The sequence below is a fragment of the Triticum dicoccoides genome, chromosome 2B, assembly GCF_002162155.2.
Source record: "Triticum dicoccoides isolate Atlit2015 ecotype Zavitan chromosome 2B, WEW_v2.0, whole genome shotgun sequence".
Taxonomy (NCBI): domain Eukaryota; kingdom Viridiplantae; phylum Streptophyta; class Magnoliopsida; order Poales; family Poaceae; genus Triticum; species Triticum dicoccoides.
Window position 1 is genome coordinate 123,420,278 of NC_041383.1, and position 72,089 is coordinate 123,492,366.

Sequence of the window (72,089 nt, forward strand, 5' to 3'; positions counted from 1 at the left end):
CCGAACCAGTATCAACTCCCCGTGTCCTTTGTTCTGGTTTAACCCCTTCAAGCTAATCTCATTGCGATGTCTCCACGACTAAGTCCTTTCACTAGGACATCTGACGTGATAATTCCACGACAGGACTGGTCACTGGAAGCGGAACTGCCCCAAGTATTTGGCGGATAAGAAGGATGGCAAAGTGAAAGGTATATTTGATATACATGTTATTGATGTGTACCTTACTAATGCTCGTAGTAGCGCCTGGTTATTTGATACTGGTACCGTTGCTCATATTTGCAACTAGAAGCAGGGGCTACAGATTAAATGAAGATTGGCTAAGGATGAGGTGACAATGCGCGTCGGAAATGGTTCCAAGGTCGATGTGATCGCCAATTCGCCATCGGCATGCTACCTCTACATCTACCTTCGGGATTAGTTTTAGACCTGAATAATTGTTATTTGGTGCCAGCATTGAGCATGAACATTATATCTAGATCTTGTTTGATGTGAGATGGTTATTCATTTAAATCAGAGAATAATGGTTGTTCTATTTATATGATTAATATCTTTTATGGTCATGCACCCTTGTTGAGTGGTCTATTGTTGTTGAATCTCGATCGTAATGATACACATTTTCATAATATTGAAGCCAAAAGATGCAAAGTTGATAAAGATAGTGCAACTTATTTGTGGCACTGTCGTTTAGGTCATATTGGTGTAAAGTGCATGAAGAAACTCCATGCTGATGGGCTTTTGGAATCACTTGGTGTTTGCGAACCATGCCTCATGGGCAAGATGACTAAGAATCCGTTCTCCGGAACAATGGAGCGATCCACTCACTTACTGGAAATAATACATACCGATGTATGCGGTCCGATGAGTGTTGAGGCTCGCGGTGGGTATCGTTATTTTCTGACCTTCACAGATGATTTGAGCAAATATGGGTATATCTACTTAATGAAACATAACTCTGAAACATTTGAAAAGTTTAAAAAATTTCAGAGTGAAGTGGAAAATCATCGTAACAAGAAAATAAAGTTTCTATGATCTAATCGCGGAGGCAAATATTTAATCACGAGTTTTGATGCGGAGCATCCCACGTTCATCCCCATGTACACTCCGACTACTCTCCAAACCCCAAGTGGACATATGATGAGACCTCGAACATACACCATGGGACACAAGGTGAACTCGCTCCTTTCTGAACCTTCACTTTCTACATGTGACACATGGCTACTACCTCCAACGTGTGTTCTATGCGTGATCAGGTACTTGGAGGAAAGCCACGAAGCCACCACATCCAACGGAAGAGCTAGCGAGGACACAGGCATGGACATCAAGAAGAAGAGCCATTTGGGAAGCTACAGGCACCGAACGACCGACCGGCCCCGGACGTCCGAGCCTTGGGAGATGCAATAGCGAGGGAAGGAAGGCAGGACATAGCTACATGCCACGTACGACCGGCCCGGCCTGGACGTCCGACAACTCCCAGGGCCACGGGCGACCGACGCCACCGGACGACTGAACGACCAGCACCCGAGCCGAAACTACGGAAGTCCGACATCTCCGGACGTCCGGACCGTCCTGAAGCTTCGGACGACCGACGTCCTCCGGATGTCCGACACCTGTGTGGCCGCAGCCACGGGCTTATGCGCTTGTACCCCTTCACTTTGACTCTCATTTGCACTATGACTATAAATAGGTCTATCCCACCTCCTAGCTAGGGTTAGCATTGGTTTAGCTCATATTTTGTGTGAGAGCCTTGCTCATCCACTTGGTTACTTCTCCTCGGAGCTCACAACCTCTTCGGAGAAGATCCCCCAAGCGGATTCAAGACCCCTTCAAGGGAAGACCCCCCAAGACCTTCTCACGGAGAAGAACGGTTCCCTTTGTATCCTCCCCTTGTTGATTTTGGATCATGTGTTACCTTATGCTTTCGGTGATCTAGCACTTGTGTGATTGATTACTTGTCGTTGAGTGGTTTCTCTCGTTCTCCCCGTGATTTCCCTCGAGTTCTTTCGCGTGTTCTTCTTGTTTCCCCATAGGATCATCTCCAAACGTGAAAGATCGTCCACATAGGGTTCCGCCCTACATCATCTTGGTATCATGAGCCAGGTTGATCACGTTTTTGGAGCCCCTACCCCTCTTGTTCTAGCCTGATTTTGTTGTGTTCTTCCCTAAATTCGAAAATCCCCACCAAAAATAGCCCCAATTTTTTTTGTGATTTGTTGGTTTGATGATGTTTTGTTGATTTTGATCCGTGGATTTGCTTGGTTTCAAGTGGATCTAGCATCTCCCCAAGTTTTCCCATCTTTCATCCATGAAATCTCGTCAATTTTGACCCCAAGATCTCCATTTTCCGCTTAAAATCGCGCCCCGGATCTCGGATCTCGCGTTGACCCCGACCTACCGGACGACAGGCGTTTTACAGACGTCCGGAGCCCCAGGAACGACCGGACGTCCAACCTTTCCCGGACGACCGGAACCCCTAACAGGAACTGAATTTAGGGATTTCTGACCTTCCCGGACGTCCGGCGACTGGACATCCGTCCATTTACGGACGTCCGTAACCTGTAGTTTCAGACTTCGGCTGATTTTTGTTTTGTCCATAACTAATTCATCCGAACTCCGATTTTGACGTTCTTTAGCTCGTTTTGAAGCTATTGACATCCCCCATCCCAGAAAAATACCACCAACATCATTTGACTCCATCAAAGTTACTGAAGTTTGGCATCTTTGCCTAGGCCCTCCACCATATCATCAGCATAGCCACCACGACTTTTGCAACCTAACCCATTTTGTTCACCATAGCATTTGTGGTTGCTTAAGTAGTGATTCGAGTCTCCTAAGTTGTTTCGGCTACTTAGGGACGGTTGCTTCTTCATCAACCACCACCACCACTTCCGCATAGGCTTACCCACCATACACTTCCGACAACCCCAACTTAATGAAGTGATCAAAAGAATTTTCACATGATATCCTATGAAGCATAGCATCACAACTAGGCAACTCAACATGCTCATCATCATATTCATCATAAATAGGTAAGTCAAGGCATGAAGATGTCTCACTAGCATGAAGCATGGGAACAGGTGGGTCAACATCATGGGAGCAATCGGTGTCAAGAGAGTCTACTAGTGGGACAAGAGAAGCACCATCACCTATGTTACCTTTGGAGCGTCGCTCAGTGTTGTAGGTGAGGTGTTGAAGATCCACTCGTTGTCATCTTCATCTTGATGGAACCATGTGGGGGTGCATCATTATCCACCATGGCCATCGGTTTTCCCATTGGAGGGAAGGACTCATCGAGGGTAGGCATGTCGTCATGTAGGAGACCTAGCACCAAAGAAGAAAACACACTAGGAGTAGAGGTTAAGTCGTTAGAAATCATAGTGGCCTCACATGCCGTGTCAACTACCTCACTCACTAAGTGTTGTGGCTCACTCACTCCCTCAAGGATGCTCTCACTCATATGGTTGGTGGAGTCACTCAAATGGCGCTCAACCTCACATAGGATGTGTGGCATGCTCTCATGTGTGGGGCTAGTGGTGGTCACACTCATCCTCTCATAGGAAATGCTCTCAGTGTCACGTATGGTGGAGTCACTCATGTCACTCATGTGGTAGTGGCTCTCCTCACATGGCACTTGGGGCATCTCTTCATATGTGAGTGTCGGAGAGATGTCGGTGCAAATGTCTCCATGTGCGGTCGCGTAGCTTGACTCGGAGTATGAGTCCAATGTGGGCACCGTCTTCATGTTGTTGAAGAGGTTCGCGCTCGTCGCCGTGGTCGAAGGGGGTGGCCCTTGCTCGACCTTCTTGTCATCATCTTGGTGTTGGAGTCCCATATGATGTGGCACCTCGTAGCTCGTCTCCATGACCGAAGGGAGTTTCCCATGCTCGACCATCTTGCGGTATAGATTAGACGGTTAGGTTACTTGCGAACCAACCTGTGGTTGGTGGTTAGAGGGACTGTGGTATCCCCAGCCTATCAGGATTCAAGTCCTGATGCTCGCATTTATTCCTGGATCTGAATTTATTTCAGGATTTCCGGCGATGCACATTCAGTGGGAGGAGACGTTCCAAGTCAACGACGAGGTGCCTACGGCGACTTCGTAAATTTCAAGATGATATGTCGGCTCAGTCTTTCGGAGGTGCCCATAGGGGTAGAGTATGCGTGTGTGCGTTCATAGGGTGAGTGTATGCACGTGTATATGAGGGCTTGCGTCTGTACTATGTTCAGAATAAAAAAGACGGTTAGGTTACTTATATGGTGGTGGAACCTGGCCACCCGGTTGGTCGCAGTGTTTCTATAAAAAGGACTAGTAATGTTTTTTCAAAGGAGAGACCGGCAATGATACTCTGAATGCAGCTTTATCTGAAACCCGCGTCACTATATAACCCATCCGGCGACGTAGCCAACCAGACACCATACGACGACCTAAGTTTCTTGCACACGCACAACTCCTGTACATGCAATGGCGTCCAAACCGATCTTCGCCTGCGCCGTCCTCCTGATCGCCATCGCTGCCGCGGCAGTCACGCCGGCGTCCGCGGCCGGAGCGAACCCCATCGCCATCGGCGGTGGCTCCGACGAGACGGCAACGACATGCGTGCCGACGCTTGAGCGCCTGCTGTCGTGCCTGGACTTCATCGAGCACCGCACCGACGCGATCCCGCTGCCCTGCTGCGTCCAGGTGAACACCACGGTGGCCCAGCAGCCGTGCTGCCTCATGCACGTCCTGCGCGGCGACGTCGCGCGGCTCATGGGGCCGGACTTCGACAGCACCCGCGCCATGGTCAACGTCACCTCCCAGTGCCTCGGCGACGGCTCGATCCTCATGTCCATCACTCGTTCGTGCGCAGGTTCGTAATCGTACGTACCAATTGTATGGACTATGGAGTAGTTTTTACTCTTGATCTGTTGTCATCGTCTTTGAATTTATTTTCTGTTCTTCAGGCAAGCCGCTTCCGCCGCTGACGCCTGAATACCCCTTCACTGCCGCGTTGCCGCCGCCGCCGCCGTCATCGTCAGGTGAGCAGATCAGTTCTAAGATCGCCGTGTTTTGTTGTATGAGTATGCGGATTGTTCCGACGTATGATTCCGTTTGTCGATCGTTTGGTAATTGGTTCTCTGTGTGCAGGAGCAGAACGGCTGGAAGGCTTGTCTTTCGCCGTATTGCTAGTTGCACTCGTTGCAAGCTTCTTGTGATCTATCGGGAAACTGGCGATCAGCTGGCTGGACGTACATGGAGAAAATCTGGACATGTTTGATGTTGAACAAAATATAGTTAATTCTTGTGTTTCTCTTTCTTCCTTTACCCTGTTTATTCCGTAATTTACACGTATATGTTTAGAGCATCTCCAACAGCTTCTCAAAAAACATTCCTTATAAATGTTTACTAGCAAATATCACCGCGTTGCAATGGGAGAAAAAGTACCCCCCCCCCTCCCCCAGCGAAGAATTTCCGTATTGGTATGCAATATTAATATACAGCAAGCTAGCGATAATATACCCATGGATCAGCAAACCTTTGGTATTCACCTGATACCAAAGAATACCCATGACGGGGTTGTGCGGATATGGTATAAATTTTTACTTCTGAGAATTCCCAAGCGCAAACATTCGCCAGTCTGTCTTAATTTATTCTATTTGTGGAGAATGGATTTTTCATACCCTCATGTAGCTACACTTTCTATCTAGACCATTCAGTTTGTGTCAAGATTTATGCCATCCTTATATATAAATTTCTCTTTTCCGTTTCTTCCAAACAAGAGAACATTTAACCTGGGAACTTTGTAGGTCAGATATGCATAAGTGCCCTTCTTTGTATAAAATGTTTTCGCTTTTTTAGACAAAATATGAATGTGTCAAATTTCAAATTATGATTGAGTTGTACCATTTTTAAAAGTTTCTATTGCGCCAAAAAATCAGAAAACATTTCTGCACACGATAGTACTTGTGAGGTGTTGATCTGTAAAGTTAGTTCAAACATTCTTTTATTATGGTAGTAAAATCATAACTTTCCATTGTACCTTAATACCTTGAGTACATAAAAGACTTTTTTTTTACTTGTACGATGCTATGCCATTCAGTCAAATACCTAAGCACCCCCTCCCCCGCTACACACATGCACACATTCTGGAGGTGGTCTATGGATCTGGATGTAATTTTTATTATTTTTGATGTTCGTTGTACTACGATGATTAAAGATGAATAGATCGAATATTTTCCTGCAAAAAAAAAGGATACGCAGTCCTTGCAAGCATTTCTTTCATCAAGCTGAGCTAGCCAAATGAAGATATTTGTGTACTTGTACTTTATGAGGATCATGAACCATGTTTTCCACCAATAGGATGGAGAGAAACTAAGGAGAGATGTCGTCTGTTAATACTCTTGTGTGAAGTCATTGTGCAATGCACATTGTTGGAGCTACATCTATTATGTGACTAGCAGAGTGGCCGTGCGTTGCCACGGGACAACAAATTTACATGTCGCTCACCATCGTTGTTGGTGGCTGCCACCGTTCCTACCTCACCAGTGGTCTCAAGATGTTGATTTACACCTTATTCCCCACCATACAATCTCCCACAGAGTAAACTTGTGAAAATTGCTAAACAACATACCTACTACGGACATCTAGATAAAATGATTGTGAAGAATGTGATGCACGTGTAGAAATGATATTCCTTTTCAATGTGCGTTGTTTTTCAACATGCCATATCAATAATGAAGGCACCGTTTTTCAACCTCCTCCTACAAGCTACGTGTACGTACGTGCGTGTTATCCAGGGCCAAAATCCATGAACCTGCTTCGAATTCTTGCTGCGTGGACTTGTGCCCATCTCCATGATGGCCCCCTGTGGCACCTCCTTGACGTCGAAGAACAGTAGGCGGTGCTGCATTGCACACGTCGGTGCCACAGAAGCGGATGGCGAGCACTGTGCCGACCAAGGAAAGGGCTACTAGGGTTTTGGGTCGCATGCGCCAGGCGGTGAGTGGAGGAGGCGGAAGGGTTCGCGAGTTCGAGCGCAAGCCAACAGGTGCTGATCACGTTTGGGTTCTGGACGGAGAGATATTTTGTCGACGTACAACTCCTAAACCTACACGCCTTTACACGTACGTCGTCATCATTCCTAATTGGGAAAAGTCCAAAATAAACCCTGAACTTGTAGATGAAAGCTAAATCAAACCCTGAACTTTTAATCCCTGAAATATTCTTCGATCCCGGTCTATTTTAAACCTTAAGCGCGCTCCCAAACAAAGATTGTCGACTTGGCAGCTCACACCCAGGATAGGCGGCTGCACCGGGCGCTGCTGGGCCGGCCCACCAGGCGCTAACGCGCGACTTAAAAAAAATGAAAAAAAAGGGGACAGGTGCGACTCGAACTAAAGACCTGGCGTAAATAATCGTCTCCTGCTGGCCGCCCTAACTGCCGGATGTTCTTGATAAACAAGACGCGCAAACTTATTTAACCATATAATGCGACGTCCAGATTTTAAAAAATTCTGATTTTTTTGGAAACATTTTTCTTGAAAATTATCAACAATTTTGAACTCCAAACATTTTATGGATATTTTGGATTTATGAACCTTTTTGGAAACGTGAACCATTTCCTAAATCACGAAACATTTTTTAAGTGCAAAAACTTTTGAGTAAAACGATCAATTTTGAAACCTGAACACAAGTTTATAGTGCTGACAAATTTTGAAAATATGTTCACATTTTTATAAAAAGTTAGAAAGTGTTTGCACTTAAAAAAATCAGTTATCGAAATTTTTAGTGTTTTCAACAATTGTTTTGTAATTTTGAAAACTTTTTTGCACTTTAGAAAAAGTCCAGTGATTTTAAAAAACACTTCGTGCTTCAAAATTTATTTGTGTTAAAAAAAGTTCGTAATTCCTTAAAAAAAATCAGTTTTTGCAAATAATTATTGGACTTTTTGTTGCTTTTACGAATATTTGTATTTCAAAATCGTTGACAATTTTCAGGAAAAGGGTATCAAAAATTTTCCAAAAGAAAATTCAAATCTGGACGTTGCGCTATGCTGTTAAATAGTATTGCGCTTATATTTATGCACCAAAAGTCAGGTGTTAGAGTGGCTGACGGCACATATCAAAAGGTTCGGCTGTGAAGTTCGAGTCCTAGTGAGCCTAAGTTTTTTGGGTATTTTTAGTTGCGTGTTACATTAAAGAGAAAACATGCTTCTGGTGGGCCGGCCCAATCGCGTCCCGCCGCAACCTTGACAGCCACATCGACGGCCCCCCTTGAGAACGCGTATAAGGTTTAAAATAGATCGGGATCAAATAATTCGGTGTGCTAATTTCAGGGATTCAAAGATTAGGGTTTGATTTAGCTTTCGTTTACAAGTTAAAGGTTTATTTTAGAGTTTTTCCTTCCTAATTAACACACGTACGTGGTCAACTCTGATGGATGCAATGGATCGGAGTAGAACCGGCCTCTACAAGACTACAATGTCGATCACCAAAATATATATCCCAAGTTAGGGCACGGTCAGGTCGCTACGTACGTGGTTCCAAGCCAAGATGAAGATTACGGCCGGCGGTGGCGCCACCAATGCAATTGCCGCCTACATCCCGCCACACCTTCAAGCCGCCATCCTGCTGCACCTCCCGTCCTTCCACCTCCGCCGCCTGCGCCGCGTCTGCAAGCACTGGCGCGACGTCATCGCAGACGCGCTCAGGCTCCGCCGCCGGCCGGCCGCCCCAATCCACACCATCGCCTTCTTCAGGGGATGCAGCGCGGCGCAAGGCGTGCAGGCGATGCTCGGCCACGGGTTCCTCTTCGACGAGCAGTGGAACCTCGCGGCCAGGTTCACCGTCGACAGATCGGCCAGACTGGTAGGCGCGTGCAACAGCCTGCTCTGCTTCCTCCTCAAGCACGCCAACGCCATCAGGGTGGTGGATCCCTGGGCCGGCGCGTCCATCGACGTGCCGCTGTCGCCGGCCAAGCACGGCAGCACGGTCGACGGCGAGTACTGCTTCGGCTTCGACTCCACGACGAGGCAGTACAAGATCGTGCACGTGCACGGCTATACATCCAACTCTCTTCCCAGCAAAGACAAGGACGGCGCCGCCTCCGCGGAGAAGGAGCTGCACCTGCACGTGTGCACCGTGGGAGCGGACAAGGGGTGGCGGAGCGTGCGCATCCGCACCGAGCTGCACGGGGTGCCGTACAAGCACGACGGCTTCGCGGAGAAGAAGCCGGCGTGCTGCGACGGAGCGGTGTACTGGCTCGGCCGAACGGCGGCCGGGGCCTTCAGGAACGCGCGCTTCGACCTGGCCACGGAGGAGATCACCTCGGCGGCCGATCGGCTGGTCCATGGCCAGATGCCGGCGACGCAGATCTCATGCAGGTACCAGGGGGCGAAGCTAGGCCTGTGCGGCGTCCAGATCACGTGGTACGGCGAGTGGGACGGCGGCTGCTGGCCGCACAACATCACCGCCATGCCGCACACCATCACCGACGTTTACTACAAGAGAAGCTATCTGAACCTGGGTCGCGTCTGGCGGCGTGTCCCGGGCGCGCACGCCATGCAGCGGGGGCACCTGCTGGCGCAGGAGCCGGGTGGAGCTCTGTACGCTCACGAGGTCGGGGGCAGCAGCACGTGCATGAGAGAGCTCCGTCTCATGGGGGATAAGAAGCTGCTGGTTGCGGTTGTCGCAGGCCACGTCGAGGAGGAGCCGGCCGAGTGGTACAAGTTCGTTCCGGTTCACGGTCGCCATCAGCAGAGAAGAAACAAGTCAGCAGAGAGACAAGTAGCTCAAATCGCATACTACACCGAGCTGCAATTCGTAACCACTTTTGCCTACACCCCGACGTTGTACTATAATTATAGTACTTCATCAACGGGGGCAACGGCTGGTTCCTATATATGCGCTCCATTTTGGTAGTGCCAATGTTTCTTTTGCCTCTCTAGCGTGGAGTTTCTTTCTCGCGTGCTGTTTTAAAGCAAGATCCATTGTTTTCAGTCAGGTGGCAGGTTTTTATATCTAGACATGGTAGTACAAAAGGGAGTGACATGGTAGGTGTAAGAGATGACTGTCATTGCCATTTGTGAACTAGTAGTGCAAGTGTGGCACGGTTAAATTTTCTACTCTATATATTATTATTATAATATTTATTATTATGAGAAAAATTCATCTACTGTCCCTGAAGCGTTGCAGATTGCAAAATGTACGAAACCACGATCTAGTTCACACTCCGCCAAACTGTGGGTGTCGCCATGAATTTTTGTGTTGGCTCTTGTGATCACAAATTGGGGTTTACAAAGTTTTAAGTAGCAATTTATTTCTCTTGGTTATGTGTCATGGCAACTTTGGTTTACATGGTAAAAATAATCGGAAGTCACATGGGCAATTTTAGAAAATATTTGTGTCCCAAATCAAAATGCAATCTTTTCAGATAAATTGTTTTGTGTTACCAAATCCTTGGAATTTGTCCTCCAAAATCACGGCATTGTTTGTGATTTTTAATTCATATTTCATTAACATTATGGCAAAGTATGCAGTAGTAATTGACATGGCAAAACAAGTTCGAAAAATGCGATGGGTGACATTTTAATTAACATGGCAACATGCTTTAAGTTTTCATGGCAAAACTGAATCTTTAGTAACGATGGCAATATGTTTTTGTGATCATCATGGCAACATTTTTTAAGTGGCTGCCACGGGGATAATGGATGTGACGTCCATACTGGCGCTGAGATGGTTCGGGCATATGCAGTGCAGGCCTTCACAGCGAGCTTCACGGCGCTCGGCATTTTAAAAAAGAAAAGGAAAAAACCATTTTAAATGTTTTGAAAACAATTATACGAAATCTTGTACGTGTTCACTATGGATCTGCAAAAAAATGTGTTTAAAAGTATACAGTGATTTGGAAGCTGCACAGAAAAAACAAAATCCCTGCCAACCAATAAAAAAAAGGTCTATTTTGAGATACATATTTGTCTTTTTGACTGCACGCCATGTGTGAAAGTGTATTGCTATCAAATTGCACAGTTACCTACTCTCTCCGTCCAAAATAAATGTCTCAAGTTTGTATTAATTTTAATATAAATTTGTACTAAGCTTAAGACATTTATTTTGGGACGGAGGGAGCAGTACACATTACATATAGCGTATGTGTATTCACAAAAGACGTTCCAACCTTTTTTGCAGCGTGTAAATATTGGACACAGGTACTGTACAATGGCGAGAAATTGCCTCAGATGCTGGAAACGAAAGAAAGGAAGCAGAAGCAGCAGAGAAAAGCAAGCAGATTAAACAGCAATGGCCTCATTCCGCTGCAGTTCCGCAGTGCAGTTGAGAGCTTCGCGAAGAACAACAGTTAAGCCCACCCCCACCACCACCACTCCCTCCACTTCTCCGCTCTCCGTCCCACACCAATGCCATGACTCCCCTGCTCCTCCTGTGCCTCCTCCTCGCCACCGCCACCGCCGCCGCGCCCCTCCCCGCCGACTTCACCCGCCTCCTGGCCGCCAAGGCCGCCCTCTCCGACCCCGCCTCCGCGCTCGCGGCATGGGACCCGTCCCTCTCCCCGTGCCGCTGGCCGCACGTCCTCTGCCGGTCCTCCGCTGACCCGGCCGTGGCCTCGCTCCTCCTCTCCAACCTCTCCCTCGCCGGAGCGTTCCCGCCCCAGCTCTGCTCGCTGAGGTCCCTCCTGCGCCTCGACCTCTCCTACAACTCGCTCGCCGGCCCCCTCCCTCCCTGCCTCGCCGCGCTGCCGAATCTGAGGCACCTCGACCTCGCCGGGAACGCCTTCTCCGGAGAGATGCCTAGCAGCTACGGCGCGGGCTTCGCCTCGCTCGCCACGCTCAGCCTCGCCGGCAACGACCTCTCCGGCGGGTTCCCGGCGTTCCTGGCCAATGTCAGCTCCCTCGAGGAGCTCCTGCTCGCGTACAACCCCTTCGCGCCGTCGTCTCTGCCGGACGCTTTCCCCGACGGGCTGCCGCGCCTCCGCGTGCTGTGGCTCGCCGGGTGCTGCCTCGTCGGGCGGATACCGTCTTCCATTGGCAGCTTGAGGAGCCTCGTCAACCTCGACCTCTCCACCAACAACCTCACCGGCGAGATCCCGGAGAGTATCGGGCGCTTGGAGAACCTCGTCCAGATCGAGCTCTACAAGAATAACCTCTCCGGGAGGCTGCCGGGGGGAATGGGCGGGCTCACGAAGCTGAGGTTCTTGGACGCCGCCATGAACAGGCTGTCCGGCGAGATACCGGCGGACCTGTTCCTCGCGCCGAGGCTGGAGAGCTTGCACCTGTACGAGAACGAGCTGTCAGGCCCCGTGCCGTCGACGCTGGATAAGGCGCCTGCGTTGAACGACCTGAGGCTGTTCAGTAACCGCCTCGTCGGGGAGTTGCCGCCGGAGTTCGGGAAGAACTGCCCGCTCAAGTTCCTCGACCTGTCAGACAACCGGATTTCCGGCCGCATTCCGGCGACTCTCTGCAGCGCAGGGGTGCTGGAGCAGCTTCTGATTCTGAACAACGAGCTCTCGGGCTCGATTCCGCAGGAGCTGGGGCAATGCCGGACGTTGACGCGTGTGCGGCTGCCCAACAATCGGCTGTCTGGAGCCGTGCCGCCGGACATGTGGGGCCTGCCACGCCTGTACCTGCTGGAGCTCGCCGGCAACGCTCTGTCCGGCACCCTGGGGCCAGCCATTGCCCTGGCGCACAACCTGTCGCAGCTGCTGATATCAGACAACCACTTCGCTGGCGTGCTGCCGGCGCATATAGGCAGCTTGACAAGGCTGGTCGAGCTGTCGGCCGCCAACAACGGGTTCTCTGGTCCTCTGCCGGCGTCACTCGCTGATGTGTCCACGCTCGCCCGGCTTGATTTACGGAACAATTCGTTCTCCGGCGAGCTGCCACATGGTGTTCGACGGTGGCAGAAACTTACACAGCTCGACCTTGCCCATAACCGTCTCACCGGGAACATCCCGTCGGAGCTGGGGGAGCTCCCTGTGCTGAATTCGCTTGACCTGTCAAACAACGAGTTCACCGGCGGCGTGCCTGTGCAGCTGGAGAGCCTTAAGCTGAGCATGTTCAACCTGTCAAACAACCGGCTCGCCGGCAATTTGCCTCCTCTGTTCTCCGGCGACATCTACGATGACAGCTTCTTGGGCAACCCGGCCCTCTGCCGCGGCGCATGCCCCGGTGCGCGGAGAGCAGCCGCCCGCCGCCACAGCCTCGTCGGGAGCGTCGAGTCCGTGCTCACCTTTGCCGTCGCCATACTCATCCTTGGCGTCGCGTGGTTCTGGTACAAGTACCGGAGCCAGAGCCAGCACAAGAGGCGCGGCGCGGAGCCCGGCGACAACAAGTGGGTAGTCACGTCGTTCCACAAGGTGGAGTTCGAGGAGGAGGACCTCCTGGGCTGTCTCGACGACGAGAACAACGTGGTCGGCACGGGCGCGGCGGGCAAGGTGTACAGGGCCGTCCTCGGGAACGACGATGTCGTGGCCGTGAAAAAGCTGTGGGGTGTCGGCGGCGCCGCGGCGAAGAGGAAAGACATCAAGGACGGCATGAAGGACAGCTTCGAGGCGGAGGTGGCGACGCTGGGCAGGATCCGGCACAAGAACATCGTGAAGTTGTGGTGCTGCCTCCGCAGTGGTGACCGCGGGCTGCTGGTCTACGAGTACATGCCCAACGGCAGCCTGGGCGACCTCCTCCACGGCGGCAAAGGAGGCCTGCTGGACTGGCCGATGCGGCGCAGGATCATGGTCGACGCCGCGGAGGGGCTCTCCTACCTCCACCACGACTGCGCGCCGCCGATCGTGCACCGGGACGTCAAGTCCAACAACATCCTGCTGGACGCCGAGTTCGGCGCCAAGGTCGCCGACTTCGGCGTCGCCCGGGTCATGGACGACAACCGCGGCGGCCCCAACGCCGTGTCCGCCATCGCCGGCTCCTGCGGCTACATCGCTCCCGGTGAGCCGCCAACGGTTCTTTATCCCGGACTTTATTAACTTGCCGATGAACTGATGACAGTGATCTGTCTGAACTCCAGAGTACTCGTACACGCTGCGCATCACGGAGAAGAGCGACGTGTACAGCTTCGGCGTGGTGATGCTGGAGCTGGTGACCGGCAAGAGGGCCGTGGGGCCGGAGCTCGGCGACAAGGACCTTGTGAGGTGGGTGCGCGGCGGCATCGAGCGCGAGGGGCTGGACTCGGTGCTGGACCCGAGGCTCGCCGGCGAGTCGTGCACCTGCAGGGACGAGATGCGCAGGGTGCTCGGCGTCGCGCTGCTCTGCGCCTCCAGCCTCCCGATCAACCGGCCGTCGATGAGGTCCGTCGTGAAGCTGCTCCTCGAGGTCAGCAGCAAGCCCGCCGTGGTGGTGGAGGAGAAGGAACCTCTTGGTGTGTGATCCATGCATGGCCATGTCTAATAATAATTTGATAGTGGCTCACTCGGTTAGCATCGCCACACTTACTTACCATGCAGAATACATACTCCATTAGGTGTGAAATCTTAATGCAGCTTAATTAGCCAGCAGGGGACTCCATTAGCAAGGTTGATCTAGGGCTATAAAAACTCCTTTGTAACTTAGTATTTTTCTCTTGTTGTTGCTGTTGTCATGGCACATATACATAGATCCGTATCTATGGCAGGCTTGGATAAGAATATGTTCCTACGGATAGCATGGCAAGCCGATTTCAGAAGAAAGTGGCTCACTAGAAGTGTACTGAGAGCATCTCCAACAGGCGCCGAACGCGCCGCGCGCTAAAAACTGATTTGACGCGCGCCCATCGCCTGGTTTGGCGCGGCGCGCAGCGTTTACTCCAGCAGCAGCGCTGTAAAGCCCCGCGCGCGCAGCTCCAGCAGGCGCGGTAAAAATGCAGCGCGCGCAAATAAACAAACATTTTTTTGCATAGATAAAAAAACGATACAAGATATTTTACATAGATAGATAGATAGTTCGACATACATAGATAGATAGTTTGACATACATAGATAGATAGATACTACTACGGCATAGATAGATAGATAGAAACTATTACGACATACAGCGATAGAAACTACTCCAAGTCGCTACCATCACCATCATCCTCGTCGGTGTCGTCCGAGGTTGAGATCCATATGTCGTCCCAACGATCGTCGTCCGCGGTGAAGAACGACCTCCCATCTGCTAAAACTATGTCGCACTGCTCGTTCGCCAATGCATTCCGCTGACGCCGGTCAGCCCGCTCCGCGCGGCGCCTTGCCGTCCTCTCCGCCCAGTAGGCATGCTCGTCGGCGACGTCCTCCGGGTGGCGACGGCGTCACTCCGCCATGGCTCGCTCGTCCTCCTCGGCATGGTGGCGCGGTAGTGGCGCGGAAAGCTGCGAAGCGGCGAGGCGGCGAGGTTGCGAGGGGAGGGCGCGTGACTGTGTGCTGTGCGCGCGGCGAGCGCGGCAATTTATAGGCGCGCGGTAAGCGGCGCGCCAAATCTACCGCGCCGCGTGCCGCTTTCTCCCGCGCGCGCGTAAACCCTTTCCGCGCGCGGTAAGTTTCCGCCACCGCTGGAGCACCATGGCTAGCTTGGAGCCGGAGTGCATGATAGTCTGGTAATACAGTTGCAAACAGAAACAGGTGCGATGGGTGTCGGGATAGCGACAGATCCTAGACGCCTAGTAGGCAGGTAGTAGGTGTTTATATGGTGAACGAGTAATCTCGTGGTAGATTGCCATCAGGAGATCAAGTGCTCAAACGGAATGGTCCAGAGATAGTCGATGTCCTCTGTGTGAGGTGGACAAGGACTTGCACCATTTTTTCCCATTTCGTCTCGGCCCAATTTCTATGTAGTTGCTCCCGGGAAGTTTGGGGGCAATGGATGGTGCCTCGCCAACTTCCTGAAATTACACCAGCTCATGGTGACATGCTATGCCTAGGTTCGCAAGATGGTGTGACTCAAATAAAACAGTTGCAGAGGAACAAATGTCCCTTGGTGGAGTGCCACGAGACTAAATGAGATTTTTTTTTTGAGGGGAGACTAAATGAGATTTTGGAACATTACAATGTGGGGCTACGATTAGAGTGCAAATAAGATGAAGAGTTTAATATTATTTTAGTCTAAACAGTGAAGCTTCTGTGGGGAGAGGTGTCAAGACTGCTTTGCAAATACACCAAGAAGCACTCAAGGAGAAATATATTGACCGCCCCAGGGCAGCAGACACGATTAGGCTGGTCACAATGGGCAAGAACATAAGCTAGTAACTTACACATTTCCCTAGACTATGTTACTATCTTCATAGTGGGTAGGAACATCTATGTAGTGTTATGCAACGATGTATTTATTAGGTTATAGACTCATTGTTTCTTGGAGTGTGTGATGTTCCGGTGACTTAGCTAGTTACCACAAACATCTCTCTCGTCATTAAATATGTGCCACATAAGCAAAGTTGTATTGAAGTGTGTGATGTTACTCCTAAGTTCCTCCCCATTGTGACCAGCCTTATAGAACAACAATTTGAAGACGTCAATGAGAGATCGCGGGCGAAGGTGCAAGGACGGTGCAAAGGAAAATGTCGTGTGCGGCAAAGGAAGTCCTCGTTGATCTTGTTTTTACAAGATGCCCCGAAATACTCTCTGTTGTCCCGAGAATTCTTTAAACTTACTGCCTTGTAGTTCATTACCGCATGAATACACCTACGGATAATTTCTCACACTTACCGGGTATTCGTTCATCCTCAGTTGTTTATGTGTTTCACAAAATTCTTTGAAATGTTATTCGATCTTCTGAAAATCCTCAGCGGCCTATTGCTCCTGAAGTTCTTGCCGGCCTGCATTATGGTTACTTCCATATGTCTAGCAATATTCATTAGTATCCTTTGTTATCGTCATTTCGAGCATTTGATTCGATGTGTTTGCGAATGCTCGCAATCATCAGCCGAAATTAGAATTCTTCCCTTCGGCTTAGACGTCACTCCGGACATGAGTTGGTGCTCAACAAATCAACCTTTGACTGGTTGTCGATCTAATTCTATTCAACTTAAATATCTTTTGATCAGAGCATCTGCATCTGATTCCCCTAGGGTTCGCCCGCACCCTCTGTCTCTCCCACTTCTCTCCCTCTCCCCTGGATCCTCCCCTACGAGCTCGTTCGAGTGGGTCATCGCCGATGCCTCGACTCCAGTGTGGCCAGCGGCCTCTCCTGGTGTCCCCTCATGTCCTGGAGGACCGCCGGGATCCTCTTCGTCGTCTACCGTGCCAGATCGGCGCCGAGAACCACTACCAACGCCGCCCGTGCCCGATCCCCTTCGCTGGTCGCCGCCACTGTCGTCGCCCGATTCCCTCGACTCCGACCGCCCTAGGCTCCCCTGAGTCCCCCACTTCCCTCACTGTGAGCCCCCACTTCTCCTCGACCTCCCCTGCTCCTTCTCGTGCCTTGTAGCCCCTAGTTGGACGAGCTCCGCCTGAAGCCGCCGTCGACCGTCGCCGCATCCGTATTCTCCGACCATCCCCGCACCTACTGGCACCACCATCTAATGCGCAGCGAGGCCAACTTGCCAGTGCACCCACCTATAACCCATGTCACGCTCCTCATCGTCAAAACCAAGCTCGCCCGACCCCTGGCGCCGCTCCGCTTGACGTCGATGACGCGTCCAGCCACCCCGCCGCCAACCAACACCGTCGTTCAACGTGCGGCTCTGCCCGCGTTCGAACACTCCTGACCGCGCCCCAATCTGGTTCCCGTAGCACCATCCCGGCCAACTCCGGCAAGGCACCGCCTCTGTTGAGGTCGCTGGTGGCTCGCTCCGGTGGTGCCGATGTGGCACCGCTAATTTCCCACCTAATTACGCACCTGAGCCACTCACACGTGGGTCCCGCACCTAAATTAACCCCGACCTAATTAGCTGCCTAACTAACTAACCTATAGTGCCACTCACATGTGGGCCCTGCCCCCTTAATTAATCAAAGTTCAGATGTAAACAGAGGGATTAGCCCTAGACACTGACATGTGGGCCTTGTCCACTGTTCCAGTGGATAAGGTTGTCCAGTCAGCCTGCTGACTAGGCAGCTGGCCCACCAGTCAGCCTCTGCTGACTGGGAAGTTGACCCAGTCAACTGGGACCACTGGTCAGCCTCTCTGCTGGTCAGTTGGGTATAGTTCTGGGTACCTTAGCATTTACTGTTTTGGATAATTTGAATTTATTAATTAAAATAATTTAGAATATTATTTAAAACTTTGAAAATTCATATAAACTAATCTATTACTCAGATGAAAATAATTTATATATGAAAATTTATTAGAAAAATCTAACGAATCCGAATATGCTATCCACTCATCTGTCACATGCGTCTGACATGATGAACACGTATCCTTTCCCTCTGGTTCATTTGTCTGAAAACTGCCAAATGCCGGGAAAACATTCCCAGATGTTTTCCCGCTTCGTCTAAAAGGATCGATATTGTTGACTAGAGGAGGGGGGGGGGGTGAATAGGCAACTAACAATTTTTAAATTTTCTTTACAATTTAGGTTTAGCAAAAAATAGGATGTCTAGATGTGCAACTAGGTGAGCAACCTATATGATGCTAACAACGATAACAACAAGTGCAACTAAAGGATACAACACAACAATAGCTTGCACAAAGTAAAAGAAAGAGATAACCACAAGTGGATCCGGTGGAGATGAGGATATGTTATCGAAGTTCATTCCCTTTGAGGGGAAGTACGTCTCCATTGGAGCAGTGTGGAGGCACAATGCTCCCCAAGAAGCCACTAGGGCCACTGTATTCTCCTCATGCCCTCACACAATGCGAGATGCCGTGATTCCACTAGTGGTGCCCTTGAAGGCGGTGATCGAACATTTACAAACAAGGTTGGTGCAATCTCCACAACTTGATTGGAGGCTCCCAACGATTCCACGGAGATTCGCCACAACGGAATGTGGCTCTGAGGTGACCTCAACCATCTAGGGTGCTCAAACACCCAAGAGTAACAAGATCCGCAAGGGATTAGTGGGGGGAATCGAATTTCTCTTGGTGGAAGTGTAGATATGGGACTTCTCAACCAATCCCTAGAAAATCAACAAGTTTGATTGGCTAGGGAGAAGATCGGGCGAAAATAAGCTTTGGAACAACAATGGAGCTTGGGGGAAAAGAGGTAGGACTTCTTGGGGAAGAAGACCCCCTTTTATAGTGGGGAGAACAATCCAACCGTTATCTCCTTTCTCAGCCCGCAGCGCGCGGTACTACAGCTCAAACGTGCGGTACTACCGCGCTGGCCACAGCGGTACTACCGTTCAGACCGTGCACAACAGCCTAAACGAGAACATGGGAGAAGGAACAGAGGAGAACACCTTTGAGCGACACTAGAAGCGGTGGTAGGTGCAGTACTATCGCTCGTAAGCGGTACTACCGCTCCTACTGCCACTGCTACTGCCGCTGCTACTGCTGCTGAACCCGACACGAGAAATGCATATCTTGAGTCAAGGCGGTACTAGCGTGGAACCGGAGCGGTACTACCGCCTGTGGCCCTAGGCGGTACTATCGTTGATACAGTGGTACTACCGCTTGTGGCTTTGGGCGGTACTGCCTCTCTGGGCCACTGAACTACCGCTGGCACCTCTCCTATGCCACTTCCATGATAACAAGGATACTCCAAGGATGAGGAAAGGAGCTGGGGGTGCAAAAGATATGTGTACGTGTTGATTCCACCCTAGCCTTTCTGATACGGACCCCCTCTTGATAGTATGGTAGCTCCTACGACTCAAGTCCACCAAAACCGAAACGAAGGAGAACTACACTGTCTTTTCTTTGAGTGAGGGAGTCCTGGACTAGGGGGTGTCCGGATAGCCGAACTATCATCATCGGCCGGACTCCAAGACTATGAAGATACAAGATTGAAGACTTCGTCCCGTGTCAGGATGGGACTTTCCTTGGCGTGGAAGGCAAGCTTGGTGATACGGATATGTAGATCTCCTACCATTGTAACCGACTCTGTGTAACCCTAGCCCTCTCCGGTGTCTATATAAACCGGATGGTTTAGTCCGTAGGACACAACAACAATAACAACAATCATACCATAGGCTAGCTTCTAGGGTTTAGCCTCCTTGATCTCGTGGTAGATCTACTCTTGTAATACCCACATCATCATTATCAATCAAGCAGGACGTAGGGTTTTACCTCCATCAAGAGGGCCCGAACCTGGGTAAAACATCGTGTCCCTTGTCTCCTGTTACCATCCGCCTAACCGCACAGTTCGGGACCCCCTACCCGAGATCCGCCGGTTTTGACACCGACATTGGTGCTTTCATTGAGAGTTCCTCTGTGTCGTCACCGATAGGCTCGATGGCTCCTTCGATCATCGACAACGACGCGGTCCAGGGTGAGACTTTCCTCCCCGGACAGATCTTCGTATTCGGCGGCTTTGCACTGCGGGCCAATTCGTGTGGCCATCTGGAGCAGATCGAAAGCTACGCCCCTGGCCGTCAGGTCAGATTTGGAAGTCTTAACTTCACGGCTGACATCCGCGGAGACTTGATCTTCAATGGATTCGAGCCACAGCCGAGCGCGCCGCACTGTCACGATGGGCATGATTTAGCTCTGCTGCCGGACAGTGCCCTGGAGGCCGCACACGAGTCCGCTCCAACACTCGATTCGGAGCCGGCTGTGCAGGTCGAGGACGGGTGGTTAGACACCGCCTCGGGGGCTGCAACCTCTACGGCGATAGATCCGAATACTGACTTTGTCCCTTCTGAAGCTCGTGACTCCAAGGTGCCGGACTCCTTGCCGGACTCCGAACCTCTTGCGCCCCCTCCAATCGAATCCGATTGGGCGCCGATTATGGAGTTCACCGCCGCGGACATCTTTCAACACTCACCTTTCGGCGACATCCTAAGTTCGCTAAAGTATCTCTCGTTATCAGGAGAGCCCTGGCCGAACTGCGGTCAGGACGGTTGGGATGCGGACGACGAAGAAATTCAAGACCCACCCACCACCCACTTTGTAGCCGCTGTCGACGATCTAACCGACATGCTAGACTTCGACTCGGAAGACATCGACGGTATGGACGACGATGCCGGAGACGATCAAGAACCAGTGCCTACTGGGCACTGGAAAGCCACCTCGTCATACGACATATACATGGTGGATATCCCAAAGGATGGGAATGGCGAAGGAACAACGGAGGAAGACCCCTCCAAGAAACAGCCCAAGCGCCGGCGTCAGCGGCGCCACTCTAAATCCCGCCACAGCAAGAATGGCGATTCCGGCACCGGAGATAATAATACCCCAAACAGTGCCAAAGACAACCCCCTCCAGCAAGATTCAGCGCAGGAGGACGGAGATGCCATCCCTCATGAGAGAGCGGCAGACAAAGAGGTAGAGGATGATAATTACATGCCTCCCTCCGGAGACGAGGCAAGCCTCGACGACGACGAATTTGTCGTGCCTCAGGATCCCGTCGAACAAGAGCGTTTTAAACGCAGGCTTATGGCCACGGCAAACAGCCTCAAGAGAAAGCAGCAATAGCTTAGAGCTGATCAGGATCTGCTAGCCGACAGATGGACTGAAGTCCTTGCGGCCGAAGAGCATGAGCTCGAACGCCCCTCCAAAAGCGGCCCCAAATGCAAGTTGCTCCCCCGACTAGAGGAGGAGGCATATAAACCAGCATCACCAGAGCACAATGCGGCTGACCGGCCACCTCGTGGCCGCGACAGAGAGGCCTCTAGGCCCTCCACTAGAACCATACCCCAGCATCGCTCGAAAAGCGCAAGGCCACAGGGGAACGCTCCGGACTTGCGAGATATACTGGAGGATAAGGCAAGACAATCAAGATCGATCTACAGATCGCGTGGGCGCCCCATGATACGTGACGACAACCGTCGCGCCGGACACAGTAAGTCCGGCCGGGCCAAACGCAGTAGACAAAGCTCGTTGGAGCTCCGTCGCGATATAGCCCAATACACAGGCGCCGCACACCCACTATGCTTCACAGATGAAGTAATGGATCATCGAATCCCCGAAGGGTTTAAACCCATGAATATTGAATCCTATGATGGCACAACAGACCCCGCGGTTTGGATCGAAGACTATCTCCTTCATATCCACATGGCCCGTGGTGACGATCTTCACGCCATCAAATACCTCCCACTCAAGCTTAAAGGACCAGCTCGACATTGGCTTAACAGCTTGCCAGCAGAATCAATTGGGTGTTGGGAGGACCTGGAAGCCGCATTCCTGGATAACTTCCAGGGCACGTATGTGCGACCACCAGATGCTGACGACCTAAGCCACATAATTCAGCAGCCAAACGAATCGGCCAGACAATTCTGGACACGGTTCTTAACTAAGAAAAATCAAATCGTCGACTGTCCGAATGCGGAGGCCCTCGCGGCCTTCAAACATAACATCCGCGACGAGTGGCTTGCCCGGCACCTGGGACAGGAAAATCCGAAATCCATGGCAGCCCTCACATCACTCATGACACGCTTCTGCGCGGGAGAGGACAGCTGGCTAGCCCGCAGCAACAACCTCAGCAAAAATTATGGCAGTCCGGATACAAAGGACCGCAATGGCAGGTCGCGTCGCAACAAGAACAAACGCCGCATTAACGGCGACAATAATAAGGATACGACAGTCAATGCCGGATTCAGAGGCTCCAAACCCGGTCAGCGAAAAAAGCCATTCAAAAGAACTACTACGGGTCCGTCCAATTTGGACCGAATACTCGATCGCTCATGCCAGATACACGGCACCCCCGAAAAGCCAGCCAACCACACCAACAGGGATTGTTGGGTATTCAAGCAGGCAGGCAAGCTAATTGCCGAAAACAATGGCAAGGGGCTGCATAGAGATGACGAAGAAGAGACCCGACCGCCGAACAATCGAGGACAGAAGGGTTTCCCCCCACAAGTCCGGACAGTGAATATGATATACGCAACCCACATATCCAAGAGGGAGCGGAAGCATGCACTCAGGGACGTATACGCGATGGAGCCAGTCGCCCCGAAGTTCAACCCATGGTCCTCCTGCCCGATCACTTTAGATCGAAGGTACCACCCCACCAGCATCCGCCACGGCGGATTCGCCGCATTGGTTTTAGACCCAATCGTCAATGGATTTCACCTCACTAGAGTCGTGATGGACGGCGGCAGCAGCCTGAACCTGCTTTATCAAGACACAGTGCGCAAGATGGGCATAGACCCTTCAAGGATTAAACCCACAAAGACGACCTTCAAAGGCGTCATACCAGGTGTAGAGGCCAATTGTACGGGCTCAGTCACACTGGAAGTGGTCTTCGGATCCCCGGATAACTTCCGAAGCGAGGAGTTAATCTTCGACATAGTTCCGTTCCGCAGCGGCTATCATGCTCTGCTCGGACGGACCGCGTTTGCAAAGCTCAACGCGGTGCCGCACTACGCATACCTCAAGCTCAAGATGCCAGGCCCTCGAGGAGTCATCACGGTCAACGGAAACACCGAACGCTCCCTCCGAACGGAGGAACATACAGCGGCTCTCGCGGCAGAAGTACAATGCAGCCTCTTAAGGCAATTCTTGAGTCCGCCGTTAAGCGACCGGACACGGCTAAACGCGCCCGGAGTAACCTACAACAAGACCACCTGGCACGTTCCGAGCACGCGTAGCAATGCGGCCCCAACCTCAGCCCTTGCAAGATCGCAAGACTGGTCCTTCGCGTACATCATTACGCTCTGGAGATACCATGGGCATAGGGGAAGGGGAACGACCACGACAGGCCCAGAATGCGGCTCAACCACATCAGGGGCCCCCAAGTGTGTCATTCCTTTTTTTTCCTTTTTTTTTCTTACCCACAGGACTCCATTCACCAGAGGCCCTGTCCGACAGTAGACCGGCCGAACTCACAATGCAACAACTAGGGAAGGTGAAAGGCTACGACGAATATCCAGGTGGTCTCAATTACGAGCACTAAATCTATTTTACACACCATTCCGCAGCCTACCCCTGGAGGGGGACATGTTTAATAGTCCCATCCCTTGCTTATCGCACTATTTGTATCGTTCTGCATTCATGGCAGTATTTCTTGAATAAACAATGCAACACCTTTTTGCTTCTAATCGCATTCCTTTCTTATACATATGTTCATTTATGACATGTCGCATCCGTACACTTTGATACGGCTAAATACACCAGGGGCTTAAGTTCCCCACATTATGGTGTGATAAGTCCGAACACTTTCACAAGTGCGGCACCCCGAACTTATAGCATTATATGCATCGGCTCCGAATCATGTCTTGGGTCAATAGTTGGGTTTGCCCGGCTCCCATGTTTTGGTACCTTAAGTTCTGTTCTATCGGCTAAGGTAGCACTGGGAGAACCACTGCGATTGCGCCCCGGTTGAGCTGGGCGAGCGCCTCAGGAGAAAGCTAAAACTGACCGTCATGATGAGGCGAGAGCCGGTCGCTGTTCGAGAGGTTTTTTCGAGTCCCTAAAGACTTATGCCGCTTAGAGCGAGGAACCGGCTTTGTCCGGCCCAGGCGTGGATAGCGCCCCGCACTCGGCCTTCCGAACACTAGGGGCTTCGCCGAAATTTAAAATTATAGAATTCTATGGCTAAGTGAGAGTGTTCAAGCATTATAAGTCCGGTTGCCTAGTTCGTTGTGTTGAGCGCCTCCCTAGATGGACCCAAATATGGGAACAAGAGTGCTCAAATTTATCCCGAACACCCCAGCACTCGCGGCATGGGGGCTGAAGCCGACGACTTGTCATCTCTCAGATTTGATAAACAGCCGCACAGAAGGTAATATTTTAAATCAACAAGCATTGCTTAGCACATATGAACAAAGTTTTCAGCGCACAGGATAACAAAATGCGAGTCTACTCAAATATTACATTATTGGAGCACTCACCCGCAATAGTGCGGGCACCCTTCAGGACACTCTTGTAATACATCTCGGGCGTGCGATACTCCTTGCCCGGCGGTGGCGCGTCCGTCACAAGCTTCTCAGCATCCATCTTGCCCCAGTGCACCTTAGCACGGGCAAGGGCCCGACGGGCACCTTCAATACAGGCGGATCGCTTGATGACCTCAACCCATGGACAAGCATCCACCAGCCGCCGCACCAGGCCGAAGTAGCTCCCAGGCATGGCCTCATTGGGCCACAGCCGAACTATGAGGCCCTTCATGGCCTGTTCGGCCACCTTGTGGAGCTCGACCAACTGCTTCAGCTGGTCGCTAAGGGGCACCGGATGTCCGGCCTCAGCATACTGAGACCAGAAGACCTTCTCCGTCGAGCTCCCCTCCTCGGCCCTGTAGAAAGCGGCAGCATCGGACACGCTGCGGGGCAGATCTGCGAACGCTCCTAAAGAGCTCCGAATTCGGGTAAGTAATAGGTAATTCACATTCACATGCTTGCTTTGCATGAAAAATGCCTTACCCGCCGCTATTTTCTTCAACGCCTCGATCTCCTGAAGGGCCTTGTGGGCTTCGGCCTTAGCGGTTTTGGCGCTCTCAAGAGCCGATGCAAGCTCAGACTCTCGAGTCTTCGAGTCGCGCTCCAAACTCTCATGCTTTTCCATGAGAGCCTAGAGCTCTTGCTGTACCTCCGCCACCCGCGCCTCCTGCTTCTCTCGCCCAGCACGCTCCATGGCCGCATTACGTTCAGCCGCGGACACCGCCTCCTTCAAGGTCGCCACCTCGTTCGTGGCCCCTGAAGTACCCACGTTATCCTTGTCATTTATCTTGCAACCAAATCCTTTTCTGTAAGGTACAACTTTAATAAGGTGTTACTCAACTTCCTTGTCCTCGAGCTGCTTCTTGGCATGGCCGAGCTCGTTCTCGGACCGCTCGAGGCTTTGCTTCAAAGCATTGACCTCCGCAGTCAGTGCGGCAGAGGTCAGCAACGCAGCCTGCAATCCCATATTGACATATTTATTAAGACTCCTGCGTATATATTTTTAGATCCTCAGTCCGGCTTTTCTTTCTGAACACCGAATCGAGCATCAGGGGCTACTGTCTATGCGGTACTATTTTACATATATTAATATTCTTACCTCAAAGCCTGATAGAAGGCTGCTGCAGGCTTCGGTCAGCCCGCTTTTGGCGAGCTGAACCTTCTGAATCACCGCACTCATGACAGTGCGGTGTTCCTCCTCGATGGAAGCGCCGTTGAGCGCCTCCAGCAAGTTATCCGGCGCCTCCGGTTGGACGAAGGCCACTGGCGCCACGGTCTTGCCCTTCTTACGAAGGGGCCGCCCGCCGGACTCCGGAACCACTGCAGGTTCTGGTGCGGAGTCCGGTACGAAGTCCGGGAGGTTGCCCTGTGGCACCTCCGGGTCCTCCTCCTCCGGGTGGGTCCCTCTCTGGGATCCCACCTCGGCATCATCAGCTTCACGGGGGGACGAGGCGGTTGGAAGTGAAGTACTGTTCACATCCGACGTGCCCAAGGACCCGCTCGACGAAGCGGGAAGATCGTCCTTGGGCGGACTGCAGGGTTGTATGCGGCGTTAGAAAGACACCATGTGGCAAAAAGAAAAATCATGAAGTCATTCGGGAGTCCGGATACTTACGATCTCGCCAGAGGCTTGGCCCTTGGAGGCCAATCCTCGTCATCGTCACCGGCATTGGCGGAATAGTCCGGGGGAAGAGTCCTTCCCTTCTTGGACCATTCGGCCTCCCTCGCTAGGGAGGCCTTCCTTTTCTTCCCTCCCCCCACTGGGGGAGAGGCCTTTTTCTTTTCCTCCTCATCCTCAGGGGAGGAGTCCTCCTCGGAGTTATGGGACACCGGAAAACAGGAACTCTTTGGAGTGCCCGTGGCCTCCTTCTTGGCCTTCTTCTCCGGCACCACGTGGGGTGCGGGAACCAGCAGCCCCGCTAAACAAGCGTCCGCTGGGTCTTCTGGCAAAGGGGCCGGACAGTTAGTCTGCTTGGCCTTCTTCAGCCAGTCCTGTCAAAGGAGAGGGAGTTTAGATCCCGCATAGAGTCAAACTATGAAAGACAAGTGTCCCGTAAAGGGTAGAATCGGTTACCTCGCTAGCCTGGCGCTGCGAGCTGAATCCGCAATCTTCGGTAGCGGATGCGGGAGCCTCGGCGCCCTTAAACAGCACCTTCCAGGCATCTTCGTACCTAGTGTCGAAGAGCCCGCTCAAGGTTCAGTGCTGAGCCGGATCGAACTCCCACAATTTAAAGGCCCGTTGTTGGCATGGGAGAATCCGGCGGATGAGCATGACCTGGACTACGTTGACAAGTTTGAGCTGCTTGTTCAGCAGCTTCTGGATGCAGGCTTGGAGTCCGGTCAGCTCCTCCGAATCGTCCCAAGTCAGGCCACTCTCTTTCCAAGAGGTGAGCCGTGTGGGGATGCCAGATCTGAATTCGGGGGCCGCTGCCCATTTAGGGTCACGCGGCTCGGTGATGTAGAACCACCCCGATTGCCACCCCTTGATGGTTTCCACGAAGGCGCCCTCGAGCCAAGTAACGTTGGGTATCTTGCCCACCATGGTGCCTCCGCACTCCGCTTGGCTGCCCTTCACAACCTTTGGCTTGACATTGAAGGTCTTGAGCCACAAGCCGAAGTGGGGCTGGATGCAGAGGAAAGCCTCGCACACGACGATAAACGCCGAGATGTTGAGGATGAAATTCGGAGCCAGATCATGGAAATCCAGGACGTAGTAGAACATGAGCCCCCGGACAAAGGGGTGAAGTGGGAAGCCCAGTCCGCGGAGGAAATGGGGAAGGAATACCACCCTCTCATGGGGCCTGGGGGTGGGGATGGGCTGCCCCTCATCGGGGAGCCGGTGCGCGATGTCGCTGGACAGATATCCGGCGCTGCGCAGTTTCTTGATGTGCCCCTCCGTAACGGAGGAGGCCATCCACTTGCCTCCCACTCCGGATATAGTTGGAGGAGGTTAAGGTGAGATGTGCGAACTTGGGCGCTGGAGCTCAAGTGCGCAGAGATGGATAAGCAAAGGAGGAAGAAGGCGTAGGTAAAAAGGTGGATCCTTATCCCCTTATATATGGGTGGACGAAGCTATGCGTCCCCACCGGCCTGATAAAACTCGCTTTTCTCCGAAGCGCCACAATGAATGGCGCGGTTGGGTTACCCACGTCCGTATTGATGGGAATCCCGGAATAAGGGGAACGCGATCTCTGCTTCGACAAGACGTGCCAAGGAAACCGCTTCGCTAAATGCGCTGAGGTGGTATAATAAACGATTCAAGTAAAGGCTTGGTTGTGGTGTGACATCACGCCACAAAATACGTCAGCAGATTGAACTTGTGTTAATATTATTCTCTCTACGGTGGAATGTGGAATTTATTTTGCAGTGCCGGACACTATCCTGGTGTTCACAATCTTCTATAAATTATTCGGAGGAGGAACCCGCCTTGCAATGCCGAAGACAATATGTGCGCCGGACTCGTCATCATTGAAGCCTGGTTCAGGGGCTACTGAGGGAGTCCTGGACTAGGGGGTGTCCGAATAGCCGAACTATCATCATCGGCCGGACTCCAAGACTATGAAGATACAAGATTGAAGACTTCGTCCCGTGTCTGGATGGGACTTTCCTTGGCGTGGAAGGCAAGCTTGGCGATATGGATATGTAGATCTCCTACCATTGTAACCGACTCTGTGTAACCCTAGCCCTCTCCGGTGTCTATATAAACCGGATGGTTTAGTCCGTAGGACACAACAACAATAACAACAATCCTACCATAGGCTAGCTTCTAGGGTTTAGCCTCCTTGATCTCGTGGTAGATCTACTCTTGTAATACCCACATCATCAATATCAATCAAGCAGGACGTAGGGTTTTACCTCCATCAAGAGGGCCCAGACCTGGGTAAAACATCGTGTCCCTTGTCTCCTGTTACCATCCGCCTAGACGCACAGTTCGGGACCCCCTACCCGAGATCCGCCGGTTTTGACACCGACATTGAGCTTCGAGGGGAATGATCATCTCGTTCCAACGAATGAATATCTGAAATGCTCAATGCATACGATTAGTCCGCAAACATGTTGTCATCAAACACCAAAACCACTTTAGAGAGAGATATGCTCTAACATCATCTATAACATGTAGCACTGCGTTAGGTCACCCCAAGCACTGCATACTGCCATGTCATGCATCGTGATGCATTTGTTTTCTTTATATTTATTGTTTCTAACCCCTCTTCTCTCCGGTAGACACCGAGACTAACGCTGCTCCCACATACGACTACTCCCCTGACGTCCAGCCATTTGCAGGAGAGCTTCCAGGCAAGCAAAACCCCCTTGATCATTCCTGTATCGCCCATTCTTGCTCTCTCATGCTTGCATTAGATTTTGCTACTGTTATTCATCTGTTCCTATTCTGATGCATAGCCTACTTTTGTAACCTGCTATTATTACCTTACCTGTTATCCCATATGCTTAGTATAGGTTGGTTAGTGATCCATCAGTGACCCCTCACCTTGTCCCTGTTGCCCCAGCTTTGTTACCAGTGACATTATCAATGTGATAGAAGTACAGAGACTGACACATCACCACACCCCCCTTAGTTGTACAACTCTGCACAGCTACTATCGAGTGCCGAGGGTGATACCTCATAATGCACTCCTGATGATATCTTTGTAGTCTAGCTAATCAGTCGTGGATTACGGATGGTGATTCCTCCTTCACCACTCCCGATAACGACTCAGTCGTGCAACTCTTCAAGTGTGAACCTACTGAGGGTGATTCTTCCAAGTTCACCTTGATGGTTACATTGAGTGGGAATCCATCGAGGGTGATTCCTAGGATTCCCCCTTGATGTTTCACACACACGGTTACATTTACCTATTCACCATCTACTGTTTCTGTGGGACTGAAGGGACTGGAGGTACCACCCTGGTAGAGGTGGACCTAAGTTACCAACAGTCTCTTGTCAGCCGGGTTGACCTGGAGGGTACCCGCGAGATGATTATGCGGCATGACCAGGCATTCTTGGCCCGTGCCATTAGTCCGCTAGATGGGGCGACGGCACCACAGATCATGGATCATCGATCGTCTCTGCGCGCTCCCAAGACACTGATAACCCACAAGTATAGGGGATCGCAACAGTTTTCGAGGGTTGAGTATTCAACCCAAATTTATAAATTCGACACAAGGGGAGCCAAAGAATATTTGAAGGTATTAGCAGCTGATTTGTCAATTCAACCACACCTGGAGATTAATTATCTGCAGAAAAGTGATTAGTAGCATAGTAGTATGATAGTTTTGATGATAGCATCAGTAGTAACGGTAATAGTGATAGCAGTGATATTGTAGCAGTAACGATAGCAGTAGCAACAGTAGTAACTTAGCAAGAACAATATAAGATAAATTTGTAGGCATTGGATCGGTGACTCGTTGGATGATATTCATCATGAAACAATTATAACCTAGGGCGATATGGCACTAGCTCCAGTTCATAAATATAATGTAGGCATGTATTCCGTAAATAGTCATACGTGCTTATGGAAAGAACTTGCATGACATCTTTTGTCCTACCCTGCTGTGGCAGCGGAGTCCTATTGGAAACTAAGGGATATTAAGGCCTCCTTTTAATAGAGAACCAGAACAAAGCATTAACACACAGTGAATACATGAACTCCTCAAACTATGGTCATCATCGGGACTGGTCTCGACTATTGTCACTCCAGGGTTGCCGGATCATAACACGTAGTAGGTGACTATAACTTGCAAGATCGGATCTAGAACATGGATATAATGGTGATAACATAAACGGTTCAGATCTAAAATCATGGCACCCAGGCCCAAAGTGATAATCATTAAGCATGGCAAAGTCATAGCAACATCAATCTCAGAACATAGTGGATACTAGGGATCATGCCCTAACAAAACGAACTCGATTACATGATGAATCTCATCCAACTCCTCACCGACCAGCGAGCCTACAAAGGAATTACTCACTCCCGGTGGGGAGCATCATGGAATTGGTGATGGAAATGTGTTGGTGGTGACGAAGATCCCCCTCTCCGGAGCCCCAAATAGACTCCATATCTGGCCTCCCGATGAAGAACAAGAGACGACGATAGCCTCATCTCGTGAAACGCGATAATTCTTTCTCCCTTATTTTTTTGGAAATATGTGATTTTATAGCGTCGGTTTTAGGGTCAGTGGGGCCACCAGGTGGGCAGCACACACCAGGGCGCGCCTGGGGGGGGCTGGCGCGCCCTGGTGGGTTGTGCCCACCCAGGTGCCCGCCTCAGGTCCGTCCTGGCTCCAGAAATTCTCTTATTTGATATAAAAATCCTCGAAAAGTTCCGTTCCATTTCAAGAACTTTTATTTTTGCACAAAAATAACACCATGGTAGTTCTGCTGAAAACAACGTTAGTCCGGGGTTAGTTTCATTCAAATCATGCAAATTAGAGTCCAAAACAAGAGGAAAAGCGTTAGGAAAAGTAGATACGTTGGAGACGTATCAACTCCCCCAAGCTTAAACCTTTGCTTGTCCTCAAGCAATTCAGTTAATAAACTGAAAGTGAAAGAGAAAAACTTTTACGAACTCTTTTGCTCTTGTTTCATAAATATGCTTAAACAACACCTAGGTTTTCAGCAAGGATTATAACTAACCATGTCAACAATAACTCTTAAAAATTATATTAACTCATATAAATGACATAATCAACTAGAGAGCAATAATAAGATATCTCAAATAGCAACACGTTGTCAAAACAACCATGATATAATATGACAATAGTGGTATCTCGCTAGCCCTTTCTGAGACTGATACGTCTCCAACGTATCTACTTTTCCAAACACTTTTGCCCTTGTTTTGGACTCTAACTTGCATGATTTGACTGGAACTAACCCGAACTGACGTTGTTTTCAGCAGAACTGCCATGGTGTTATTTTTGTAGAAACAAAAGTTCTCGGAATGACCTGAAAATCCATGGAGATTACTTTTGGAAAATATAAAAAATACTGGCAAAAGAATCAAGGCCAGGGTGCCCACACCCTGTCCACGAGGGTGGGGGGCGCGCCCCCTCCCCCTGGGCACTCCCCCTGCCTCGTGGGCCCCCTGATGCTCCACCGACCTCAACTCCAACTCTATATATTTGCTTTCATGGAGAAAAAAAATCAGGGAGAAAGTTTCATCGCATTTTACAATACGGAGCCGCCGCCAAGCCCAAATCTCTCTCGAGAGGGCTGATCTGGAGTCCGTTCGGGGCTCCGGAGAGGGGGTTTCGTCGCTGTCGTCATCATCAACCATCGTCCATCACCAATTTCATGATGCTCACCGCCGTGCGTGAGTAATTCCATCGTAGGCTTGCTGGACGGTGATGGGTTGGATGAGATTTACCATGTAATCAAGTTAGTTTTGTTAGGGTTTGATCCCTAGTATCCACTATGTTCTGAGATTGATGTTGCTATGACTTTGTTATGCTTAATGCTTGTCACTAGGGCCCGAGTGCCATGATTTCAGATCTGAACCTATTATGTTTTCATGAATATATGTGAGTTCTTGATCCTATCTTGCAAGTCTATAGTCACCTATTATGTGTTATGATCCGACAACCCCGAAGTGACAATAATCGAGATACTTCTCGGTGATGACCGTAGTTTGAGGAGTTCATGTATCCACAAAGTGTTAATGCTTTGGTCCGGTACTCTATTAAAAGGAGGCCTTAATATCCCTTAGTTTCCATTAGGACCCCGCTGCCATGGGAGGGTAGGATAAAAGATGTCATGCAAGTTATTTTCCAAGCACATATGACTATATTCGGAATACATTCCTACATTACATTGATGAACTAGAGCTAGTTCCGTGTCACCCTATGTTATAACTATTACATGAGGAATCGCATCCAACATAATTATCCATCACTGATCCAATGCGTACAAGCTTTTCACATATTGTGCTTTGCTTATTTACTTTACTGTTGCTACTATTACAATTACTACAAAACTGCTATCATTACTTTTACCACTGTTACCATTACTATCATACTACTTTCTACTAAATACTTTGCTGCAGATACTAAGTTATCTAGGTGTGGTTGAATTGACAACTTAACTGCTAATACTTGAGAATATTCTTTGGCTCCCCTTGTGACGAATAAATAAATTTGGGTTGAGTACTCTACCCTCGAAAACTGTTGCGATCCCCTATACTTGTGGGTTATCAAGACTATTTTCTGGCGCCGTTGCCGGGGAGCATAGCTCTATTCTTTGAGTTACTTGGGATTTATATCTGCTGATCACTATGAGGAACTTGAAAGACGAAAGAATTAAGATTTATCCCTCAACTACGAGGGGAGGTAAGGAACTGCCATCTAGCTCTGCACTAGATTCTCCTTCTGTTTTGAGTAAGCTTGTGACACCTAAACCTGCTACTGCTATGAATTCTGATATGTCGCATGTTATTGATGATGCCACTTCTGCTATGCATCATACTTATGATGAAATTACTTCTATGCTTGATACTACTTTGCCATTAGGTGAATTTCTAGATGAACAACTTGCTAGGGTTAGAGAGAATGAAATTATTGAAGATGATAGTGATGATGAAGGTTCTTCCCCTAAGTATGAATTGCCTGTTTTTCCTGAGGGTTATGTTATGGATGAAGAAGCTGCTAAAGCTATTCTTTCTTGCAATGATAGATATGATCTTAAGAAGTTATTAGCTAAATGGAAGCAGCAATCTCTGGATGCTAGAATGAAATATGACCCTGCTTTTGCTACTTCACCTATCTTTGTTACTGATAAGGATTATGAATTCTCTGTTGATCTTGAAACAATTACTTTGGTTGAATCTGATCCTTTTTATGGCAATGAATCTGAAACTGTTGTGGCACATCTTATTAAGTTAAATGATATAGCCACCCTGTTCAGTAATGATGAGAAATCTCACTTTATTATATCCTTAAGACATTTCCATTCTCATTAAAGGGTGATGCTAAAACTTGGTTTAATTCTCTTGATCCTGGTTGTGTGCGTAGTCCCTAGGATATGATTTATTACTTCTCTGCTAAATATTTCCCTGCTCATAAGAAACAAGCTGCCTTGAGGGAAATATATAGTTTTGTGCAAATTGAAGAAGAGAGTCTCCCACAAGCTTGGGGGAGGTTTCTCCGATTACTTAATGCTTTGCGTGATCACCCTCTTAAGAAAAATGAAATACTTGATATATTTTATAATGGACTAATTGATGCTTCCAAGGACCACTTGGATAGTTGTGCTGGTTGTGTTTTCAGGGAAAGAACAGTCGACCAAGCTGAATTGTTATTGAATAATATGTTAACTAATGAAAATAATTGGACTCTTCGGAGCCAATTCCCGAGCCAATTGAGCCAACTCCTGAGCCTGTTCCTAAACCAACTCCGAAGAAGAGAGGTGTTCTATTTCTCAGCCCTGAAGATATGCAAGAGGCAAAGAAATCTATGAAAGAAAAAGGTATTAAAGCTGAAGATGTTAAGAATTTACCTCCTGTTGAAGAAATACATGGTCTTAATATACCGTCTGTCAAAGAAACACATTGTCTTGATAACCCGACACAGGTAGTAAAGGTAAATTCTCTCTATAGATATGATAAAGTTGAAATCCCGTCTATTAAGTTTCCTAGCCAATGTTTAGATGAATTTGATGACTTTATGGCTAGACAAGAAAGTTTCAATGCTTATGTTGGTAGAGAATTAAAGAGTGATGCTTACATAATTGGATGCTTGAGTGATTATATGGCTAGAGTTAAAGGTGAACTTAAAGCTCAAAGTGATTTACTCGATGAATTAAATAATAAACATGATTTTGCTATTAGAGTGGCTACTAGAACTGGTAGAATGACTCAGGAACCTTTGTATCCTGAAGGCCACCCTAAGAGAATTGAGCAAGATTCTCAGAGAAATTATTTAGAGGCACCTAGTTCTTCTAAAAAGAAGAAAAATAAAAATGATAGGACTTTGCATGCTTCTAGTGAACCTGTTGTAGACACACCTGAGAATCCCAATGATATTTCTATTTCCGATGCTGAAACACAATCTGGTGATGAACATGAACCTAGTGATAATGTTAATGATAATGTTCATGTTGATGCTCAACCTAGCAATAATAATGATGTAGAGATTGAACCTGTTGTTGATCTTGATAACCCACAATCAAAGAATCAACGTTATGATAAGAGAGACTTTGTTGCTAGGAAGCATGGTAAAGAAAGAGAACCATGGGTTCAGAAATCCATGCCTTTTCCTCCTAAACCATCCAAGAAAAAGGATGATGAGGATTTTGAGCGCTTTGCTGAAATGATTAGACCTATCTTCTTACGTATGCGCTTAGCTGATATGCTCAAAGTAAATCCTTATGCTAAATATATGAAGGATATTATTACAAATAAAAGAAAGATAACGGAAGTTGAAATTTCCACCATGCTTGCTAATTATACTTTTAAGGGTGGTGTACCTAAGAAACTTGGAGATCCAGGGGTACCAACTATACCATGCTCCATTAAAAGAAACTATGTTAAAACTGCTTTATGTGATCTTGGAGCCGGTGTTAGTGTTATGCCTCTCTCTTTGTATCGTAGACTTGAATTGAATAAGTTGACACCTACTGAAATATCTTTGCAAATGGCTGATAAATCAACTACTATACTTGTCGGTATTTGTGAGGATGTGCCTGTTGTGGTTGCAAATGTCACTATCTTAACAGACTTTGTTATTCTTGATATTCCCGAGGATGATAGTATGTCGATTATCCTTGGTAGACCCTTTTTGAATACTATAGGGGCTGTTATTGATTGCAACAAAGGCAATGTCACTTTTCATGTTAATGGTAATGAGCATATGGTACACTTTCCGAGGAAACAACCTCAAGTTCATAGCATCAATTCTATTGGAAAAATTCCAACTTTTATTATTGGAGGTTTTGAATTTCCTCTTCCTACTGTCAAGAAAAAATATGATATTCTTATTATAGGGGATGTTCATATCCCGGTTGAGGTAACCTAGTGTTATTCGAAATTTCTCCGGTTCCATGTTAGTCGGAATGAGTTTGTTAACAAGACTTGATCAACCTTGTTAGTGGATTCTTTTTGATGATCATGCGATGGATGAAACTAGAAGGCACAATCTTCTGTACCCTCTTTTTACTTTATGTTATTTAGAATAAATAAAGCAAAAATGGTATTATCTGTCTGTTTTCAGAATTATCCATGCAATAAAAAAATATCCCGAAAATAAAAGTTCTCCAAATGCCCTGCAAATATAGTATGATTTTTATGGAATATTTGAGGATTTTAGGCACTGAGAACACAGCAGGGGGGGCAAGCACCTGGCCACGAGGGTCCTGGGCGCGCCCCCCTGCCTCGTGGGCCCACGGTGGCCCCCCTCCACTTATTCCTGCACCCACACACTCCATCTTCCTCCCATCCAGCTCAAGCACGAGTTCTAGCTCATTTTGCTGCGATTTTTGATCTCCTTGCTCAAAGCTCCATTCACAAAACTGCTTTGGGAGATTGTGCCTTGGTATGTGACTCCTCCAATGGTCCAATTAGTTTTTGTTCTAGTGCTTTATTCATTGCAAATTTTTGCTGCCTAGGTGACCCTGTTCTTGAGCTTGCATGTCAAATTTATGAGGTCCCAAGTAATTCTAATGCATGATATAGGCTCTAGGCACTTATGGGAGTAGTTGCTATCAGTTTTATTGAGTTTGATTCATTTTTATTTTGAGTTACTAAAAATTTCAGAAATTTTTAGAAAATGATGAGGAGATTATTGAGAGGCTCTTCTAGCCAAGGCTCCAAGGACAAACAAGCTAAGGAGAAAGAAAAGGCCAAGTATAGTCTTCCTCGCATAGCGGTAGTAAGGCCGTGTGAGTGGCCTTGTGATATATAATTTCTTGAGAGCAGTCGTGATTTGTGAAGACTTCTATTCTTTCGCTGATAATGCCGGCCTCACCGACTTTCTCCACGACCAGATCAAACAATATCTCTTACTCACCAATACTTTCGTGCAAAACTTTTACTATTACCCTAAGAATTCACCTCCTTCAGTAGCTTTTCATTTATATGATGAGACTAAGGAAATGTCATTACGTAATTTTTGCGCGGTTTGTAGAATTACCTTTGAGGGCAGCCTAGATGAACCACATCGTAAAGATGTGGATAGTTTTATTGACACTATTACTATAGGGGAATCGAGGAAGGTTTCCGATGCGAGAATAACTAGCATACATTTTCCTGTTTTGCGCTACTTTGCCATATTTGCTAGTCGATGCTTAATTGGTCGTGGAAACTGTGGAAACCTCAGTGTTCCTGACATTATTATTCTATTCCATGCCTTATTTTGTGATAATACTTTTAGTATGGGTGCCGTTATTGCTAAACAATTAAGCCTGAACCGTACAAAGGGCCCCATCTTTGGAGGTATCTATGCTGCACACCTTGCTAAACATTTCTAGATACCTATTAGGCATTATGAGAAAGAGGAGACACTACTGCCTCTTATCTTTTTAGATTACAGGAGCATGGTAGCGCATGAGTTTATTGTTGACAATGATGATAAGATGCTTCTGTATAACCTGAGATTTAATAAGAAGCACAATGAGATTATTACGCTGCCTGCACCTTCTTTGTTTGATTTAACTGCAGGCCATTACCTCGTCCCGCCGACAGCTGTGTATGCGCAGAGGCCAGACATCAGCTCTAGAGCCTGAGCCGGAACCACCACTGGACCCTTATCGTCCATCATGTTATCAGTGGGATCCGGAGGAGATCGCCAGCCAGTGGTATCCAGATGACACTCCTCAGTACACCGGGGAGAGTAGCCGCGGCCCATGGCCATAGACCAACTTAGGCCAAAAGCTTAAGCTTGGGGGAGTACGTATTTCTCACCGACATTACATTCATGTTCACACACTATTCTAGTTGTCGGCGCTCATACTTTTTCATTGTACTATCCATGCTAGTCAATTTCTTTTTCTAGCTTTCTTCTTGTGTGTTGATAAACCTTAAGAAAAAACAAAAAAATTAGTTAGTTTAATTTCCATGCTTGTAGCAGTAATTAAAATGAAAATCCAAAAATATTTCTCGTTCTTCTTTTGCTTGTTGGGAGCTTTCCAGTGCAAATAGTTTTATTTCTTTTCTTTCCTTTGGGGTCGAGAGGAGAAGACCATAATGAAAATGCTTAGTGGCTCTCATATGCATGATTGTTTATTTAACCATGAGCCCATATTACCTTGTCTTCTCCCTTGAATTGAATGCTTGCAGATTCCAGCTTAGTCCAATGCACGTGCACTATTATTATTATACACATCGTTCGGTTGTGCGAGTGAAAGGCAATAATGACGATATATGATGGACTGATTGAGATGAGAGAAGCTGGTATGAACTCGACCTCTCTTGTTTTTGTAAATGTGATGAGTTCATCGTTCCTGATTCAGCATATTATGAATAAACATGTTTGCAATGACAATTAGAGATTATAGTTGCTTATGCCATGCTTAATTAGCTAGGAGCTTATAATGGTTTACCTTGCGTGCCAACATGCTATTAAAATGGTTGTTATGTGGTATGATAGGGTGGTATCCTCCTTTGAATGATACGAGTGACTTGACTTGGCACTTGTTCACGCATGTAGTTGAAAACAAATCAACATAGCCTTCATGATATTTATGTTCATGGTGGATTATATCCTACTCATGCTTGCACTCGGTGTTGATTAATTTTAATGCATGTTCGTGACTGTTGTCTCTCTCTCAGTTGGTCGCTTCCCAGTCTTTTGTTAGCCTTCACCTGTACTAAGCGGGAATACTGCTTGTGCATACAAACTCCATAAACCCCAAAATTATTCCATATGAGTCCACCATACCTTCATATATGCGGTATTTACCTGCCGTTCCAAGTAAATTTGTATGTGCCAAACTCGAAACCTTCAAATGAAATTCTGTTTTGTATACTCGAGCAGATCATGTATCAACTAGGGCTGTATGTATCTTCCATGCTAGGTGGGTTATTCTCAAGAGGAGTGGACTCCGCTCCTCATTCACGAGAAAACGGCTGGTAACCGGGATGCCCACTCGCATGATCAAAAAGATCAAAGCAAATCAAAATAATTTAAACAAAACTCCCCCAGGGCCGTTGCTAGTTGGAGGCACTTGTTGTTTCGAGCAAGCCATGGATTAATGCTTGTTGGTGGTGGGGGGTATAAACTTTACCATTCTGTTTGGGAATCACCTATAATGTATGTAGCATGGAAGATATCGAGATCTCATAGTTGTTGCGTTGACAGTGAAAGTATACCGCTCAAAATGTTATTAATCTCTATTTTAAAATCGAGCTCTGGCACCTCTACAAATCCCTGCTTCCCTCTGCGAAGGGCCTATCTATTTACTTTTATGTAGAGTCATCACCCTCTTATTAAAAAGCACCCGCTGGAGAGCACACTGTCATTTGCATTTATTACTATTACTTTATATTGGGTATGACTTGACTGGATCTCTTTTACCATGAATTACAATATTTAGTCAGTCCTTGATCTTTAAAGGTGCTCTGCATTTATGTTTTGCGGTCTCAGAAAGGGCTAGCGAGATACCATCTTGTTATATCATATTATGATTGTTTTGAGAAAGTGTTGTCATCCGAGATTCATTATTATTGCTCGCTAGTTGATTATGCCATTGATATGAGTAAACATGAGACCTAAGTGTTATTGTGAATATGGGTAGTTCATAATCTTTGCTGAAAACTTGAATGCTGGCTTTACATATTTACAACAACAAGAGCAAATAGAGTTTGTAAAAGTTTTTCTTTATCACTTTCAGTTTATCAACTAAATTGCTTGAGGACAAGAAAAGGTTTAAGCTTGGGGGAGTTGATACATCTCCAATGTATCTACTTTTCCAAACACTTTTGCCATTGTTTTGGACTCTAACTTGCATGATTTGAATGAAACTAACCCGGACTGACGCTGTTTTCAGCAGAACTGCCATGGTGTTTTTTTTGCAGAAACAAAAGTTCTTGGAATGACCTGAAAATCCATGGGGATTACTTTTGGAAAATATAAAAAATACTGGCGAAAGAATCAAGGCCAGGGGCCCACACCCTATCTACGAGGGTGGGGGGCGCGCCCCCTGTCGGTGTCAAAATCGGCGGATCTCGGGTAGGGGGTCCCGATCTGTGCGTCTAAGGCTAATGGTGACAGGAGGCAAGGGACACGATGTTTTACCCAGGTTCAGGCCCTCTCGATGGAGGTAAAACCCTACTTCCTGCTTGATTGATATTGATGATATGAGTATTACAAGAGTTGATCTACCACGAGATCATGGAGGCTAAACCCTAGAAGCTAGCCTATGATGATTATGATTGTGTCCCTAAGGACTAAACCCTCCAGTTTATATAGACACCGGAGGGGGCTAGGGTTTACACAGAGTCGGTTACAGAGAAGGAAATCTATTATCCGGATCACCAAGCTTGTCTTCCACGCAAAGGAGAGTCCCATCCGGACACGGGACGAAGTCTTGAGTCTTGTATCTTCACGGTCCAACAGTTCGACCAAAGTATATAGTCCGGCTGTCCGGATACCCCCTAATCCAGGACTCCCTCAGTAGCCCCTGAACCAGACTTCAATGACGATGAGTCCGACGCGTAGTTTGACTTCAGCATTACAAGGCGGGTTCCATCTCCAAATACTCCAAAGTAATTACCGAACACTTGAATCGTCCCCGGACCTGCAATATGATCTTCACATACCACCTGTAGAGAGAATGATATTCCACAAATCTGATCTACTGACAATTTTTATACGACGTGCTCCTGCGTCGTGGCTCGGCCCAACATGAACCAGTTTTTCTTGGCCTGCCTCGATACGCACTACGAGGCGGCTTTATTGGCACGCCTTGCCAAAGCAGAGATTGTGTTCCTTTTATTGCAGGATTCATCATCAATATAGGTGCGTGCGTCCCCACGACGTCTGTTGGTATGACTCTTTGTTTTTAGGCAAGTCCCGAGCGGTTACGCTGAGGACGCTTGATATTCACCCCCTTTATAAAGGGGCCGAGGCCTATCCCCCTTTTCCACCACTCTTGCACCTTTTCGCATCTCAAGTTCTAACACCCGAAGCCCAAGCTCAAGCACCTCGGATACTAAACCATGTCCGGATCCAACCTTCAAGGCCGATGGATGGCCTCCTCGGTCACAAAGGGGGACATTGCAAAGCTTAGGGAGATCGGATATCTGACCGCCGACATCAAGCACAGGCTTCCTGCTCCAGGGCAGGTCATCCCTACTCCCGAGCCCAACGAGAGTGTCGTATTTGTTTCTCACTTCCTCCGTGCCCTAGGCTTCACACTTGATCCCTTCGTGAGAGGGCTCATGTTCTATTACGGGCTAGATTTTCACGATCTAGCTCCGGACGCCATCCTCCATATCTTGTCATTCATCGTGGTGTGCGAAGCTTTTCTCCACGTCACTCCGCACTTCGGCTTATGGCTCAAGACCTTCAATGTGAAGCCAAAGATGATTGAGGGACGACACACAGAGTGTGGAGGTGCTGTAATAAGCAAGAACGCTAATGCCCCATGGCCAAAGGGCTCCTTCCCAAAGGTGTCCAATCTATGGCAGAGGAGGTGGTTCTACGTCACGGCTCCCAGAGGCACAAAGTGGGTGGCTGCCCCCGACTTCCGTTCGGGCCCTCCTTCTCAACTGGCGTCATGGACCAATGTAGGATGGGATTGGGGGTCTGCTAGTGATGTACCAACACTACAGAGCCGTATCAGGGAGCTTCTTGAGAGGGACATTAGCCTTGTCAGCATAATTCAGGTAATGCTAGTTCGACGGATGTTGCCGTGCAAACGCCGGCCTCTCCGGATGTGGGAGTTCAATCCGGAAGGTCCGCGGACTATTCTGCACTTCTTGGCCTGACGCTTGAAGGGATGTGTAAATTATTCTTCGGACTACAAGTAAAGTGTCCGGACACCACCGAGGATGCGAGCCTGAGCTGCAATCACCCAGATACCCAAGTAAGTAACCCAGAAACCGAACACTTTGTTTATATTTATCATAATCATTATTCTAAAAATCCTCCATGGCCAGGAATGGCTCAGCAAGGCGGAGAGAATCAGGTGTCCGGCGCCACTTCACGAAGGCTCGCCAAGTCCCGCCATAGCCAAGATGCTTGGTCGTGTGCTAAGTAAAGTGCCTTCGGGGAAAGCAAAGGGAAGAATAGGGAAGCAGAACTTCACACATTGCGCAGCCAAACCGGGGGAATTGCTACCTCCCCAGAGGAGGATAGTCGGGGAGGGGAATCTAAGGTCTCCTCCCCTTGCGGGAAGAAGAGGCCGCCTCCGAAGACTTGGAGACGGAGGCGCCCAAATAAGGGAAGAAGACTTCACCAGGGGGCCCTACCCCGAAGGGCGTACGTCTTCACCGCACCATGCCCCCAAACGGGCCAGCCCTCAGCCGAGCCGTAAGCTAATCGTAAATACAAAGCTAGTGTTTCCTCCTCCAAGAACAGTAACCAGGATCCATTTTTTGCAGTCAGGCTAGCAACTCCTCTCGACAGAGTTCGTCTTCGGGGGATCTTCTTCCGGAGATGATGGAGAGTGAAACCCCACCAACCTCTCCGCCTCATGGGACGGGTGACCCCGAGGTGTTGTCACGGAGAAGTCCGAAATTGGAGAGGCCAGAAGCTAGTACTTCGGATGCCCTGAGCTCGGAGCGTTCAGCTCCCACGAGGGGCGATGAGAAAGGTCCGCCACAGTTCGGCGACCGGCCGGATATGCTGACGAGCCTTCTGGAGCGAGCTGCTCTCTCGGAGGATCACCGTTCATTAATGAGCATGGTGCTTGGGAAGATTTCATCCGCCACGAGCGGGTTGAATGAAGCTTTTACGAGCCTGCTCATAGGCTTTGAGGTATGTAACGAAATACATGATTCTTTGATTGTGGCGCACGCGCTAGGTGTGCTCCATATGGATAGTAGCCCCCGAGACTCTGGTTGCCGGCCCAAGGCGGCAATCGGAGGATCACATCGTTGATTAATGATCATACCGTGTTTATGCACAGGTGGCTAAGGATCCGACAGCTAGCCGGTATGTTGAAGTCGCCGAACTGAGGCGACAGATTGGAGTTATTGATGCCAATATCACGCTTGTGAACGAGCGGCTTAACGAGTCACAAGGTATGTTCTCTGCTTTCCTTATTTGTTGTAGGAAGGACCAAGAGGAGCATAATGTTAATGTTATATGCTTGGACTGTAGACGGAGCTGCTGCCATGGAGGCCCTGAGGGTGGAACTTGCCCTGGCCAAGGAACAAGCCCAGGCTAGCAATGCGGCTGCCCTAAAGGCGGCCGAAGAGTTGAGAGCCGAACAAGCTGCTCGTCGACGAAGCGAAGACAAAGTAGCCGAGATGGCTGTGGAGCTGAAAAATGCCGCCGACCGGTATGAGCTCCTTGAAAAAGATAATAAGGCTAATTCAGTTGACCTGAAAAAGGCACTTGATGCGGCCAAGGAGACGCGGTCCGAAATTAGGGATGCGCGGGAGGAGCTTCGACAGGCCGGAGAAATCACGGCTGGAAACCCTTATTTGTTGTGGATGAATTTTTTAGATCCGAAGTATGCTCCTCTGGATCGACGCTGGAGTCCTGTAGACGCCTATGCAAATTTTGCGAAGAGTACGGCTGATGCGGCCAAGTTTTTCGAGGAACAAAAAGTTAATGAAGTGGAAAAGCTGTTCTGGTCGCAGTTCAGTGCTCCAACGCGCACATTGTTGTTGAGTGAAAGGATGGCTGCTGTGGCCGAGCTCCATAGGCTAACCAGTCTTGCAATGCAGTCTGTAATAGACCATCTATGGCCGAAGGGGCCTAAGCCAGATAGTTATTTTGGTTTAGTGCAACCGTTCCTTGGTGCTGTATCGCTGATCGATGCCATGAAGAGGTCGGCGTGCATAGAGGGTGCGCGGATGGCTCTTGCCCACATTAAAGCATATTGGACAGATATGGAGGCCACCATCATTGCGACTCAGAATCCGGCGGGAGACCAGGATCCGGCCGAGTACATCTTGGAGCAAGTAGCAGAAGGTGCTCGCTTAATAGAGGCTCAGTGCTCGAAGAGTGTCATGTTCGAGTGAAAAATCATGTCATTGTAAAAACAATGTTATTTTAGTTATGGAGGCTTATGTTTATACTTTTCGCCCAAAAGTATTATTGTGACTCATGTGCGGCAGTTATATATATATATGCAATTCTGAAAGATAGCAGTCGTTGGCTTCAGCCCCAACACATATAATGTGGGGGTGTTCGTGAAAATATGCGTAATCACACTTGATCCAACATCTTGGTCCATGAAGGAGGTGATTGCACGTCGAACTAGGCAACCGGACTATATAGCTTTAACACTTCCACTTAGCCATAGGAGTTTGACGGTGGGGCTACTATGTAGCCCCTTGTACCTTTGTGTGCATCCGAATCCGGGCGCGTGTGTACATGACCGGTAAATGGTCCTTCGTTAATGCGGAGGAACCCTAAAGGTTCTGATAAGTCTTCGAGTGGTTGAACAGTCTCTCGCTATATCATGACAGTCAGTTTTCGGCTTTCTCTACCGAGGTGCTCATCCGGAATAACCAGGGCACAATCGTAGTAGTTCTCCTTTGGTTGCCTTAGCTGATAAGAATGGAACGTAAGGCGGCAAACCCAGGAGCTGGGCAAACCCAACATTTGACCAAAGACATGATTCGGAGCTGATGCATATAAGGACAAACTTGCGACGCCGAACACTCCCGAAGGTATTCGGACTTTACAACATATACGGGGCTGAGCAACGCGCTTTATTATGAACCCTGTATTTCTAGGTACGTGCATTAGTCTGTCGTGGGGAAATGCCAATAATGGCAGTATCCTCTGTGGGTGTAGTACCCATGGGATATGTAAGCAACAAGAGACAATAAAGAAGGTTTACACATGGGCTTAATCTAAAGAGAAACCTTTGAGCGGGGCCCTACTGCATGTCTGCGCCTTTGTCCCCGTTGTGCCGTGTCCTGGAAGGGTGTCGCATGAATGGTGTATGTAAAAAGAAAAACTCATGTAGAGGAGTATGACGTAAGCGTGCGAAAAGTTGGCTGTCTCTAATGGATAGTAAAAGTGTAAGACATTGGCCTGTTAATAAGGTCAAGCCAAAAGGTGGGCTTTATTGACTATTTGAAGCCCCTGGTTTCCTCTATGGGATTACATGTATAGCGCCCAGCTCAGGTTTATCTGGGCTGCCAGACTCGTCTAACCGTGTCCGTGGTCTTAACGACCAATCATGCTTTCTGGTGTTAGAGGCCGCTTAGAGTCCGGCTGCTGGAGCCATCGCGTATTCTTCCACGCACAGGGAATGCTCTGTGTTTCCGTTAACGGTGATGACGCCATGTGGACCGGGCATCTTGATTTTAAGGTAGGCGTAGTGTGGTACTGCGTTGAAGCGGGCGAAGGCCATTCTCCCAAGCAATGCATGATAACCGCTTTGTAGGGAGGCGATGGTGAAGAGTAGTTCTTCACTTCTGGAGTTGCCTGGGGAACCAAATGTTACCTCTAGTATGAGGGAGCCCCTGTAGTGGGCATCAACGCCTGGTATCACCCCTTCAAAGGTGGTGTCACTTTTGCTGATTCTGGATGGGTCTATCCCCATCCCATAGACAGTGTCCTGGTATATTTGATTAAGACTACTGCTGCTGTCCATGAGGACCCTAGTGAGATGGTATCCGTCGATTATTGGGTCTAGCACCGAGGCAGCTGATCCTCCGTGCCGAATACTAGTCGGGTAATCCCTGTGATCGAAGGTGATCGGGCAAGCCGACCAGTGGTTAAGTTTGGGTGCGATGGGCTCTATAGCATATGCGTCTCTGAGCGTGCGTTCGCACCTTCTCGTGGGTATGTGATTCGCATGGATCATGTTTACTGTTTTTACCTGTGGTGGGAATTTTTCTGTCCCCCAGTGTTCGGCTGGCAAGGCTCATCCTCGTCTTCACTTGGTGTTTCCCTTCCCTTGTGTTCGGCATTTAATTTGCCGGCGTGCTTAAAGACCCAGCATTCTCTGTGAGTGTGGTTCGCAGGTTTCTCGGGGGTACCATGGATTTGGCACAATCTGTCCAGGACCTTGTTCAGGCCGGACGATCCTTCTTTACTGCCTTTAAGTGGCTTCTTTGTTGACCAGGTCGAGAACCCCTGAATCCGGTGTTGACCGTTGTGTTATCCAGGATTTCTTCCTTGTTTCGACGTTTGTTTTTATTCCGTCGTGGCTTCTCGTTGCCATCCCTGATTTCGGATGTACTTGGGTCGCTGGTGCCTCTACGGGCCAACCAACTGTCCCCTCCCACGCAAAAGCGGGTCATAAGGCTTCTTAAGGCTGCCATTGTTCTCGGCTTTTCTTGGCCGAGGTGTCCGGCGAGCCACCCGTCTCGGATACTGTGCTTGAAGGCCGCTAGTGCCTCGACATCCGAACAATCGACAATTTGATTCTTCTTAGTGAGGAATCTATTCCAAAGCTTGCGGGCGGACTCTCCGGGTTGTTGAATTATGTGACTTAAATTGTCCGCGTCCGGAGGTCGGACATAGGTCCCTTGAAAATTGGCCCTGAAAGCATCCTCAAGTTCCTCCCAACTTCCGATTGAATTTTCAAGGAGGCTTTTCAACCAGTATCGAGCTGGTCCCTTCAATTTGAGGGGAAGGTATTTGATGGCGTGGAGGTCATCCCCACGAGCCATGTGGATATGCAGGATAAAATCCTCAATCTAGACCCCGGGGTCCGTCGTTCCGTCATATGCCTGTATGTTCACAGGTTTAAAACCTTGTGGAAATTCATGGTCCAGTACCTCTTCGGTGAAGCACAGAGGGTGACCAGCCCCTCTGTATCTGGACGTGTTGTGGCATGCCGTCGGCTATTGTTGTGTCCGGTGCTGATTCCGAACTGGTATCCGATCAATCTGATCGTTTTGGTGACCATAGTCCTGCGCTGGGGCGTGTCCTCTAGATCCATAAATGGATCTGGTCGCGCCGGCCTTTTTATCCAGGAGCTCATGTAAATCGTGTGCGGCGTTGGTAGCTGCTCTATTGCGGTTACGAAATGGTTGGTTCGGCCTACTGGTCGTACTGCTCTTCGGTGGAACGGCCTCATCGTCGAATTCTGGTAGCAGCCTGCGCTTTGGATAGCTCTTTGTTTGGCGATCGTCGCCATACTTTTCTTTAGTGTCTAGTACTTTATTGCATCTGCAATTGAGCGTTTCCTGTGCGGCCTTAAGCTTTTGCTTCTGCTTCTTCAGACTTCTCGTAGTGGCCATAAGCCTTCTGTGGAGGTTATCTCGTTCCAAGCGTGTTTCCGAGATGATGAATGCGTCATCGTCCGGACTGTGCTCCTGTCTCGGGGCAATTTGATGAGTTCGTCCCTTGGGATCACTTTGATCGGGCGTCTGCTCCAGGTTGTGTTCGGCGTGACCTGGCTCATCCTGCTCCATCGCCGGGTCCGTATGGTCGTTGTTGCCTTCAGAGTTGACTGGGGTGTCGATCTTTCTAGCGCTATTATCGCTATTTTACTATGACTGGATTTCGAGCAGCGACTGCGCCGTTGTTTTGGCTTTTGTCCGGGGGTTTTGTCCTCCGTTCTGTCGCCATCGTCCTCTTTAGGCGTATCCACCATGTATATGTCATATGATGAGGTGGCCGTCCAGCGCCCCGTGGGTGGTGGTTCTGAATCGTCTCCTGCACCAACATCCATACCGTTGGTGTCATCAGAGTCGAAGTCAAGCATGTCTGTTACGTCGTAAACAGTGGCTATGAAGTGGGTGGTGGGTGGGTAACGAATTTCTTCGTCGCCTTCCTCCTCCCTGAGCCGGACATAGTTCGGCCAAGAGTCTCCTGATAAGGAGAGAGACTTTAATGAGTTCAGCATGTCGCCAAAGGGCGAGTGCTAGAAGATATCAGTGGCGGTAAATTCCATTACTGGAGCCCAGCCAGAATCGGCGGGCTCGGGGGCGCGCGGCCTGGGACCTACAACCGGACACAAGTCCAGGGGTCCGGAGACACAGGCTTTTTTGGGGATGAAGTATGTGTTCGGCTTCACCGCCGATGAGTGTGCGGCCTCCGGGGCGGGGTCCATCCACCCGTCCTCGGATGACACAGTCTGCCCTGGATTTAGGTCCGGGGCTCCTGCAGGTGTGATATCCCGAGTGTTGTCCGACAACAGGTCTAAGCCATGCTCGTCGTGACTGTTTGGCGCTCCTGGCGCAGGCCCGGATCCGTTGAAGATCAAGTCTCCACGGATATCGGCCGTGTAGTTCAAGTTCCCAAACCTGACCTGATGGCCAGGGGTGTAGCTGTTGATCTGCTCCAGATGGCCAAGCGAATTGGCCCGCAGTGCGAAGCCGCCGAACACGAAGATCTGTCCGGGGAGAAAAGTCTCACCCTGGACCACGTTGTTGATGATTGAAGGAGCCATCGAGCCTCGCAGTGACGACACAGAGGAACTCTCAATGAAAGCACCAATGTCGGTGTCAAAACCGGCGGATCTCGGGTAGGGGGTCCCGATCTATGCATCTAAGGCTAATGGTAACAGGAGGCAAGGGACACGATGTTTTACCCAGGTTCGGGCCCTCTCGATGGAGGTAAAATCCTACTTCCTGCTTGATTGATATTGATGATATGAGTATTACAAGAGTTGATCTACCACGAGATCATAGAGGCTAAACCCTAGAAGCTAGCCTATGATGATGATGATTGTGTCCCTAAGGACTAAACCCTCCGGTTTATATAGACACCGGAGGGGGCTAGGGTTTACACAGAGTCGGTTACAGAGAAGGAAATCTATTATCTGGATCGCCAAGCTTGTCTTCCACGGAAAGGAGAGTCCCATCCGGACACGGGACGAAGTCTTGAGTCTTGTATCTTCACGGTCCAACAGTCCGGCCAAAGTATATAGTCCGGCTGTCCGGATACCCCCTAATCCAGGACTCCCTCACCCCCTCCCCCTGGGCGCGCCCCCCTGCCTCGTGGGCCCCCTGATGCTCCATCGACCTCAACTCCAACTCTATATATTTGCTTTCTCGGAGAGAAAAATCAGGGAGAAAGTTTCATCATGTTTTACGATACGGAGCCGCCGCCAAGCCCTAATCTCTCTCGGGAGGGCTGATCTGGAGTCCGTTCGGGGCTCCGGAGAGGGGGATTCGTCGCCGTCGTCATCATCAACCATCCTACATAACCAATTTCATGATGCTCACCGTCGTGCGTGAGTAATTCCATCGTAGGCTTGCTGGACGGTGATGGGTTGGATGAGATTTACCATGTAATCAAGTTAGTTTTGTTAGGTTTTGATCCCTAGTATCCACTATGTTCTGAGATTGATGTTGCTATGACTTTGTTATGCTTAATGCTTGTCACTAGGGCCTGAGTGCCATGATTTCAGATCTGAACCTATTATGTTTTCATGAATATATGTGAGTTCTTGATCCTATCTTGCAAGTCTATAGTCACCTATTATGTGTTATGATCTGACAACCCCGAAGTGACAATAATCGGGATACTTCTTGGTGATGACCGTAGTTTGAGGAGTTCATGTATTCACTAAGTGCTAATTCTTTGGTCCGGTACTCTATTAAAAGGAGGCCTCAATATCCCTTAGTTTCCATTAGGACCCCACTGCCATGGGAGGGTAGGACAAAAGATGTCATGCAAGTTCTTTTCCATAAGCATGTATGACTATATTCGGAATACATGCCTACATTACATTGATGAACTGGAGCTAGTTCTGTGTCACCCTATGTTATAACTATTACATGAGGAATCGCATCAGACATAATTATCCATCACTGATCCAATGCCTACGAGCTTTTCACATATTGTGCTTATTTACTTTACCATTGCTACTGTTACAATTACTACAAAACTGCTATCATTACTTCTACCACTGTTACCATTACTATCATACTACTTTGCTACTAAATACTTTGCTGCAGATACTAAGTTATCCAGGTGTGGTTGAATTGACAACTCAACTACTAATACTTGAGTATATTCTTTGGATCCCCCTGTGTCGAATCAATAAATTTGGGTTGAATACTCTACCCTCGAAAACTGTTGCGATCCCCTATACTTGTGGGTTATCAGAGACCACAAAACATAAATATAGAGCACCCCAAAGTTCAAGCAGCGACTAAACATTCTAATTCATCGTAGAAAAGATCCAGTCATGATGCACCCAACATTATCTATACACAATGCATCAGCATGACAACAATGCTCTCAGGTTCTGGCGCTTATTTGAGAAGGTGATGACACAACATAAAAGGAAATAGATAGTCCCTTCACAGAGGGAAGCAGTGATTTCCAGAGGTTCCAGAGGTCAAGTTTTTTAAAATAGGGGTAAATGATATTTTGAGACATGCACCCTTCTCATTCACTTCACGACTATCAGTTATCAATATCTTCCATGCTAAACATGCTAGTGGCGGTTCCCAAGCGGAAAGGTAAAGGTTATGACTCCATTGGGAGTTTTTGTTTGATTATTTGTAAGCTCTTTTCTTTTTGCAGTTTGGGACTGGGCATACCCTATTACTGCCCTTTTCTCATGCGATGGCGAGTGAATAAACACTCGACCTGAGAATAACCCGCTTAGCATGGAAGATACCGACTACCTCCTGTCGTTCCATGAACGATCCAGGCACACAAAAAAGGATATTTATTTGAAGTTTTTAGAGGTGGCACATGCAAATTTACTTAGGACGGAAGGGTAATACCGCATATAGGTAGGTATGGTGGAATCATCTGGAATAAATTGGGTTTCAAGTTTTGGGATGTACAAGCAGAGTTCCCACTTAGTATAGGCGAAGGCTAGCAATTAGGTTCAGAAGCGGACAGGAGCAAGAACGGTCATGAACAGGCATTATGCATAAGTAACATTGGATACTAGCATGAGTAGGATATGAACACCACATAAATATCATAGAGGCTATGTTGGTTTTGATTCAACTACATGCATGAACATGTGCCAAGTCAAGTCACTCGAACATTCAGAGGAGGATACCATATCATCATACTACATCACAATCATTTTAATGCAATGTTGATATCCAAGATAAGTCATTATTCACTCCTAGCTACTTATGCATGGCATGGGAAACTATAATCTCTAATTGTCATTGCAAACATGTTTGATCATAATAGGCTGCATCATGGATACTAGGTTAAACATATTTACAAAAATAGAACAAGTCGAGTTCATACCCGTTTCTCTCTGCCACAACCAGTTCATCTAATATCGTCATTATTGCCTTTCACTTGCATGACCAAACGATTTGAAATAATAATAGTGCAAGAGTGCCGTGGATTAAGCTGGAATCTGCAAACATTTTATTCTTGAGGAGAAGACAAGGTAATATGGGCTCTTTGTTAGATCAACAATAATGCAAATGAGAGCCACTCAACATTTTCATCGTGGTCTTCTCCTCGGTATGACTCAATAAAAGAAAAAGAAATTCAGAGAAACACACTGAAATATTTTTGGAGTTTTTGGTTTTTCGAAAGCAAGCAAATGAAAAAGGGAAAAGCAAAAACGAGAAAAACTATTTACACGGGAAAGCTCCCAACAAGTAAAAGAAGAACAAGGAAACCTTTTTTGGGTTTTTTTTAGTACTACAGGAAATTAAACTAGGAAGAAAAATAAAAAAGAAGCAAGAAACATATTTTTGGATTTTCTCAAAGTTTTTCAAACACACAAGAATAAAGCGAGAAAAATAAATTAAACATGGATGATACAATGAAACAGTGTGGCCACCGACAACTGGAATGAAATGTGTGGAACATGAATGTAATGTCGGTGGGAATACGTACTCCCCCAAGCTTAGGCTTTTGGCCTAACTCGGTAATCAATCAGTAGCATGGCTGGTAGTCGGCGTGGTAGCTCACGGAGGCCCTCGGTGCTGATGCCTCAGCCCGCCGTGCTACCTCCACTGCTGCGTTGTGAGCTCGAGCTTCGCTCTCAAGAACAAAATATCTTCCTCTGTTGTGATAGTCAAAAAGAGCAGGCGCAGGCAAATATGTGTGCACAACAGAAGTTTGGTTAAACAACAAATTATAAGTGAAGTCATGAATTTTCCCCTTGAGGATCTTATGGCTTTTTAAAGCATCAAAGTCTAAATACTGCGTGGGCAGGATAGGGTCAAAGGGCAAAGGTGAAACACCCAGCTCTTGTGCTAAACGCGTGGCATAAATTCCGTCATAGAAATAGCCACTGTGAGCGTTATGCTGCAGTCTGCGTGCCACAATCGCTGCAAGGTTATAACTCCTTCCACTAGTGAGAGCGGCATGTATGAGGCTCAAGTCTGGAGCACAAAGCGTACTACAGTCTTGCTTGCCTACTATGCATTTTCCATTAAATAATGCGAAGTACTGAATTGCAGGAAAATGTATGCTCTTAATTCTACCTTGTGCCACTCCCCTAGATTCACCAAAGCAAAGACTAGATAAGAATGACTCAAACTCAGACCTAGGTGGCTCATTGAGTGAACTCCAGAATGGGATTTTGCAGAGGTGAGTAAACCTTTCTAGAGAAATGGTAAATGGATTATCATAAAGTTTAAAAGACACCCTAGACTCACGAGGAAACAATTTAAATTCTTCGACACGAGGAAACAATTTAAATTCTTCGACAAATGATTCAGTAAGGATGAGGCGTTGGTCGCACTTATCTTAAATGTAGGGACCGAGCTCGGCATTGTGAACTAACTGCTCAAATTCCTTCTTAATACCAACTCTCACCATGTAATTGTTGCATGACCATAAGCATGTTTTGGTGGTGGCACTTCAAATGGACTTTTCGCTTGGTTCACCATAGGACCAGCGAACGGAGCTGCTGCTAGAGGATGCCTCCGAGATCTTCTCCTTGAAGAACTCCTTCCAAAGAAGCTCATAATGTTCGCGTACAATTTTCTAAAAAAATTTGGTCACAAAAAATTTATTAACAAAACTTCACGAAATTGATAGCAACTACTCATAGGGATGTATAGAGGCCATAGCAAGCACTCAAACTACTTAGAACTCTAAGAATTCAACATGCAAGCTCATCTACAGTAGCACCAAGAGTAGCTAATTATTCTAAATACAAACCACTAAAACAAAAACTAATTGGTGTTGGGGAACGTTGCGTAAAATAAAAAATTTCCCACGTTCACCAAGATCAATCTATGAGTTCATCTAGCAACGAGAGAGGGGAGTGCATCTACATACCCTTGTAGATCGCGAGCGGAAGCATTCAAGAGAACGAGGTTGAGGGAGTCGTACTCGTCGTGATCCAAATCACCGGAGATCCTAGCGCCGAACGGACGGCACCTCCGCGTTCAACACATGTACGGTCAGCATGACGTCTCCTCCTTCTTGATCCAGCAATGGGAAGGAGAGGTTGATGAAGATCCAGCAGCATGACGGTGTGGTGGTGGATGTAGCAGGATTCCCGGCAGGGCTTCGCCAAGCGTCTGCGGGAGAGAGAGGTGTAGCAAGGGGGAAGGGAGGCGCCAAGTGCAAGGGGTGCGGCTGCCCTCCCCCCTCTTTATATAGGGTCCCCAGGGGGGGCGCCGGCCCAAGGAGATTGAATCTCCAAGGGGGGGCGGCATCCAAGGGGGTGCCTTGCCCCCCAAGGCAAGTGGAGGCACCCCCTCCCCTAGTGTTCCCAACCCTAGGCGTAGGGGGGGCCAAGGGGGGGGCGCACCAGCCCACCAGGGGCTGGTTCCCCTCCCACTTCAGCCCATGGGGCCCTCCGGGATAGGTGGCCCCACCCGATGGACACCCGGGACCCTTCCGGTGGTCCCGGTACAATACCGGTGACCCCCGAAACTTTCCCGATGGCCGAATCTCGACTTCCCATATATAATTCTTTACCTCCGGACCATTTCGGAACTCCTCGTGACGTCCGGGATCTCATCTGGGACTCCGAACAACTTTCGGTTTGCTGCATACTAATATCTCTACAACCCTAGTGTCACCGAACCTTAAGTGTATAGACCCTACGGGTTCGGGAGACACGTAGACATGACCGAGATGGCTCTCCGGTCAATAACCAACAGCGGGATCTGGATACCCATGTTGGCTCCCACATGCTCCTCGATGATCTCATCGGCTGAACCACGATGTCGAGGATTCAAGCAACCCCGTATACAATTCCCTTTGTCAATCGGTATGTTACTTGCCCGAAATTCGATCGTCGGTATCCCAATACCTCGTTCAATCTCGTTACCTGCAAGTCACTTTACTCATACCGTAATGCATGATCCCGTGAGCAGACACTTGGTCACTTTGAGCTCATTATGATGATGCATTACCGAGTGGGCCCAGAGATACCTCTCCGTCATACAGAGTGACAAATCCCAGTCTCGATCCGGGTCAACCCAACAAACACTTTCGGAGATACCCGTAGTATACCTTTATAGTCACCCAGTTACATTGTGACGTTTGGTACACCCAAAGCACTCCTACAGTATCCGGGAGTTACACGATCTCATGGTCTAAGGAAAAGATACTTGACATTGGAAAAGCTCTAGCAAACGAACTACACGATCTTGTGCTATGCTTAGGATTGGGTCTTGTCCACCACATCATTCTCCTAATGATGTGATCTCGTTATCAATGACATCCAATGTCTATAGTCAGGAAACCATGACTATCTGTTGATTAATGAGCTAGTCAACTAGAGGCTCACTAGGGACATGTTGTGGTCTATGTATTCACACATGTATTACGATTTCTGTATAATACAATTATAGCATGAATAAAAGACAATTATTATGAACAAGGAAATATAATAATAATCCTTTTATTATTGCCTCTAGGGCATATTTCCAACAGTCTCCCACTTGCACTAGAGTCAATAATCTAGTTACATTGTGATGAATCGAACACCCATAGAGTTCTGGTGTTGATCATGTTTTGCTTGCAGAAGAGGTTTAGTCAACGGATCTGTGACATTCAGATCCATATGTACTTTGCAAATATCTATGTCTCCATCTGGAACATTTTCACGGATGGAGTTGAAATGACGCTTGATGTGCCTGGTCTTCTTGTGAAACCTAGGCTCCTTGGCAAGGGCAATAGCTCCAGTGTTGTCACAAAAGAGAGTGATCGGCCCCGATGCATTGGGTATGACTCCTAGGTCGGTGATGAACTCCTTCATCCATATTGCTTCATGCGTTGCCTCCGAGGCTTCCATGTACTCCACTTCACATGTAGATCCTGCCACAACGCTCTGCTTGCAACTGCACCAGCTTACTGCTCCAGATTCAACATATACACGTATCCGGTTTGTGACTTAGAGTCATCCAAATCTGTGTCGAAGCTAGCGTTGACGTAACCCTTTACGATGAGCTCTTCGTCACCTCCATAGACGAGAAACATGTCCTTTGTCCTTTTCAGGTACTTCAGGATATTCTTGACCGCTGTCTAGTGTTCCTTGCCGGGATTACTTTGGTACCTTCCTACCAAACTTACGGCAAGGTTTACATCAGGTCTGGTACACAGCATGGTATACATAATAGATCCTATGGCTGAGGCATAGGGGATGACACTCATCTCTTCTTTATCTTCTGCCATGGTCGGGCATTGAGCCGAGCTCAATCTCACACCTTGCAATACAGGCAAGAACCCTTTCTTGGACAGATCCATATTGGACTTCTTTAGTATCTTATCAAGGTATATGCTTTGTGAAAGACCTATGAGGCGTCTCAATCTATCCCTATAGATCTTGATGCATAATATGTAAGCAGCTTCTCCGAGGTCCTTCATTGAAAAACACTTATTCAAGTAGGCCTTAATGTTTTCCAAAAGTTCTATATCATTTCCCATCAAAAGTATGTCATCTACATATAATATGAGAAATGCTACAGAGCTCCCACTCACTTTCTTGTAAACGCATGCTTCTCCATAAGTCTGCATAAACCCAAATGCTTTGATCATCTCATCAAAGCGAATATTCCAACTCTGAGATGCTTGCACCAGCCCATAAATGGATCGCTGGAGCTTGCACACCTTGTTAGCATTCTTAGGATCGACAAAACCTTCCAGCTGCATCATATACAGTTCTTCCTTAAGATGTCCGTTAAGGAATGCCGTTTTGACATCCATCTGCCATATCTCATAATCATAGTATGCGGCAATTGCTAACATGATTCGGATGGACTTTAGCTTCGCTACGGGAGAGAATGTCTCATCATAGTCAACCCCTTGAACTTGTCGATAACCCTTAGCAACAAGTCGAGCTTTATAGATGGTAACATTACCATCCGCGTCCGTCTTCTTCTTAAAGATCCATTTATTTTCTATCGCTCGCCGATCATCGAGCAAGTCTATCAAAGTCCATACTTTGTTTTCATACATGGATTCTATCTCGGATTGCATGGCTTCAAGCCATTTGTTGGAATCTGGGCCCGCCATTGTTTCTTCATAGTTCGAAGTTTCACCGTTGTCTAACAACATGATTTCCAGGACAGGGTTGCTGTACCACTCTGGTGTGGAACGTGTCCTTGTGGACCTACGAAGTTCAGAAGCAACTTGATCCGAAGTACCTTGATCATCATCATTAATTTCCTCTCCAGTCGGTGTAGGCACCACAGGAACATTTTCCTGAGCTGCACTACTTTCTGGTTCAAGAGGTAGTACTTCACCGAGTTCTACTTTCCTCCCACTTACTCCTTTCGAGAGAAACTCTTTTTCCAGAAAGGATCCGTTCTTGGCAACAAAGATCTTGCCCTCGGATCTTAAGTAGAAGGTATACCCAATGGTTTCCTTAGGGTATCCTATGAAGATGCATTTTTCCGACTTGGGTTCGAGCTTTTCAGGTTGAAGTTTCTTGACATAAACATCGCATCCCCAAACTTTTAGAAACGACAGCTCAGGTTTCTTCCCAAACCATAATTCATACGGTGCCGTCTCAACGGATTTAGACGGAGCCCTATTTAAAGTGAACATAGCTGTCTCTAGAGCATATCCCCAAAATGATAGCGGTAAATCAGTAAGAGACATCATAGATCGCACCATATCCAATAGAGTGCGATTACGACGTTCGGACACACCGTTACGCTGAGGTGTTCCAGGCGGCATGAGTTGTGAAACAATTCCACATTTCCTTAAGTGCGTACCAAATTCGTGACTTAAATATTCTCCTCCATGATCTGATCGTAAGAACTTTATCTTTCGGTCACATTGATTCTCTACCTCATTCGAAAATTCCTTGAACTTTTCAAAGGTCTCAGACTTGTGTTTCATCAAGTAGACATACCCATATCTACTCAAGTCATCAGTGAGAGTGAGAACATAACGATATCCTCCGCGAGCCTCAACGCTCATTGGACCGCACACATCGGTATGTATGATTTCCAATAAGTTGGTTGCTCGCTCCATTGTTCTGGAGAATGGAGTCTTGGTCATTTTGCCCATGAGGCATGGTTCGCATGTGTCAAATGATTCATAATCGAGAGACTCTAAAAGTCCATCAGCACGGAGCTTCTTCATGCGCTTGACACCAATGTGACCAAGGCGGCTGAGGGAGTCCTGGATTAGGGGGTGTCCGGATAGCCAAACTATCACCATTGGCCGGACTCCTAGACTATGAAGATACAAGATTGAAGACTTCGTCCCGTGTCCGGATGGGACCTTCCTTGGCATGGAAGGCAAGCTTGGCGATACAGATATGTAGATATCCTACCATTGTAACCGACTCTGTGTAACCCTAACCCTCTCCGGTGTCTATATAAACCGGAGGGTTTTAGTCCGTAGGACGAACAATCATACCATAGGCTAGCTTCTAGGGTTTAGCCTCTTCGACCTCGTGGTAGATCTACTCTTGTACTACCCATATCATCAATATTAATCAAGCAGGAGTAGGGTTTTACCTCCATCGAGAGGGCCCAAACCTGGGTAAAAACATCGTGTCCCTTGTCTCCTGTTACCATCCGCCTAGACGCACAGTTCGGGAACCCCTACCCGAGATCCGCCGGTTTTGACACCGACATTGGTGCTTTCATTGAGAGTTCCTCTCTGTCGTCACCTTTAGGCTCGATGGCTCCTTCGATCATCAACAATGACGCAGTCCAGGGTGAGACTTTTCTCCCCGGACAGATCTTCGTATTCGGCAGCTTCGCACTGCGGGCCAATTCACTTGGCCATCTGGAGCAGATCGAAAGCTACGCCCCTAGCCATTAGGTCAGATTTGGGAGTTTGAACTACACGGCTGACATCCACGGAGACTTGATCTTTGACAGATTCGAGCCACAACCAAGCGCGCCACACTGTCTCGATGGGTATGATCTAGCTCTGCCACCGAACAGTACCCTGGACGCCGCACCAGCGTCCGCTCCGACCCTTAGCTCGGAGCCGACTTCACCGATCGAGGACGAGTGGCTAGACACCGCCTCGGGAGCTATGATATCTACGGCGATTGAGCCGAACACCATCCCTGTCCTTTGCAAAGCCCGTGACTCCGAGGTGCCGGACTCCTCTCCGGACTCCGAACCTCCCGCACCCCTGCCAGTCAAATCCGATTGGGCGCCGGTTATGGAGTTCACTGCCGCAGACATCTTTCAGCACTCGCCCTTTGGTGACATCCTGAATTTACTAAAGTCTCTCACCTTATCAAGAGAGCCCTGGCCGGACTGTGGCCATGAAGGTTGGGATGCGGACGACGAAGAAATTCAACGCCCACCCACCACCCACTTTGTAGCGACTGTCGATGATTTAACCGACATGCTCGACTTTGACTCCGAAGACATCGACGGTATGGACAACGATGCAGGAGACATCCAAGAACCAGCACCTACAGGGCACTGGAAGGCCACCTCGTCATACGACATATACATGGTGGACACCCCAAAAGATGGGAATGGCAATGGAACAGCGGAGGATGACCCCTCCAAGAAACAACCCAAGCGCCGGCGTCAGCGGCGCTGCTCTAAAACCCGCCATAGCAAAAACGGTGATTCCGGCACGGGAGATAATAACACCTCGGACAGTGCCGAAGACAACCCCCTCCAGCAGGATTCAGCACAGGAGCAGGGAGAAGCCAGCCCGCATGATAGAGCGGCAGACGGAGAGGTGGAGGACGATAATTATATGCCTCCCTCCGAAGACGAAGCAAGCCTCGACGACGATGAATTTGTCGTGCCCGAGGATCCCGTCGAACAAGAGCATTTCAAACGCAGGCTTATGGCCATGGCAAGCAGCCTCAAGAAAAAGCAGCAGCAGCTTAGAGCTGACCAAGACTTGCTAGCGGACAGATGGACCGAAGTCCTCGCAGCCGAAGAGTATAAACTCGATCGCCCCTCCAAGAGCTACCCAAAACGCAGGCTGCTACCCCAATTAGAGGAGGAAGCACCCAAACCTACTTCACTGGCGCATGACGCGGCCGACCGGCCACCTCATGGCCGCGACAGAGAGGCCTCTAGGCCCTCCACTAAAGCTACACCCCGGCGTCGCTCGAAAAGTACAAAGCCGTGGGGAAATGCGTCGGACTTGCGAGACATATTGGAGGACAAGACAAGGCAAATAAGATCGATCTACGGATCGCGTGGGCGCCCCACGACACATGATGACAATTGTCACGCCGGATACAACAATTCCGGCCGGGCCGAACACAGTAGACAAAGCTCATTTGAGCTGCGTCGTGATATAGCCCAATATAGAGGCGCCGCACACCCACTATGCTTCACAGATGAAGTAATGGATCATCAAATCCCCGAGGGTTTCAAACCCGTAAACATTGAATCATACAATGGCACAACAGATCCTGCGGTTTGGATCGAGGACTATCTCCTTCACATCCACATGGCCCATAGTGATGATCTACACGCCATTAAATACCTCCCACTCAAGCTTAAAGGACCAGCTCGGCATTGGCTCAACAGCTTGCCAGCAGAATCAATTGGTTGTTGGGAAGACCTGGAAGCCGCATTCCTTGATAACTTCCAGGGCGCATATGTGCGACCACCAGATGCTGATGACCTAAGGCACATAATTCAGCAGCCAGATGAATCGGCTAGACAATTCTGGACACGGTTCTTAACCAAGAAAAATCAAATCATTGACTGTCCGGATGCAGAGGCCCTTGCAGCCTTCAAACATAACATCCGCGACGAGTGGCTTGCCCGGCACCTAGGACAGGAAAAGCCGAAATCCATGGCAGCCCTCACGTCACTCATGACCCGCTTCTGTGCAGGAGAGGACATCTGGCTAGCTCGCAGTAACAACCTGACCAAAAACCCTGGTAGTTCGGATACTAAGGACAGCAATGGCAGGTCGCGTCGCAACAAGCACAAACACCGCATTAACGATGATAATACTGAAGATACGGCAGTCAATGCCGGATTTAGGGGCTCTAAATCGGTCAGCGGAAAAAGCCGTTCAAAAGAAATACTCAGGGCCCGTCCAATTTGGACCGCATACTCGATCGCTTGTGCCAGATACATGGCACCCCCGAAAAACCAGCCAACCACACCTACAGGGATTGTTGGGTATTCAAGAAGGCAGTCAAGTTAAGTGCCGAACACAACGACAAGGGGCTGCATAGCAATGACGAGGAGGAGCCCCGGCCACCAAACAATAGAGGACAGAAGGGCTTTCCCCCACAAGTGCGGACAGTGAACATGATATACGCAACCCACATACCCAAAAGGGAGCGGAAACGTGCACTAAGGGACGTATACACGATGGAGCCAGTCGCCCCAAAGTTCAACCCGTGGTCCTCCTGCCCGATCACTTTTGATCGAAGGGACCACCCCACTAGCATCCGCCACGGCGGATTCGCCGCATTGGTTCTTGACCCAATCATTGATGGATTTCACCTCACTAGAGTCTTGATGGACGGCGGCAGCAGCCTGAACCTGCTTTACCAGGATATAGTGCGCAAAATGGGCATAGACTCCTCAAGGATTAAACCCACAAAAACGACCTTTAAAGGCGTCATACCAGGTGTAGAGGCCAATTGTACAGGTTCAATTACACTTGAAGTGGTCTTCGAATCCCCGGATAACTTCCGAAGCGAGGAATTAATCTTCGACATAGTCCCGTTCCGCAGCGGCTATCACGCACTGCTCGGACGAACTGCATTTGCAAAGTTCAATGCGGTGCTGCACTATGCATACCTCAAGCTCAAGATGCCAGGCCCTCGAGGAGTAATCATGGTCAATGGAAACACCGAACGCTCTCTCCGGACGGAGGAGCACACGCCAGCCCTTGCGGCGGAAGTACAAAGCAGCCTATTAAGGCAATTCTTGAGTCCGACTACTAAGCGTCCGGACACCGTCAAGCACGCCCAGAGTAACCTACAACAAGACCGCCTGGCACGTTTCAAGCACGCGTAGCAATGCGGCCCCAACCCCATCCCTCGCGAAATCGCGAGACCAGTACCACGCGTACATAACTATGCTCTGGAGATACCATGGGCATAGGGGAAGGGGCACGACCATGGCATGCCCAGAATGCGTCTCAACCGCACAAGGGGCTCCCTATTGTGTCATTCTTTTTTTCTTTTTCTTATTCTCAGGACTCCGTTTTCCAGAAGCCCTGTCCGGCAGTAGAACCGCCGAACTCACGATGCAACAGCCAGGGAAGCAACAAAGCTACGTTGAGTGTCCAGGTGGTCTCTATTATGAGGAGTATACCTGTTTTACATACTATCCCGTAGCCTATCCCTAGAGGGGGACACGTTAAATAGTCCCATCCCTTGCTTATCGCACTATTTGTATCGTTCTGCTTTCATTGCAGTATCTTTTGAATAAACAATACATACCTTCTGCTTATTATTGCTTTTCCTTTTTCTTTATAAATGTTCATCTATGACATGTTGCACCCGTACAATTTGGTACGGTCAATACACCAAGGGCTTAGGTACCCCAAAACATGGTGTGATAAGTCCGAACACTTTCACAAGTGCGGCACCCCGAACTTATAGCATTATATGAATCGGCTCCGAATCATGTCTTGGGTCAATAGTTGGGTTTGCTCAGCTCCCATGTTTTGCTACCTTACGTTCCGCTATATCGGCTAAGGTAGCGCTAGGAGAACCACTGCGATTGTGCCCCGGTTGAGCTGGGTTGAGCACCTCAGTGGAGAAAGCCAAAACTGACCGTCATGATAGGGCGAGGGCCGGTCGCTGTTCAAGAGGTTTTTCGGGTCCCTAAAGACTCATGCCGCTTAGAGCGAGGAGTCGGCATTGTCCGGCCAAGGCGTGGATAGCGCCCCGAACTCGGTCTTCCGAATACTAGGGGCTTCACCGAAATTTAAAATTATAGAATTCTATGGCTAAGTGAGAGTGTTCAAGCATTATAGTCCGGTTGCCTCGTTCGTTGTGTTGAACGCCTCCCTCGAAAGGACCCGAGAATGGGAACAAGAGCGCTCAAGTTTATCCCAAATACCCCAGCACTCGTGGCATGGGGGCTGAAGCCAACGACTCGCCATCTCTCAAATTTGATAAACGGACGCACAGAAGGTAATATTTTAAATTAACAAGCGTTGCTTAGCGCATATGAACAAAGTTTTCAGCGTACAGGATAACAAATGCGAGTCTACTAAAAAATTACATCTTTGGAGCATTCACCCGCTATAATGCGGGCACCCTTCAGGACGCCCTTATAATACATCTCGGGCTTGCGATACTCCTTGCCCAGCGGTGGCGGGTCCGTCACAAGCTTCTCAGCATCCATCTTGCCCCATTGCACTTTAGCACGGGCAAGGGCCCGACGGGCACCTTCAATGCAAGCGGAGTGCTTGATGACTTCAATCCATGGACAAGCATCCACCAGCCGCCGCACCAGACTGAAGTAGCTCCCAGGCACGGCTTCCTTAGGCCACAGCCGAACTATGAGGCCCTTCATGGCCTGTTCGGCCACCTTGTGGAGCTTGACCAGCTGCTTCAGCTGGTCACTCAGGGGCACCGGATGTCCGGCCTCAGCATATTGAGACCAGAACACCTTTTCCGTCGAGCTCCCCTCCTCGGATCGGTAGAATGTGGCAGCATCAGACACACTCCAGGGCAGATCGGCGAACGCTCCTGGAGAGCTCCGGATTCGGGTAAGTAACAGATAATTCACTTTTATATGCTTGTTTTGCATAAAAATGCCTTACCCGCCGCTATCTTCTTTATCACCTCGATCTCCTGGAGGGCCTTCTGGGCTTCGGCCTTAGCGGCTTTGGCACTCTCAAGAGCCAAGGCAAGCTCGGACTCTCGAGTCTTCAAGTCACGCTCCAAACCCTCGTGTTTTTCCACGAGAGCCTGGAGCTCTTGCCGCACCTCCGCCACCCGCGCCTCCTGCTTCTCTCGCTCGGTGCGCTCCAAGGCCGCACTATTTTCGGACTTGGACACCGCTTCCTTCAGGGTCGCCACCTTGTTCGTGGCCCCTGCAATACCCATGTTATTCCTGTCATTTTTTACAACCAAATCCTTTCCATAAGGTATTACTTTAATAAGGTATTACTTACCTTCCTTGTCCTCGAGCTGCTTCTTGGCAAGGCCGAGCTCGTTCTCAGACCGCTCGAGGCTCTCCTTCAATGCATTGACCTCCGCAGTCAGTGCGGCAGAGGTCAGCAGCGCAGCCTGCATTCCCATATTGACATTTTTATGTTAGACTCCTGCGTATATCTTTTAAGATCCTCAGCTTGGCTTTTCTTTCCGAAATCCAAACTGAGCATCAGGGGCTACTGTCTATGCGGTAATATTCTTACATATCTTGAAAACTTACCTCAAAGCCTGTTAGAAGGCTGGTACAGGCTTCGGTCAGCCCGCTCTTGGCGGACTGAACTTTCTGGATCACCGCACTCATAACAGTGCGGTGCTCCTCGTTGATGGAGGCGCCGTTAAGCGCCTCCAGCAGATTATCCGGCGCCTCCGGTTGGACGGAGGCCGCCGGCGCTGCAGTCTTGCCCTTCTTATGAAGGGGCTGCCCGCAGGACTCTGGAACCACTAAAGGTTCCGGTACGGAGTCCGGCACAGGGCCGGACTTAGAGCCCTCTGGGGTTTTGCCCCCTTTGCTCCTGGAGTCCAGAAGGTCGCCTTGCGGCGCCTCCAGGACCACCTCCTCCCGGTTGGGCCCCTTTTGGGACTCCACCGCGGTGTCTTCTGCGTCGCGAGGGGAGGAGGCGGTCGGAAGTGAAGTGCTATTCACATCCGACGAACCCAGGGAGCCGCTCGACGAAGCGGGGAGCTGGTCCTTGGGCGGGCTACATGGTTGTATTCGGCGTTAGAAGACACTATACGGCAAATGAAAAATCATGAGTTATTCTGGAATTCAGACACTTACGATCTCGCCAGGGGCTTGGCCCTCGACGGCCACTCCTCTTCACCGTCGTTGGCATTGGTGGAGTAGTCTGGAGGAAGGGTCCTTCCCTTCTTGGACCCTCCGGCCTCCCCAGTTGGGGAGGCCTTCCTTTTTCTCTCTCCCCCCATTGGGGGAGAAGCCTCTTTCTTCTCCTCCTCGTCTCCGCGGGAGGAGTCCGCCTCGGAGTCATCAGATGATGAGTCCGATAACACCTGACGCCGAGAACTCTTTCGAGTTCCCGTGGCCTTCTTCTCCGGCACCACGTGAGGTGCCGGAACCAGCAGCCCCATTAAGCGGGTGTCCGCTGGGTCTTCTGGCAAAGGAGTCGAACAGTTAACCTGCTCGGATTTCTTCAGCCAGTCCTATCAAAGGTAAGGGAGTTTAGATACCACATAGAGTCAAACTATGAAAAAGTGTCCTGTAAAGGGTAAAATAGCTTACCTCGTCGGCTTGACGCTGCGAGCTGAATCCGCGATCCTCGGTAGCGAATGCGGGAGCCTCGGCGCCCTTGAACAGCACCTTCCAGGCATCTTCGTACATAGTGTCGAAGAGCCTGCTCAAGGTTTGGTGTTGTGCTGGATCAAACTCCCACAAATTGAAGGCCCGTTGTTGGCACGGGAGGATCCGACATATGAGCATGACCTGGACTACGTTGACAAGCTTGAGATTCTTGCTCACCAGCTTTTGGACGCAGGCTGAAGTCCGATCAGCTCTTTCGAATCTCCCCACGTTAGGCCCGTCTCTTTCCAGGAGGTGACCCGTGTGGGGAAACCAGATCGGAATTCGGGGGCCGCCCCCCATTTGGGGTCGTGTGGCTCGATGATGTAGAACCACCCCAATTGCCACCCCTTTATTGTCTCCACAAAGGAGCCCTCGAGCCATAGGACGTTGGCCATCCGGCCCGCCATGGCACCTCCGCACTCCGCTTGGCGGCCGCCCACTACCTTCGGCTTGATATTAAAAATCTTCAGCCATAAGCCGAAGTGGGGCTGGATGCAGAGGTAGGCCTCGCATACGACGATGAACGCCGAGATGTTGAGGATGAAGTTCGGGGCTAGATCGTGGAAATCTAGGCCATAGTAGAACATGAGCCCCCGGACAAATGGGTGAAGTGGAAAACCTAGTCCGCGGAGGAAGTGGGTAAGAAACACCACCCTCTCATGGGGCCTGGGGGTAGGAAGGAGCTGCCCCTTGTCGGGGAGCCGATGCGCGATGTCGCTAGATAAGTATCCGGCCTTCCGCAGCTTTTTGACTTGTTCCTCCGTTACGGAGGAGACCATCCACTTGCCTCCCGCTCCGGACATGGCTGGGGAAGGTTGAGGCGAGATGTGCGGACTTGGGCGCTGGAGCTCGAGTGCGCGGAAATGAATAAGCAAAGGAGGAAGAAAGCGTAGGTAAAGAGGTGGATTCTTATCCCCTTATATGGAAGGACGAAACTATGCGTCCCCACCAGCCTGATAAAACTCGCTTATCTCCCAAGCGCCGTAATCAATGGCGCGGTTGGGTTACCCACGCCCGTATTGATGAGAATCCTGTTATAAGGGGACACGATCTCTGCTTTGACAAGACGTGCCAAGGAAACTGCCTCGCTAAACGCGCTGAGGTGGGACAGTAAAAACGATTCCAGTGAAGGCTTGGCCGTGATGTGACGTCACGCCGCAAAATACGTCAGCAGATTGAATTTGTGTAAATATTATTCTCTCTACGGTGGTATGTGGAACTTATTTTGCAGAGCCGGACACTATCCTTGTGTTCAAAATCTTCTATGAAGTATTCGGAGGAGGAACCCGCCTTGCAATGCCGAAGACAATATGCGCGCCGTACTTGTCGTCATTGAAGCCTGGTTCAGGGGCTACTGAGGGAGTCCTGGATTAGGGGGTGTCCGGATAGCCGAACTATCACCGTTGGCCGGACTCCTAGACTATGAAGATACAAGATTGAAGACTTCGTCCCGTGTCCGGATGGGACTTTCCTTAGCGTGGAAGGCAAGCTTGGCGATACGGATATGTAGATCTCCTACCATTGTAACCGACTCTGTGTAACCCTAACCCTCTCCTGTGTCTATATAAACCGGAGGGTTTTAGTCTGTAGGACGAACAATCATACCATAGGCTAGCTTCTAGGGTTTAGCCTCTTTGATCTTGTGGTAGATCTACTCTTGTACTACCCATATCATCAATATTAATCAAGCAGGAGTAGGGTTTTACCTCCATCGAGAGGGCCCGAACCTGGGTAAAAACATCATGTCCCTTGTCTCTTATTACCATCCGCCTAGACGAACAGTTCGGGAACCCCTACCCAAGATCTGCCGGTTTTGACACCAATAGCGGCAGTGCCACAAGTATGTGGGACTATCGTTATCAACTTTACATCTTTTGGTATTCACACTATGAATATGTGTAACATTACGTTCGAGATTCATTAAGAATAAACCATTGACCATCGGGGCATGACCATAAAACATATCTCTCATATAAATAGAACAACCATTATTCGCGGATTTAAATGAGTAGCCATATCGTATTAAACGAGATCCAGATACAATGTTCATGATCAAACTTGGCACTAAATAACAATTATTGAGGTTTAAAACTAATCCCGTAGGTAAATGCAGAGGTAGCGTGCCGACGGTGATCACATCGACCTTGGAACCATTCCCGACGCGCATCGTCACCTCGTCCTTCGCCAGTCTCTGCTTATTCCGCAGCTCCTGCTTTGAGTTACAAATATGAGCAACGACACCGGTATCAAATACCCAGGAGCTACTACGAGCACTGGTAAGATACACATCAATTACATGTATATCACATATACCTTTAGTGTTGCCGTCCTTCTTGTCTGCTAAGTATTTGGGGCAGTTCCGCTTCTAGTGACCCTTCCTTTGCAATAAAAGCACTCAGTTTCAGGCTTGGGTCCATTCTTTGACTTCTTCCCGGCAACTGGCTTACCGGGCGCGACAACATCCTTGACGTCCTTCTTGAAGTTCTTCTTACCCTTGCCTTTCTTGAACTTGGTGGTTTTATTGACCATCAACACTTGATGTTCCTTTTTGATTTCTACCTCTGCTGACTTCAGCATTGAAAATACTTCAGGAATAGTTTTCACCATCCCCTGCATATTGTAGTTCATCACAAAGCTCTTGTAGCTCGGTGGGAGCGACTGAAGGATTCTGTCAATGACCGCCTCGTCCGGGAGGTTAATGTCCAGCTGGGACAGGCGGTTGTGCAACCCAGACATTTTGAGTATGTGCTCACTGACAGAACTATTTTCCTCCATCTTACAACTATAGAACTTGTCAGAGACTTCATATCTCTCAACCCGGGCGTGAGCTTGGAAAACCATTTTCAGCTCCTCGAACATCTCATATGCTCCGTGTTGCTCAAAACGCTTTTGGAGCCCCGGTTCTAAGCTGTAAAGCATGCCGCACTAAACGAGGGAGTAATCATCAGCACGTGTCTGCCAAACGTTCAAATCGTCTTGCAGTGCTGGGAGAGCAGGTGGGTCACCTAACGGTGCTTCAAGGACATATGCTTTCTTGGCAGCTATGAGGATGATCCTTAGGTTCCGGACCCAGTCCGTATAGTTGCTGCCATCATCTTTCAGCTTGGTTTTCTCTAGGAACGCGTTGAAGTTCATGTTGACATGAGCGTTGGCCATTTGATCTACCAGACATTTTTGCAAAGATTTTAGACTAAATTCATGATAATTAAGTTCATCTAATCAAATTATTTAATGAACTCCCACTCAGATTAGACATCCCTCTAGTCATCTAAGTGTTACATGATTCGAGTCGACTAGGCCGTGTCCGATCATCATGTGTGACGGACTAGTCATCATCGGTGAACATCTCCATGTTGATCGTATCTTCCATATGACTCATGTTCGACCTTTCGGTCTCTGTGTTCCGAGGTCATGTCTGTACATGCTAGGCTCGTCAAGTTAACCTAAGTGTTTAGCATGTGTAAATCTGTCTTACACCCGTTGTATGTGAACGTTAGAATCTGTCACACCCGATCATCACGTGGTGCTTCGAAACAACGAACTGTCGCAACGGCGCACAGTTAGGGGGAACACTTTCTTGAAATTATTATGAGGGATCATCTTATTTACTACCGTCGTTCTAAGTAAACAAGATGCAAAAACATGATAAACATCACATGCAATCAAATAGTAGTGACATGATATGGCCAATATCATATAGCTCCTTTGATCTCCATCTTCGGGGCTCCATGATCATCTTCGTCACCAGCATGACACCATGATCTCCATCATCATGATCTCCATCATCGTGTCACCATGAAGTTGCTCGCCAACTATTACTTCTACTACTATAGCTAACGGTTTAGCAATAAAGTAAAGTAATTACATGGCATTAAATCATTGACACGCAGGTCATACAATAATTAAGACAACTCCTATGGCTCCTGCCGGTTGTCATACTCATCGACATGCAAGTCGTGATTCCTATTACAAGAATATGATCTCATACATCACAATATATCATTCATCATTCATCACAACTTTTGGCCATATCACATCACAAAGCAATTGCTGCAAAAACAAGTTAGACGTCCTCTAATTGTTGTTGCATCTTTTACGTGGTTGCAATAGGGTTCTAGCAAGAATGTTTTCTTACATACGAAAAAGCCACAACGAGATTTGTCAACTTCTATTTACCCTTCATAAGGACCCTTTTCATCGAATCCGCTCCAACTAAAGTGGGAGAAACAGACACCCGCTAGCCACCTTATGCAACTAGTGCATGTTAGTCGGTGGAACCTGTCTCATGTAAGCATACGTGTAAGGTCGGTCCGGGCCGCTTCATCCCACAACACCGCTGAAGCAAAATAAGACTAGTAGTGGCAAGAAAGTTGACAACATCTACGCCCACAACAGATTTGTGTTCTACTCGTGCAAAGAGAACTATGCATAGACCTAGCTCATGATGCCATTGTTGGGGAATGTTGCATAAAATAAAAAAATTCCTATGTTCACCAAGATCAATCTATGAGTTCATCTAGCAACGAGAGAGGGGAGTGCATCTACATACCCTTGTAGATCGCGAGCGGAAGCATTCAAGAGAATGAGGTTGAGGGAGTCGTACTCGTCGTGATCCAAATCACCAGAGATCCTAGCGCCGAACGGACAGCACCTCCGCATTCAACACACGTACGGTCAGCGTGACGTCTCCTCCTTCTTGATCCAACAAGGGGAAGGAGAGGTTGATGAAGATCCAGCAGCACGACGGTGTGGTGGTGGATGCAGCAGGGATCCCGGCAGGGCTTCGCCAAGTGTCTGCGGGACAGAGAGGTGTAGCAAGGGGGAAGGGAGGCGCCAAGTGCAAGGGGTACGGCTGCCCTCCCTCCCCCCTCTTTTTATAGGGTCCCCAGGGGGGCGCCAGCCCTAGGAGACTAAATCTCCAAGGGGGGGCGGCGGCCAAGGGGGTGCCTTGCCCCCCAAGGCAAGTGGAGGCGCCCCCTCCCCTAGGGTTCCCAACCCTAGGCGCAGGGGGGCCCAAGGGGGGCGCACCAGCCCACCAGGGGCTGGTTCCCCTCCCACTTCAGCCCATGGGGCCCTCCGGGATAGGTGGCCCCACCCGGTGGACCCCCGGGACCCTTCCGGTGGTCCCAGTACAATACCGGTGACCCCCGAAACTTTCCCGATGGCCGAAACTCGACTTCCCATATATAATTCTTTACCTCCGGACCATTCCGAAACTCCTCGTGACGTCTGAGATCTCATCCGGTACTCCGAACAACTTTTGGTTTGTTGCATACTAATATGTCTACAACCCTAGCATCACCGCACCTTAAGTGTGTAGACCCTACGGGTTCGGGAGACACGTAGACATGACCGAGACGGCTCTCCGGTCAATAACCAACAGTGGGATATGGATACCCATGTTGGCGCCCACATGCTCCTCGATGATCTCATCGGATGAACCACAATGTCGAGGATTCAAGAAGCCCCATATACAATTCCCTTTGTCAATCGGTATGTTACTTGCCCGAGATTCGATCGTCGGTATCCCAATACCTCGTTCAATCTCGTTACCTGCAAGTCACTTTACTCGTACCGTAATGCATGATCCCGTGACCAGACACTTGGTCACTTTGAGCTCATTATGATGATGCATTACCGAGTGGGCCCAGAGATACCTCTCCGTCATACGGAGTGACAAATCCCAGTCTCGATCCGTGTCAACCCAACGGACACTTTCGGAGATACCCGTAGTATACCTTTATAGTCACCCAGTTACGTTGTGACGTTTGGTACACCCAAAGCACTCCTACGGTATCCAGGAGTTACACGATCTCATGGTCTAAGGAAAAGATACTTGACATTGGAAAAGCTCTAGCAAACGAATTACACGATCTTGTGCTATGCTTAGGATTGGGTCTTGTCCACCACATCATTCTCCTAATGATGTGATCTCGTTATCAATGACATCCAATGTCTATAGTCAGGAAACCATGACTATCTGTTGATTAACGATCTAGTCAACTAGAGGCTCACTAGGGACATGTTGTGGTCTATGTATTCACACGTGTATTACGATTTCCGGATAATACAATTATAGCATGAATAAAAGACAATTATCATGAACAAGGAAATATAATAATAATCCTTTTATTATTGCCTCTAGGGCATATTTCCAACAATTGGACACATGGAGGAGTCACATACCAAGCAAAAAATCCCCGAAACAGTTTCGGAAACGGAGCTTCGAGCAAAGAGATCGAAATCCGCGGTTTCGGGAGCAAGAACACGAGAGAAGGAGTGATAGTGAATTTTTTCTGGGTGAATGGAGTGGTGTGAGAGGAAGAAGTAAGTGAGGGGGCCCACCAGGTGGGCAACACCCACCAGGGCACGTCTGGGGGTCCTGGCGCGCTCAGGTGGGTTGTGCCCACCTGGTGCATCTCCCTGTGATATTATTTGCACCAGAAATTTGTAAATATTCAAAAAAAATCATGTCAGGTTTTCAGAGCATTCTGAGAACTTCTATTTTTTGGTCAATTTTTTTATTGTACGGAAAAAGCAGAAAACAGACAAAGCATGGCATTTTATTTTATTTAACTAATAAAAACAGAAAACAAAAGGTAGGGGTAGAAGGTAGTGCTTACTAAATTCATGAACTTCATACCTCTAAAAAATGATCCATTAATAAGGTTGATCAAGTCTTATTAACAACCACTTTCGATTAGCATGAAACCGAAGAACTTTTGTAAATCACTAAGTTACCTCAATGGGGATATGAATGTCCCCTACAATAAGCATTTCATATTTCTTTTTGACAGTAGGTAGAGGTAGTTGAAAACTTCCAATAGTGATTGTCGGAGATTTTTTCAATAACATTAATACCATTCACTTGGAATTGCTTCTTCGAAAAGTGCACCATATGCTCACTACCATTGATGTGAAAAGTGAGCTTGCTTTTATTGCAATCAATAACAGCCCCTGCGGTATTCAAGAAGGGTCTACCAAGGATAGTCGACATGTTTTCATCCTCGGGAATCTCAAGTATAACAAAGTCAGTCAAAATAATAACATTAGCAACAACAACGGGCACATCCTCACAAATACCGATAGGTATGGCAGTTGATTTATCAGCCATTTGATAAGATATTTCAGTAGGTGTGAGTTTATTCAAATCAAGTCTTTTATATAAAGAGAAAGGCATAACACTAACACCAGCTCCCAAATCACATAAAGCAGTTTTCACATAATTTATTTTAATGGAGCAAGGTATAGTAGGTATTCCCAGATTTCCAAGTTTTTTAGGTACTCCATCTTTGAAAGTGTAATTAGCAAGCATAGAGGAGATTTCAGCTTCTGGTATTTTTCTCTTATTAGTGATGATGTCTTTCATATACTTTGCATAAGGAGGCATTTTCAAGATATCAGTCAAGCGAGTACGCAAAAAGACTGGC

The 72,089-nt window shown here is 48.5% G+C and overlaps 1 protein-coding gene across 1 annotated transcript; it reads left to right on the forward strand.

The window, feature by feature from the left end:
• Positions 1–11,357: 11,357 nt before the first annotated feature.
• On the forward strand, positions 11,358–14,638 carry LOC119362528 (receptor-like protein kinase HSL1). Its single transcript, XM_037627771.1, has 2 exons — positions 11,358–13,928; positions 14,008–14,638. The coding sequence occupies exons 1-2, from the start codon at positions 11,396–11,398 to the stop codon at positions 14,364–14,366; spliced, it is 2,892 nt and encodes a 963-aa protein (XP_037483668.1). The 5' UTR covers positions 11,358–11,395; the 3' UTR covers positions 14,367–14,638.
• The last annotated feature ends 57,451 nt before the right edge of the window (positions 14,639–72,089 follow it).

What these genes read in the sequence shown, in the direction of transcription:
- LOC119362528 (XM_037627771.1), top strand. Translation starts at nt 11,396, where the DNA reads ATGACTCCCCTGCTCCTCCTGTGCCTCCTCCTCGCCACCGCCACCGCC. An exon ending in CTGCGGCTACATCGCTCCCG is followed by an intron (nt 13,929 to 14,007) that starts GTGAGCCGCCAA and finishes TCTGAACTCCAG; the next exon opens with AGTACTCGTACACGCTGCGC.